At 42.1% G+C, this 70,887-nt stretch overlaps 4 protein-coding genes across 12 annotated transcripts; 2 read left to right on the plus strand and 2 right to left on the minus strand.

The window, feature by feature from the left end:
- Positions 1–2,219: 2,219 nt before the first annotated feature.
- Positions 2,220–20,840, minus strand: ccdc142 (coiled-coil domain containing 142). Of its 7 annotated transcripts, XM_039622230.1 has the most exons (18): positions 20,735–20,840; positions 20,130–20,168; positions 18,967–19,035; positions 16,513–16,559; positions 14,960–15,169; positions 14,491–14,715; positions 12,818–14,127; positions 10,189–10,466; positions 9,102–9,188; positions 8,562–8,750; positions 7,297–7,457; positions 6,793–6,945; positions 6,507–6,621; positions 4,417–4,594; positions 4,144–4,254; positions 3,263–3,363; positions 2,941–3,109; positions 2,220–2,660 (listed from the first exon to the last, which is right to left on the minus strand). In XM_039622230.1, the coding sequence occupies exons 4-18, from the start codon at positions 16,513–16,515 to the stop codon at positions 2,552–2,554; spliced, it is 3,399 nt and encodes a 1,132-aa protein (XP_039478164.1). In that variant the 5' UTR covers positions 16,516–16,559; positions 18,967–19,035; positions 20,130–20,168; positions 20,735–20,840; the 3' UTR covers positions 2,220–2,551. The 7 variants fall into 7 exon arrangements, with proteins under 7 accessions (XP_039478164.1, XP_031592600.2, XP_039478170.1 ...); XM_031736740.2 differs by lacking the exons at positions 20,130–20,168; positions 20,735–20,840 and adding an exon at positions 19,652–20,035 and having other exon boundaries at positions 18,967–19,025; XM_039622236.1 differs by lacking the exons at positions 20,130–20,168; positions 20,735–20,840 and adding an exon at positions 19,652–20,035 and having other exon boundaries at positions 10,375–10,466.
- A 3,435-nt stretch (positions 20,841–24,275) lies between these two features.
- Positions 24,276–29,054, plus strand: LOC116317851 (stem-loop binding protein). Its single transcript, XM_031736737.2, has 8 exons — positions 24,276–24,690; positions 25,635–25,778; positions 26,307–26,420; positions 26,527–26,598; positions 27,341–27,463; positions 27,571–27,726; positions 27,815–27,923; positions 28,393–29,054. Exons 1-8 carry the CDS (start codon positions 24,632–24,634, stop codon positions 28,450–28,452), a joined length of 837 nt encoding a protein of 278 aa, XP_031592597.1. The 5' UTR covers positions 24,276–24,631; the 3' UTR covers positions 28,453–29,054.
- A 300-nt stretch (positions 29,055–29,354) lies between these two features.
- On the plus strand, positions 29,355–43,623 carry immt (inner membrane protein, mitochondrial (mitofilin)). Of its 3 annotated transcripts, none has more exons than XM_031736732.2 (14): positions 29,355–29,529; positions 31,229–31,296; positions 31,663–31,852; positions 32,222–32,348; positions 34,182–34,274; positions 35,726–35,866; positions 37,240–37,373; positions 38,579–38,682; positions 39,012–39,147; positions 39,529–39,658; positions 40,743–40,966; positions 41,059–41,190; positions 42,227–42,356; positions 42,612–43,623. In XM_031736732.2, exons 1-14 carry the CDS (start codon positions 29,488–29,490, stop codon positions 43,217–43,219), a joined length of 2,259 nt encoding a protein of 752 aa, XP_031592592.1. In that variant the 5' UTR covers positions 29,355–29,487; the 3' UTR covers positions 43,220–43,623. The 3 variants fall into 3 exon arrangements, with proteins under 3 accessions (XP_031592592.1, XP_031592593.1, XP_031592594.1); XM_031736733.2 differs by having other exon boundaries at positions 31,666–31,852; XM_031736734.2 differs by lacking the exon at positions 34,182–34,274.
- Positions 43,624–49,106: 5,483 nt separating this feature from the next.
- LOC116317850 (fibroblast growth factor 4-like) lies at positions 49,107–56,474 on the minus strand. Its single transcript, XM_031736735.1, has 3 exons — positions 56,183–56,474; positions 52,882–52,985; positions 49,107–49,283 (listed from the first exon to the last, which is right to left on the minus strand). Exons 1-3 carry the CDS (start codon positions 56,472–56,474, stop codon positions 49,107–49,109), a joined length of 573 nt encoding a protein of 190 aa, XP_031592595.1.
- Positions 56,475–70,887: the final 14,413 nt, after the last annotated feature.

The following is a 70,887-nucleotide window of genomic DNA, read 5'->3' on the forward strand; positions in this document are numbered from 1 at the left end:
CTGGTGCCACTAGGTGGCGCTCTACGTATTCCTGACAATGGGCATATCAATCTGTTCAGGCGGGTCTGACATCATCCCTGTAAAATCTGGTACTGATCACATTGGATTTCATTGAGTTACACTAATTTGTTTCTTCATGGCGAGACCTCAATGTTCGCCATGCTGCTGAAGTCACACCCTTCAGCGAAAACTCACAGTTTTCTCTGTAACCCAAGACCAACTCCTTAAGGCTTTCCTGGAGAAATTTGAGGCTGCAGATGTCACCCATTACAATACTGTACCCCAAAGTGTAAAACATGACATTTCCTGTTCCCACTAGGTGGCGCTGTCCCTGATGTCAAATATGGCAGTTGAAATATGTTCAGGGGTGGAGCCTTATCATATGTGTCCACTTTGGTCAAGGTCGGACAATGTATGACAGAACGAGAGGCAATAAGATTTTCATGGCGAGTCATCGAAACCGCCATGGCGCCACGGACCTCACCGTATCCCGAAAACTCAAAAGCTCCGCAATTTAACATGGCCCAGGTGTGTAGTTGACACTGACCAAATATGAAGCTTGTACGATGAAATTCCAATGAGGAGTTCGAAAAAGTTCGAGGCATGGAAATGGCAAAATTAGAGCCAAAATGTCACCTTCACTTCCAAATGGCGGACTTCCTGTTGGGTTTGCGACAATGGTCCCACTGACTTTTTGTTCGTCTTGGCATGATACACATGTGTGCCAAATTTCATACATGTAGCTCAAACGATGTGTTCGTAGGGCTGCATTTAACAAGGCATAGGTGGCGCTCAGAGCCATTTCCCAGTGCTCATATGTAAAACCATTAAAATACAAAATTTTTCACCAGATCTGGCATGTGTGCAAAATTTCAAGAGTTTTCGAGCATGTTAAAGCCCTCAAAAGGCCCTTGTTTTGCCTGAATAATAATAATAATAATAATAATAATAATAATAAGAAACGGAGCAGATACAATAGGGCCTTCGCACTCTCGGTGCTCGGGCCTAATAATAATAATAATAATAATAATAATAATAATAATAATAATAATAATAATAAGAAACGGAGCAGATACAATAGGGCCTTCGCACTCTCAGTGCTCGGGCCTAATAATAATAATAATAATAATAATAATAATAATAATAATAATAATAATAATAATAAGAAACAGAGCAGATACAATAGGGCCTTCGCACTTTTGTGCTCGGGCCCTAATAAACAGAGCAGATACAATAGGGCGCCAGACCGAGTGCTCGGCCCTAATAATAATAATAAGAAACAGAGCAGATACAATAGGGCCTTCGCACTCTTGTGCTCGGGCCTAATAATAATAATAATAATAATAATAATAATAATAATAAGAAGAAGAAACAGAGCAGATACAATAGGGCCTTCGCACTCTCGGTGCTCGGGCCTAATAATAATAATAATAATAATAATAATAATAAGAAGAAGAGAACAAGCAGATACAATAGGGCCTCGCACTTTTGTGCTCGGGCCCTAATGCTCGGGCCCTACAAAATATGTGCTCGGGCCCCAAATACAGAACTGAGAGAATGTCCATGATGTGTCACATGAGCAATATAAGGCCTGAGGATGTTATTCAAATAAATTATAGATTTTGCTGAAAAACAGTAACGTTCACACAGAAAATCATCAGGAAATGATAAAATGTCCAAACGCGCTCTAATCACTCTCTCCCGGCGGAGAGCTCTGTGGAGAATTTGGGCTTCAACATCTACTGGCTCTTCAAGGAAGGGGCACGCCATGTCTGACACTTCTTACAGTCAGGTTTCCGACAAAGAGGCGGAGAAGGTCAGGGTTAGTTGAAGTAAACCTGCTAGGGGGCAGGTTAGCTTCACGGAGTGTGTCGTCATAGTAACTCACTCAGAATTAATCTAAACTCGCTTTGTGAAACCGAAAACCCAGAGTTTTCGTTAACTCAGGGTATACTTACTCAGAGTTTGCACTAAACCAGCTTTCTGAAACAGGGCCCAGGTCCTTTGTTTGTTTTTCTGTTTCCATTCTGCAGTTCAAACTTTTGGGAGTTTGAACTATTGAAATAAAGTCATAAAGCCCAGAAATGAATTCAACTGAATGAGATAACAAGCATCAAATGGTTTTCATGGTGGATTTCACTTAGTCCAGTTCCAGTCTGATAAACTAACAACAGCAATGAAAAGAAGCAGGAGCAGAAAAACATGCAAACACAAACTGAGAAGGAATACAAACAGATTTATTCAGGTATATAAAAACAGAGGTAAAAGAAATATTTCTGAAAATACGAGCATTTTGTTTTTAAATTAATTATCATTTCATTCACTTGACATATTTCAAACATATGTGAGCCTGAATTAACAAGCAAAGTTCTAACCACTGTTGTGATTCCCATTGTGTCTGACTGGGGTTTGTTATGTTGTACCTACTCCATGGTGCCAACCTCCCTCATGTCTATTTATCAAAAATAAAACAATTATTTTTATGTATTTACATGATATTTCCTTCAAATGTTGCTACTAAATCAAAGTGTGTGTGTGTGCGTGTGTGTGTTCAGTGTTCAGAGTTGGACAGGCAGGGCAGTCCCGGCAGCCTCCAGCGACGGACACTGGTCTGAATCCTCAGGTCCAACCACTCCTGCTGAGCTGCACCCAGCACCAGGCTGTGAGCACAAAGGAAACACGGGACATTTCTTAACTCTGAGAGCGACTTTAAGGGGAGAAGTATGCATCAGGCCCATTAATGTGTGTGAATGGGTGAATGAGGCATGTTGTATAGAGCGCTTTGAGTACTCCGGGAGAGTAGAAAAGCACTATATAAGACTCAGTCCATTTACCATTAATGTGTCTGAGAACGACCATTGGGATGGGGCACACAAATGTCAAGACAAAAAAATGATGAATTTCTGCACTACGTCTGTAGAGAAAATGGTAGAACTGTACCTTGGAGCGAGGTAAGGCTCTGCGGGGGTCGATGGGTCTACTGGAGGGAGGTCGGTAGGCGTATATGAGGAATCAGACTGAGGCAGGTCCTCACCTTCCATGCACCTCAGGTTGGCTATACTACTCCCCACAGCAGCATCAGTGCTGTCCCTGTTTCTGTCAGCCGGACCTGGAGGATTATACAGGGCTCATCACCACTGCCTCTCATTGTATTTGTCATATGAATGGGAACCACACGCCTCTGTAAGGTCTGTGTACTGAAGGAACAATAAACTCTGAGGTGTTGGCACATTTGAACACTGCAGACTGATGTGACACTTACAGCAGCGCGTGAAAGGCTCCCAGGATCGAGACTGCACGTATGGTTTAGCCTGCGGCTGCTGGAGCAGACACACCACTGCTGAGTCCACCTGCTGAAAAACCCTGCAGACAGAGCAAAAGGAGCCAAAGTACTGAGGAACATCATCAGTTATTTATTTAGACTCTCTCACCATAGTAAAATATTAAATACTAACACTTTACTATTTAATAGTTTTTTACTTGAACAGACCCAGTAGATAACCAAAGCAGTTGAAGTCACAATGTTTGAGGTGTACAACAAAGATGTGACTAAATACTGAAAATAGTCGTACAAATGTTACTATCTTCTTGTGCACATCTGGTCCCAGCACCGCAGCTGAGTTTGGAAAACTGTGGGTCCCACTCTGACATCACTACTGTCAGAGTGACCCGACTTTTATATACAATCAGCCTCAGTGGAAGAGAACACATCACGTCTGCAGTGCAAACAGCAGTGTGTTCATTTCTCTGCTGGCACAGAGGTGCAGAGGTCAGCACTGCTGCCAAATAACATAACGAGTCTGAACCTGTCTGGAGTCTTTTGGGTGGAGTTTGGATGCTTCCTCTGTGCCCGTTTCTGCCCACAGCCCCAAAAGTTGCATGTTTACTGACTGCGTGATTAATTAAAATTGGTGATGGAAAAATGTGACGTTCAGTGGTCTAGAAAGATGACAGCGTCCACAGCCTGAAGCTCACAGTGGTCTCAGATATCTGGAGCATCTACAGCTGCTAAGCTTTCATAAACACGTAGGCTGGTTTTGGATATTTGTTACAAAACTCTGGTTTGATTAGTTAATATTCAAGAGAGATTTGACAAGGAGATGAAGATGACAATGAATAAGAGAAAAAGACAGATGGTGATACCGGAGGCTGAGCAGCTGCTGGTGGAGCTCCGCTGACAGACCATACTGGTCAGACTGGATCATTTCTCTAATAGAGTCAAAGTCTTGCTTCAGCTGAAGAGCGCCCTGCACGCTAAAAACACACAGCAAAAGGACATTTGTCAACATCTGAAAATGGTTTGCTTTTATGTGACATGTGTGAGTGAAGAGTCACACGCACACGTACCAAACTGCTCTGTTTTCAATGATATGTCATCAGGTTGTTGGATAACACAGTCTGTGCTCTAAAACACACCTGAACTTGATCTTCTGTCTCAGGATGTGCTCCATCCATGCCTCCATGAACGCTGTCATCGTTATACTCAATGCTTGGACTCGTGCATCGTCAGATAGAGGAGCCACACCCTCTAACACTTGACCAATCACAGTTTGAGCTGCCAGAGATGCATATTCACTGGGACTGTTGGGAAAACCTTTGGAAACACAGCGTAAAATAAAAAAGGCCATTTTAGGAGACACAGAGCAAATGAAGAGTCACGATGCAACTGAAATACAAACTTTTAGCTTCTGTGGAACTGAGAAATATTACAGCACTCCTTACATACAGTCATTTATTTTCAGTGTGGTTGGTATGAATATAAAAGCTTTCATAAGCAATGACACTAACTACACCCTGTGGCTGCTGCTTTACCAGGACAGCAACTCAAAGCACATACATGACAGCTGGTGCTCTGTTCATAATACGTGGATGGAGCAGTCACTGTGGAAGGAACAGACTGTATGACAAGTCCAACCTGCAGCTGTTAGTGACAAAGTTTTGAGTGCAAAACATGACAAAGACTGATCAGGAAGCGTTGGTGCTGGAGCAGTGAAGACAGACAGCAAAGAGCCAGGAGTGAGACTTGAACCTGCTGCACTCCAGCGGTGTGGCACATGGTCACCTGATCACCCACCTGAGTTTGTGGGTTGGTCTCGCACAGAAAAACTACATTTACTGTATTACAGTCACATAGTACTGAGTGTCTGAGTGTTAATCCTAATGAAAACATTAAAACACTTTAACATCCATGAAACTTACTCAGTCATGAGTAATTTCCTTTGTTATTCAAACCAAAGTCTTCTCTGGCTGAGGCTAAATGCACTGAGTAGGGCTGGGTATCGTTTCTATAACTGACTCAGAAATATTATAATGATGATCATGTATCTTGGATATGTACTGTTGAAAGAATTCTCTAAAGCTTGTAAATTAAAAATATTGAATTCCAAATTATTTGACTATTTATCTGCAATTACAAACTCAGTGTAACTATAACAACACTGTGACCTCATCAGAGGTGTGATCATCACAGCAGACGTCTTTGTGTAACTGAAGATAAAAACATGAAGGAGATGCTCCATGAATCAGCATGTGAACATGACCTGATGCTGCTGAGGTGAAGCAGAGCAAAGTCACAGAGGTTTGATTACAGACACAGCTGAGAGTTTGCCATTGGCATCATTTGTAAAAGTTTACATGATGTTTAACAGCAGAAATGAGGCTTTGTTGTTGGAGTGCTGAGTGATGAAAGCTGCAGCGTCAGAACCTGTGAGATGTCGACCTGCAGCCGCGGCGGCGTGTACGTGCTGTCGGGTGAGCGATCCACGCGCTGTGTTTATGTCTTCGTGCGGACTCTGTTACCTGCTCTCATTCACTGTTTTAGCTGTTTGGTGGTTGTTGAAATAGTTTTGTGAGCTTTAACCTGAGATCCTGGCGTTTCTGACAAAAATACATTTAAAAATGGATTCAGGATTTAATGAATCGATATCACTTTATTCAAACTAAAATCGACTTTTAAACCCAAGCCTGATGAGTTTAGCCTAATAAAATAAAACACTAAATAACTTCATTGAACAGCGTGTTTAGGGTTAGGGTAGTTTTTAAGTTCAGAATTCATAAAACCTACAAAACCATTTCACTTTGTAAGAGCCCATCAGACATCACTGGCTTTAAAGGCTGCTGTACTTAAACCATACCTTAAAGATCCACAGCTGATCACCTGATCAATGTGGTCTTTATTCAAATGTGTTTATAACTTCTCTGTCTTTTAGTTTGTGCCTTGTCCTCTCTGTAAGTTTTCCACTCCTCTGAAACTCTTCCTCTACTGGCTGGTATAACATTTATATAGTATATAGTTGTCCTCCACACTACTCTGTCAGCTTTCCTCTCACCCAAACCTTACAGCCACCTTTGAGCACTTAGTGGTGACAGTGTGAATACTAACTCCCTTTCACAGGAAACCATATAACCAGAACCAGAGTCATAAAAGGAGACCGTTTCTCACCTTACAACATAAATCCACATAAAACACTGAGGTAAACTGAATTCATACAGTCAGATACGAGCACCTGTCCTGCGGCTGGGCTTCCAGTGTACAGCAGGAGGCATGGTGTGCTCAAAGATCTCTCCTGACCTCTGCTTGCAGTCACTGGAGAATGTCCTCAGCATCACAGAAGAGAAGGTCTGAGGGACAGTGACGACATCAACATTTCTGGTTAGATGTGGTTAGGAAATCATCTGTGGCTCTGTATAGTCCTGCATATGATCCTCAGCAACACTACACACACTTCACCAGTCTGCACAGTAGCAGTGAAGCTTTCTGACCTGGTTGTCAGAAGAAAGCAGACAGCTCACCTGCAGAGCGGACCGAGCACGGTCGAGAGTTTCCAGCTGCTGCTGCAGGAGGAGCTGGCTGTGGGTATGTAGAGTAGACTGCTGGTCACTGTGTGAATTCATCACTAGTGATTTGGTCTGATGCACCAGCGCCTCTAATGACTCCCTCATCACCTGCAGACACAAAAAACACATTTAAACTGACACTGAGGCTTAAAGATGAACTGTATCCCAATGTTTTGGCACCACTGCTCAAACTAATTTTGTTTGTATTTGAAACATGAAATCCTTAATACATAAATAAAAACCAAAGTAAAATAAATGAAATGAACTTTGGGCCACAAATAAGTACAGAACCAAAGACAGTACATCATGCTTTACACTGTTTATACTCCAATGTTAGTACAAAGTGGTGTGAGTACTGTGCTGCATCATGTTTATGAAACAGCCCTTCCACTGATATCAGTCTCTGATCACCCAGCTCTACAGAACAAGTGTTCTGGTTGTAATATATGAGTAACCTACTGTGAGGTCCCCCTGTGTAATAAGCAGGAACTTATTGAGACTCCAGGAGGAGAGGAACTGGTGTGCCTTGGACATCACCCATACAGCAGACAGCTGCACGGAGGCCAGCACCAAACTAACAGTCTGCCTCTGCAGAGAACAGGGGAAGAGGCTGAAGGGACCTGTGGAGGGGAGACAGACAGAGGGGATCAAGTCAATTCAATTATTATTATTATTATTTTATATAGAAACTGTTTTTAAAAAAGAAAAACAGGTAAAGACTCTGCAATATTAAAGAGAGAGTCCCAACAATCTGATGATTCCCTGCAGACGTTCCTTTTATAATACAAAGAGTCTGTCAGCAGAGGACAGCCACACGCTGACGACACACCGCAGACAGAGAGGTTAACACAGCCTCACAGTTCCTGATGGACCTGTCTGTGTGGAGTCTGCATGTTCTCCCACGTTTCCATGGGCTCTCACTGCGCACCAGCTTCCTGCCAAACATGTGCACTTCGTAGGGTTAGGTGAACTGGCGATTCTAAACTGCCCATGAATGTGTTGGCCGTGTGTAAAGCAACCAATTCAGTGTACCCCGCCTCTCGCCCTATAGTAGCTGGGATAGACTCCACCCACAACCCTGAGTTAGAGAAGGGGAAGAGATGGATGGACTCTCTGGCAAAACACATAATATCACCCATCTTTCTTATGATGAGCAACATTATTTATGAAATTAGGATCCACCTGTGGAATGAGCGGATGAAATCACCTATAAAATACAGTGAAGGTAAAAGCATGCCTGGTTTCTAATCAGCCAAAATCAGCCAAATGACTGGACTGTGCTTCACAATACTGATGGACAATAAGCTAAAGTGTACCGAGAAAGCAAGTCAGGAGATTTTAAGGAAGACCTCCATGATAGGAAAACCTGCTGCAACATTCAACCTTTGAGATAAATGGGACGCAGCGACAGAGCTCACCATGGTGTGGTCTTTACACCAAATCTTTGTTTACTCTGGTCTAAATCTGTTGTTCAGTGTGTAAACTTTGTTTCATCTCACACAGAGTAAAGTCTAAGTCCAAGTGAGCCAAAAATGCATCGCAGCAAACATCAAACTGCACTTATTAGATACGTCTGCCCAAAGATCACATCCAGCTTTTTCAGTCTTGTGCCCTGCACACAGCGATTTCTGCAGATTCTATTTTGACATCTTAGCCTGTGTAAAAGTATGAGTTGATGTCATTTCCACTGGGTTTGGTTAGAGTGCTGCTGGTGGAACGTTTACCTGAGGCTCTGCTGTGTGACTGATGGCAGCGCAGAGACGACAGGAGAGGTGGCAGCAGCAGAAGGAAACGCTCCATTGTTGCTGACGTTGTCACATTTTCATCTTTTTTAGATGATCTCACAACAAACGAGCTTCTCTGATTTACCAAACATTTATCTGTCAGGGTTGAACCTAAAGTTCGGCACAATTCTGAGGAGAGACAACGAAACAGAAAGACAGCATGGGGCAGTGATTCAACTCAAAGTCAGTCTGCAGAAAATTATTATTTTTTATAGACGAGCGATTTCTGGTGTTATTTATTGCTGCTGAGGAATAAAAAAAAACAAAACACCATAAGATACTTTATATTTATCAACTGTTGGAAATTCTGCTGCTGTTAAAAATGAAGTAAAACATCTTAAAGCTCAGGTCAGTCAAATATGAAATCAAAGCTAATGACATCACAACATGTCTAAAACAAAAAAAAGACATATATGTAAAAACAGAATATGTAAGGTCAGAGCAGCAGACCGATGAGTGTGTGAGTCTAAGCGCACTAACCATAGTCCCACTGAGCATGTGCAGTAACCAGTAACACATACAGACTCAGGTCCTCCAGCATGACTTCACTCTCCTTTGGAACTTGACCTAAAAACACACAACATAACCCAGGAGTGTCACACACAACACAACTTCATATGCTCGGTTTTCCAGCCGCCTTCAGCTGCTCGCTGAGTTTTTGCTGACTTCATTTTTCTCTTCGTTAAATGAAAAAAGTGTTAACCTGAGTGCTGAGAAGCTTCCTACCAGCAACCATGTAAAAGTCCCCCCAGCTCCTTCTGACAGCACATGCTGTGATTATTACTGGTGAGAGGCTGTGGGATACAAACACTTCATGCACACTGCATCTCCCATCCATCAGGTCCAAATGTGTGCCAGAAGCAAACACAATGATCAGACACTCACTGAGATTGTGTGGATTAGTATCTGAGAGCCTTTCCCCAGAGTTTCATAAATCTTGTAGCTTTGCAGCAAAGCAAGGAAGATGTATTCACAGCACAGTTCTATCTTTGTGAAAAATTCTATGGATTATTCCGGAGACAGAGCAAGACCAGTCAGGTGACACCTCAGACCGGTGTGCTCTCAAACAGTCGTAGAGCTACAGTGCGCCAAGACAACATTTCACCCCACCAGGGGTTGTACTACAAAGCAAGTTTAACATAACTGATAACTGACAGATCTTCTGTGTACTGACTCTAAGTTTAGGCAAAGCAGCCACACGAAGGTGGTTATCAGCTCAGTCAGCTCAGGGTTTCCCAATCCATCAGTGAAAGGTGCGCCCCCACTTTCATGTGAATGTGCTCATCAATAGATTAATGTGACCAATCACAAACATGGATAAGACTACAGGCAGCAGAAATGTGTCCATTCCAAAGGAAGATAAAATATGAAGAGGTTACACACAACACAGACACAAAACAGCTGCTGCAGACAAAGCAGCAAAGTGAACATAACAAGGAAAGCAGTGTACAACATTGTAGCACTACATGCTCAGCCTGGACTATACTTTACACATCCACATGTCTGCTAGGGTCTGAATGACATCGTCAGACAGTGAGCACGGCGACTGCTGAGGCCATGTTCTTACCAGTGTCTGAAGCCTGACAGAGCCGGTGGATGAACTGGAAACCCCTGTGGTGCTCCTGGAGGTTGATGCTTCCTGCAGTGTGTCCTGCTACAGGGACTTGTAGTTGCAGCCACAGGGCTCTGCTGCAGAAAGCCCTCAGCAGGGTATGATACTGTTCAAGCAGATCAGCAAAAACCAGAGACTCACCCAGGTCTAACCACTGGACTGAGTGAGACCAGCAAACAAGGTCCGGCTCCAGTGTCTTCATCTCTGCTTCAAACATCTCCTCCTTCTCTGATCTGAAAGATACAAATCACCTCTTAATGTTTAACCATCCTCTGATAGAAACACTGTAGTAGCTTATAAACATGCACTCATTTCCATGAATCCTACACCATCTGAAGGTGTTTTTTTCATGCCTGAATGATCATTTTTTCAGAAACAGACCAGGTTTCTTGGCCCAAGTCTGCATTTTTAATGCATCGTTTTCAAGACTGTAGGAATCAGAATGAATGCACTGATATTATCAGATAGACATGCACAAACTAACTGTGTGTGACCGTCCTCCACCTGCAGTTGTCCAGCTTACTATAAATCATTAGTTTGGGAATGCCCCAACAGGGACAACATAAGAACTGGGAAGAACAACAAAACAACTTATGTCATGAGAAAACTGCTTTCAGTCTTTGTTTCATGGTTTACTTTGTCAATCTTAATTCAAAGCAAAAGAATTGCGCAATATTCATGCAAAACAGCACTAACTTCATTATTACTATTACATTATTATTATTACATGAACTTCAAAATATTCCCCGAATGAACCAAGATCGATCAGGATATAACAGCATACAGCACAGTGCACCTTATTTCATTAAGACACATGATCACAGGGGGTCCCAGGTTATTAAATATATCCTAATAACTGCTTGATCTGTTTATTAAAGTGTATTTATATGAATTCCCAGAACATCTGTGACGTAAATCCACGTTTATGTTTTAGGTATTTATGAAAATTTAACTGCCATGATTAAAAAAACTGAACTAATCCATGATGTCAGTTAGTGTCAAATATCTCAGATTTGATGTGATAAGTGTGAATACTGTGGCTCTTATCATCACATCAGTGAAGTCATGAAAAACATTGGCCTATTGGCCAGATGTGTCTGGAGCGTTAACAAGAACAGTAAATACAGGAAGAAGGCGCCGTGTTCTGGACTGTCAGAGAACATGGAGACTTTATGTTCATTTCACCGCTGGCTGCTAGCTCGTACTGACCCTCGCACATCTATAGAGCCTTCCTGCATCTCTGAATACACAGGACACGTGACTACTGGGAGTTTTTTAGCTGAAACGTGCAACGTACCCTTGGTAGCTGGTTTGGATCGAGGTTAAATCATGTTCAAACTAGAAACAAACTGCTCTGGAACCGTACCAAGACCACCTCCTCCAAAAGGCCTTTTTGCAGTTGTGTGATTACTGTGTTCACACCTGTACAAATGAAGCGCACCAAGGAGCAAAAAGAATCCAAGCTTGACTCAAACTGACTGAACACCTTAATAAAGGATACTGAACAGCTAATTAAGAAGCCTTTTCTGCATCAGTGTGTCTTAACGGGCCGCTATCTCTTATATTTTGCGGAACCTTTGGCGTAATGATCTATTTTTCTGAAGACCTATAGATCACAATAAAAAAACAACAACAAAGCTTTCTGCACTGTCTCCAATCAAAAATACAAACAAAAGCGGTCCAAGATCGCAAACCAGCAGTATTTACTTTTAAAGGAATAATATTGTTTTATATAAATAAAATATTTGTTTCAATAAACTTTCAGTGCAGTTAAAAAAAAGCTAGTATGACAGTAACTTTTGGTTACGCAAACACCATCTAGGAACAGATTACTGGTATTGATCTGTAAATAACTGGACAACAATAATTTGAGCTTATGTTTGACTACATTATATTTCTGACTAACGAGGCAGTTCATTCCATTTCTATTAACAACACTTTCTTTAAAATAACACATTCTGGGGTCAACTTGAAAGATGTGGCAGATATTAGACCTGAGTGTAAATGTGACATACTGGAAACTGTACAGTGATATTTAGAATCCCCATAAATCCAGATCATGTTTTCATTGTTGTTAATTTTATGAAAACTTTAAACTAATTAAAGTTGAACCTTATTGACCTTGAAGAAGACGTCAGAGGAACAAAGTAACGTGCTATTTAGAACCTGCCATGTATCATTCCCCATATATCATCAATACAAACAGGCGGTAAGAAACATCATTTTAAATAGTTCTATATAGCATTATTACTACTTTGATCTTTAGATCAATTTATTGACCTTGAAGAAGAGGTCAGAGATCAAATGTGACACATCTTCATACAGCACTTTCTATATGCTGACAATAAACACCACACTTGTACGATTCAAAGTTTTTAAGTTAGTCTGCTTTTAACCAATAAAGTAGGTAGAGGTCTGGCCCAACATGCAAGGCAGATATGAGTGGACTCAACATCCCTACAAAGTTCTGTCAGAATTCCTTCCAAACTTTGAGCCCTTTGTTTACAGACAGGCAGACCGACACGGACGCATGCAGAAACACTACCAACATCATTGGTAAGTGGTAACAATGATTTGACCATACCTGCTGGTGGGATCTGGCACAGTTATTTCCAGTTCAGCCCATTCCTGTTGAATTCTCTCCACATTTTGGTCTTTGTTCAGTTTTGAGCTCTCTCTATTTAATTCCACTGAATCAGGTGTATTTGTGACTCGAGCGCTCAAGATCGTTGAGTCAACCTTCCCATTTAACACGTCTGTTACTGGGGTTTGAAGCGGCTGTTCATTGAGTCTTTCTGGTGTGGGTGTATGTGAAACCAGTGGAGCCAGCAGATCACTGGACGAAACAAACACCTGAAAAAGCAGCTCTGCTGAGGAATGCTGAAGTCGGTAAATCCTCGACGGTGGCATGCCTTGGAGATGTTGGGAGCTCATTAACAAAGGTGAAGCTGTCTGCAGAAGTGCACCGCTTTCTAAACGTGTCTTTCTCTCCAGATCAGGTTGAGCCAAGTCCAAAGCTTCTACACCGGTCTGAGTAAAAGCAGAATGGGACATGCATTTTTGACACTGGTTACTTTGGTCTTTTTTAGAGTTCTCTTCTTTATGTTCTGTAGCTATGGGATTGGCTGAAACAGAGGGACGATTTTCCAAGGCTGGATTGTAAACAGGAGGTGTTGTACTGGTATTTTGGCAAGAGATCTGGGGGGTGGGACGACTTATGGAGAAAAGAGGAGAGGAAATTAGATATGTATAATGTAGCTGCTCCCAGGTCCACTCAGATCTGAATGTGGAAATCCCACAGCTGAGACTTGTGGAGTTATGAGCACACGTGCAAGTCTCATGGTTGCTGTGGATCTGACAGAAGTAACAGGGCGGCTCTGAAGCCCAGTGGTGCAGCTGCTTGGCTGCACTTTCTGCATGATAGCTTGCTAAAATCATCATTAACTCTTTGACTGAGAAAGGGGAAGGGTGATGGCTTTTGATCCTTGGAAGACTGGAATCCAATGTGGAAAAACGTGCCTGCTGTATTACTGCAGTCTTTAGCTTGGAGGCGCTGTGCTGGCCTCTCTGCTCATCAACAACATGGTTATAATGATAAGTTCCTGTTAAAATATCCTCCAAGACTTCTTTTGGTACAGAGTCTAAGTCAGTCTGGAATACAGAAGACAGGATCGCTTGGACATAGTGTTCCATCAAAACCAGAGCCTGCAGACCAAGTAAGTCCAGAGATTCCTTGATTTTTACAAGTAGCCTGGTATGTTGACCAACAGCACGTCTCAAGAAGTCGTCAGACTGGACTTTGGAAAACAGGCAAGACCAGTGAGTGAGATGAACCCTGAGTTCTTGACTCAGTGAACCCAGATTGAGCCTGCATGAAGACCAAGTTGATGGGGTCTGGAAAAGAGAGCAGAATGACTGTGACTGTGTGAACAGACACTGGTGGTGATAAAGAAATCTAAAACTCTGTGTTTATATCAAAGATGTCAAATGTTAGATGTTACAGAAGCATTCCTGCATCCATTTTTAACAATGATCCAACTAAGGGTTGTGGCAGACTGGAGTCTGTGATCTGTTACACAGACGTTTCATTACATCACCCAGTGAAGGTGCATGTGAAAAGCACAACTGGAGAGTTCCCTCTGGTAGCTCTGTGGCACAGTGTGATGTACAGCATGTGACTATATAACACAGTGCTCACTAAGCTTTAGACCACACGGAGTCATTTCAATAATCACAGTGCTGAGAGCTCGGCCTAACCTGCTGAGGTGCGAGGTGTGATTTCTTCAGCTGATGTTCCAACAGTCTGCTCACACTGGATATGTAAACCGCTGCTAGGCGAGCCCTCCTCGTGTACTCGTGTATAAAAATCAGCAGGGATCGCTGCTCCAGGAGTCTCCACTGAGCTCTGTATTTACCCTGCAGGGAGGATGAGGAGGGCAGGAGAAGAACCCCAGCTTCATCTGGCATTCCTTTAAAACAGGCCTGATTGGACGGGGGAGGAGGTGGGAGTGAGGAGAGGAGATTAGGAACTCAGCTATAACAAGGTTGATGTTTGTTCCAGCGGTCAATATTATGACCTCATCCCAAAAACGGCAATTAAAGAGTCAGAATTTTGAGGATATAATCTTTGAAGACATTAAGCTGTACTACAAGAGCTTTCATTCACTCGTGTTCTTCTCCTTTCACCTATCACAATCCAGTGACACTGCAATCTGTAGAAATTCACCTGAGAGGATGCCAGCTGTACACTGTCCACCAGCTGCCACTGAGGCGCCACAGAAAGAAGCGCCTGCTGCAGACGCAGCAGGCGCTCAGAAGAGCGGGACACCAGGTTGTGAGCCACCACAAAGTTCTTCTCTTCCTGATCTTGACTGTGACTCCGGAATAACCACTTCAGACTGGGGTTAAAGCTGCTCCTGATTAACCCCTCAGCTTGCTGCAAGGAACGAGACATAAACATCTGTAACCAGCAACCCAAACAGGTGTAAAATCCAACACTTTCATTTCATATGTTTGTGTATGTGTACACACGGTCAAAGGTTTTAGAACAGCCCAGTTTTTCCAGCTATTTATTGCAGTTCAAGTCCAATGAACAGCTTTAAATGGTACAAAGGTAAGTGTTGAACTACCAGATGTTTAAAACAAAGGTAAGGTTACCAAAACTGAAAAATAATGTACATTTCAGAATTCTACAAAAAGGCCTTTTTCAGGGAACACAACATGGGTTAACAATTTAAAATCTGTTCTGCAGCAACGGAGGCTGATCAAGCCGTGACAGCAGGTGCTGTTACTTCCACATGCACCTAGTTGGTCAGGGGTTCATCCTACAGCAGGATAAGGAGCCCAAACAGTCCAAGCTGTGCCAGAACTACCTCAGGAAAAAAGAACAAGATGGTGAGCTTGAAAACATGGAGTGTCCGGCACAGTCTGCAGACTTAAACCCCATCGAGCTGGTTTGGGATGATCTGGACAGAAGAGTGAAAGCAAAGCAGCCTACAAGGTTCACATTTATGGGAACTTCTGCTACAGATATGGGAGAATATTTGGTTCCTATTGTAGACGGAAAGCCACGGCTGTGTTCAGCTGTTATATCTGCCAAAGGAGGCTACTCAGAAGGTCAGAATATATTTGGTCTATAAACTGATTCAGTGATTTCCTTTTCAACTCCAGTTGTTTATTTGTACTATGCTTTCATTTCACAGCGAAATGAAACATTAAACTGCATAATTTTCAATTAAAACCTGGAAAAATTGGTGTTCTAAAACTTTAGTGTGTTTATTTTACCTACTTTTAAATAAGAATAAAGGTGAATCATCAGAATATTTAAATGGGAAATAGGAACATGTGTCCAAGAAAAAGTTGTTTGTTTGTTATGTGTTATGTTTATTTTGTGAAAGAACACTTGTTCTTTCCTTCAGTTATGTGTGTTTTTTAGTCTGGAGTGATGCAGAGGTCAGTGTAGGGGCTTAGCATAAACAGTCCTCAGTAAAGGGTCAAGTACAGGCTAAAGCAGTCCAAAGAAAACCTTTGAAAAACTACAAGGTCTCACTCCAAACATAAAGAAATCAGGGTTGGCTTAAGGCTTTTTCACAGTGTTGTAATCAAAAGACTGCAATGGGAGGACCTATGTTCACATGGTGGTAAAGCATGGCCTTATGTGGTGGAGGAAACGGTGGTGGAGGATTAATGTTTATTAATCATTCAGCTTAGTAGAAACTGTGCAGTACTATTGGATAGAAAAACAATATGTTGTGCTGCTGTCACATATATAAATCATACCATTTGCACTCAGATGCTCTGTTTAGCATACAGGAAGTGAAACTCCTCTGAAAGACAAACAACAACAATGAATGATCAGTCGTAGCTCATCCTGCTCAGAATCCCTCACATTTCATTGGTTCATGTAATATGTTTAAGGTACAGTAAGTAACTGTTTGAGGTTATTTAATAGTAACTCATAAATATACTTTAGCTAGTGTGTTATCATGTCTTCCAATAAACCGATGCATTATCATGTACTTAGAATTATTCAATTTAAAATACATAGAAGTAGTCACCATTTCTTTGGAAGCTGTAACGTTGCCTTGACACCTTGAATACTGAGGCCGAGGTGTCACTGTTAGGCCTAATCAGGTTTTATGTAGCCACAGACTGGCCATGTAACAATTATAAGTTACTTCACACCCACTGCTGAACTAATAAGTTGGCTCACTTACAAAGAAATAAACAATCTCATTCATTTCATAAACCAACAAAAATGAATAATGTGTTACATAAAAGTGCTAAATAAACTTTTCATGTCATTGAGTGAAATAAGTATTTGATCCCCAAGCGAACGATGACTCAGTATTTGGTGGAGAAACCCTTGTTTGCAAGCACGGCGGTAAGACGTTCCTGGCCTTCTCCTCTTTACAGAAACTCTTTACAGGCTTTAAGTTTCTTGGCAACACAAAGCTTCAGCTTGCTCCACAGATCTTCTATAGGACTGAGGTCTGGAGACTGGCTGGACACCCCACGTCTCCACTAAGACTCCATAGCGTTCAAAATGTTGTAAGCATTCAACGACTGAATATCAGATGTAATCAGATTACAAATCAGTCTACAGCAGGGGTGGGCAATCTCAGTCCACGAGGGCCGGTGTCCCTGCAGGTTTTAGATGTGTCCTCGAACCAACACAGCTGATTTAAATGGCTAAATTAGCTCCTCAACATGTCCTGAAGTTCTCCAGAGGCCTGGTAACGAACTAATCATGTCATTCAGGTGTGTTGACCCAAGGTGAGATCTAAAACCTGCAGGGACACCGGCCCTCGTGGACTGAGATTGCCCACCCCTGACCTACACACTAGATTTAAAATGTTACTTTATAATACATTTACTCTTTCCTGTGTGGCGTTTGCATGTTTTCCCCATGTTCGCGAGGGTTCTCTCCGGGTACTCCAGCTTCCTCCCACAGTCCAAAGACATACAGTTAGTGGGGTTAGGTTAACTGGAAACACTAAATTGCCTATATATGTGGGAGTGAATGGGAGCATGAATGGTTGTCTGTCCCTGTGTGTTGGCCCTGCGACAGACTAGCGACCTGTCCAGCGTGTACCCCGCCTCTCGCCCTATGACAGCTGGGATGGGCTCCAACGCCGCCCGCGACCCTGATAAGTGGACGCAAATGGATGGATGTTTTAAAATCACTTTAGCATCATCTGCACTCAGATGTTTCCAATATGTCCACATCCTCACTGTGACCAATGACAAATGAAAGCTCACTGATTTGTGCAATCTGTGTCTAAAACCCTCTACAGAGAAGTCTGATGTGAACGGTGATTCTGCATTACTGTTCTCAGAATCAGATTTAATCCTGAGCTGATATTAAATGCTAAAGCTGGATGAGTGAATGACTGTAAAAGTGCTCATATTAAGCACACAGAATAGCAAACTAACAACTTACTGGCATTTCAGTGCTTATGAAAATCAAAACTGCATTAAAGTATTGAATAGTTCTGATAAATGCTAACCCGGATGGTGCACACGTTAACATTAGCCATTTAATTATTAGCAGTTATCCAACAGCCACATTAGCCATGTGTCATTAATGTGGCAGCTAATGATGAAATGCTGAGTGGATTACAGACACACAGCTGTGCAGACCAGTGGGGGAAACCACAGCTAAACGGAACAGAGAGGCCACAGTGTGGAGAATTAATCCAAGCAAATAAAAAGTGAACTGTGGAGCAGAGCAACTGAATCAGATGTGCTTCAGGCCCGAGGAGCAGAGCTAAGTCCTCTGCTGCACGCTGGAGGAGAGAGCGGCTGCAGGTAGATGTGCACATGATGAGAAACTTTTACAATAATTTATAAAAACGTGTTTCTTGTTTCGCTCAGCCAGCTGTGAGGTCAGATTTAAAATGCAGACAGTGACCGGTTCAAACTTTCACAGTGAGCCTTCTGTTTTGTTTTGAATGGTCTTTATTTTAGCATAACTAATACCACACAGTACACAAAGTTCATCTGGAACTTTTCCATAATGCTCTTTGTGCTCTCTGTTATTTGTTGTGCCCTTGGTTTCATATTAGGTTCTAAAATATATTTTATCTTCACAATCTGTAATGAGAGTCTATCCATCCATTTTTCCCCACTTATCCTCATCAGGGTTGTGGGCTGGAGCCTATCACAGCACATCTTGGACAGGTCACCAGTCATGTGTGTGTTTGTGTGTGTGTAGGCATGTATGTGTATTACCAATCAGGCCTCGCTCTACATCAGGATCTTTCAGTATCTCTGGGATGTTGTGATCCATACTAGACAAAGCTGTGAAAGGACAAAGCACAAACATGAATTCAAGGCACAAAAAGGTCCCATTTATTTCAGAATTCACTCACCAACATTTCTGTTGTCACAGAATGTCTATATTAGAAATCATTTGTCAGTGATGTGAATATGAACCCACGGTATGAACTCCACAATATTTTTATGAACAGCTGACATCTAAAAATGCTCCCTGCTATACTGTGTCAGCAATGCCAAGTGTGTCTTTGCTTCCTCTGTATCACACCATAGTTCAGCCACAACGCTCTCTTGTCCATTGTGTCTAAATGCCAAACTCTGTGACAGTGCTCACCCATGTTTGCTTCAGTGGGGACAGTCTGTGAACTTTCTGACAGATCGTCATATTTAAAGCCTTCAACAATAATGTAAACACAAACCAACAACAGAAGGTACATATTCCAATTTCATTTGTCTGACGGTGTAAAAGTGTATCCATGCACTGTTTTCTTGAGTCTGTGCTCTTCTTCTAGACATGGAAAACATGCTAACATCTTCCTGTTTCCAACATCGGCAATGATCTAATGGAGTCACCACAGTCAGCTCAACAAAGGCTAGTTAGGGCCAGCAGATGTTTTATTTCCAGCCACTGTACACTTACTCATCAAAACTGTGTCCAGGCGTCCATCTTTGGGGCATCTCGGCTCAACAGAAGAACTTCTCTGGGGAATACCGACTGACTTTTTCCCCGCAGAAGAAGAAACGCTTCATGTTAGCGTTGACACACCGCTGCTATCCGCACTTGACTATGGCTAACGTTTCCCCTCACTGGATGAGCCAGCCAACTATCTTATTATTGACTTACTCCTTTTCTAAAGACGTTCCCGTTAATCCACGAAGGAAGTGTTCAAAATAGCATCTGAATGGCAGAAGCCTGGGAAGACAGGATGTAGCTGCAACCAATCAGGAGAAAGCGTCGCCAGTTGTTATGGTAAACAAGAAGCGGCGAATTGGTGCCTCTTGCGCCTGCGTCACTTTTGCGGATACTTCCGCATTTTACAGACATAATTAAAATAATGGGCTGTTTACACTGTAACTACTGTATAAAAAAACAACGATCACATTAAACAGCATATTACCTCATTTATCCTGAAAACACAATCATGATGTAAACGATCCTTAAAAAAAGGAAAGAAAAAAATCACTGGTAAGTTATGTTCAGCAAAGTTAGTTAATTTACATAATGCATAAGATTAAAATATATAATATTTTAATTTGTATTCAAGATTTTTCCCCGTCATTTTTAATACAGTGGCCAAAATGGACATTGCCGGCCACATCTGCAGTAGGCCTTATAAGTTATTTACAATTTAAACATTAATGCTCATTAATGCTATACGTGACAATTTAACATTTGAAGATTTATAGATTTCATCATCGGTTTCTCATTCTGTTTTTTCCTCCTCCGTCTCTGCCCTCCCACCTCCTTCATTCTTCTTCTTCCTCACCTCAAGCCTCCTCGTTTTAATTGAAGTCAAGGCTCTAACACAGGAAAAACATGCATGAACATGCTTTTTATTCTCTGGACAGCTGACAACGTGACGGCTAAATAACAACAACAGGTAACATTATGTCAGCTAGCTGGCTCCTAAGCGTCACACTTTCCCTTTGATAAACAGTCCTGACTTCATATAAGAGTTTATTGACCGTTGAGGTAAATGGCGGACTGACAGCCTGGACTTACTGCAGATTTGATTGTCCTACAGCAGCCACCGTGCCTATGATTATGCAGTTGAGTCGTGATCGGTAAGAAAACAGGTGACGACAATCTGTGTTGTTCAGTGGTGCATTATGGGTAATCTCAGTCTCTCACTGAACGTGCTCCTGTGATGAGCCAGCACATCATGGAGTGGGTGGGAGGTATTATCCACCTCTCAGACACCACCCTAAGGGAGTCCAGCTCCGTCCCCACAACATTACTGGCCTTGTGGATCAGTTTATTGAGTCTGTTGGCATCTGTGACCCTCCACCTGCTGCCCCAGCATGGCACTGGCCACAACAGACTGGTAAAAAAGTCCTGAAAATTTAATACTCATTCATAGACCTGATGCAGTAGCACCGCTATCATGAAGATGATGGCCTCAGCAGGACACCGCACAATCAACTCCCGCCTCACTACCTCCAAATCAAACAAAAAAAACTTCTGTGGCAAGAAACTTCAGAGAAGTTGTCAGGCCAGTTTTCCCAAGCCTTTCTGCCCAGACAGAGTGTGCAGATGGAATACACTTGTTGATGTCTGCAAAGTTAAGGACAATAGTAAATCAAATGGAAAGGGAACAGTTCTTTTCCAGTTTTTTAGTGAAATGGACAGTCTCCTTGTGGCCAATACAACATTGCATTCCCTTTTATTTGAACCTCAAATGGTGTTGAGGTATGCAAACCAGAGGCTCTGGAACCCAGTATTGGTACAGAGCCCAGCCAGCACCACAAGCACATCCATGTAAACACCAGTACCTCCCAGGAAAAGGGGGGGGAGCTTACAAAAGCAATGTCTCCAGGAGGCTGAGTCAGCAGCGCTATGACAAAACTCTGTGACAAGCTGTGGTCAACAACACTGGGCTCTGTGGTTTTAAATGTTCCAAGCTACCATGGTTTGCAGACATTCACTGTAATGGTTTATAGTAGTGCAGACACCTGTGTGTTTTGGATCTGTCTTTTTTAGATACTATTTACATCAGTATTTCTGTGTGCTTATTTAACAGCTCATGTGCACATAAATAAAAACAATGTTGGGTTAAAAGAGTTTTTATTTCATTTCCAGTCTTACCTCAGAGTTGCTTGGATTTAGGGAAAGATTTATAGACATAATTAAGTTACTTAAAGGGAATGCATCTGAAGACTCCAGTTTGGTGCTGGCCACTTTCCAAAACTGCAGTAAAAGCTATAAACAAGGCTAATTTATATTTAGAAAAATGCACTACATTAGAAAAGCAATAATAAATAAAGAGTATAAATAGAGGAATGAAAGTCATTATTCTCGAGTGCATTAATGTTACCATTCAAATAAAATGGCTAATTTATTTAAAAAAAAACAGATAGCTTTATGTTTAATATCACTAACCGAATATTTAAGAAGCCGTGGGTCACGAGTTTTCTTCTAAGATGTGATTGTGACAGAAAAACACAAAGACTAATTTCATTCATAATTATTATACTGAAATTGTCTACAAGCAACTTCAGCCCTCATAATACACCACTGAGGAACAGTAGATATTAGGTATCTCCAAAAGTTGAATCTGTTCATCTGGACGTAGCGTTTTGTGGGAGAAACGTTTCGTCACTCATCCAAGTGACTTCTTCAGTCTCAGCTGACTGCAGGTTTCCCCAAATCTTATAAACACTACATTTGCATAATGACTGAAACCAGCCCACTGAGGGAACAATGGGCTGTGAGGTCAGTTCCTTAATCATAATTATGCAAATTCCCATGACCACTGATCAACAATCACTGACCAAAACCCACTGATCAAAGAACACTGATCAATGGCCATGAGTCCCATTCACAGAGAGTTGGGGAATGGCTGCAATCACAGCATTGTAAGATGGCGAAAGATGTACCCTTAGGCCCCCTCCTCGATTCAGAGATGGTCTTTCCCTTTTCACGTAGATATTAGGTATTTAGGAATATAGATTTATTGCTAAATAAACTGTCAGGAGAACAGAATATGGTCTACAGTGTTGGGAAGGTTACTTTTAAAATGTATTCCACTACAGAATACTGAATACATGCCCCAAAATGTATTCTGTAACGTATTCCGTTACGTTACTCAATGAGAGTAACGTATTCTGAATACTTTGGAATACTTAATATATTATCATGCTGTTTACAACTACATGAATGTCCTATTGCTGTGATTTATTACTGTTACTGAAGGTCCGCGGCTCAAACGTAGTAAAGGGACCTCTGGCTAATACGTCGGGTTCGTGTCGGGCTGGTAGCGAAAACTAGCTTTACTTTGTTGTCTGGGTCAACTTTGCTTTATGGGAGACAGAGAGAGGCGTTGAAAGGCTTCTCCAACGGAACTTATTTTTTTCCGGAGGAAAACACGAACACAGTGTACAGTTGAGTCTTAATAGCTTACTTACAAATGGGCTCGTCAGGCACTCTTCTTGGCTGCTGTGGTTATTATTATATTTACATGCTTCCAGCTCCCGTTTTTGCTCCGTGACAGCTCGGACTTTTCCTTTCTCTCCCTCCCTCGCTCACAGACACATAACGGGTATGGTAGTCCATTCTCCCTGCAGCACGGACTACACTGCCCATCAGGCTACATGCTTTAGAGCTATGCCTGTAGCATTCTGCCTTTTAGCTTAGCACAACAACAACAACAAAAAAGCGCTCTCTCACCCAGGAAACACGCAGAGAGAGAGCGCGTCACCCTGTAACCATGGCAACCGTAACGCTGCCGCCTGGAACAACAGAACGTAGCTGTCAAACAAACCCAAACAGTCCTGACCCGCGACAATATGAAACAGGGAAGTACCGCCGTGTATTCCATTTATTTCAACAAAGTAACTGTATTCTGAATACCACCTTTTTAAACGGTAACTGTAACGGAATACAGTTACTCATATTTTGTATTCTGAATACGTAACGGCGGTACATGTATTCCGTTACTCCCCAACACTGATGGTCTATAATGTACCTATTAAATGACACTGGTAACATAACACCTTACAGGACCTTCTGCTCCAAATCTGATCATCAGAATCAGGGACTGCAGGACCTTATTGTTCTAAGTCCTTTTCCTTATGGCACAAAATGTAAAGTGACAACTTCCTGAGATTCTGGTGAATGCACATCTAATTGCGGGATTAAATATTTCTAATGTCACAACTGAGAAAGCTTTTACCGGAATGATATCAGCAGAATGGAGTTCCACCGGATCACAGCACTTAAATATAAGACAATGTACTTCGTTTTATGGGCTATGGGGGAAACTATTGTGATGCAGTCTCTCTACAGCATTACGAACTCTTCCACCATATGAACATGATATCTCTGTGGAAGGCTGAGACATGGACTAAACTGTGCTGCCACGTGCTTTTTATAAATGGCACATTCCGACATGAATCTAACTGGGATTCACAAACACGTCACTTTGGTCGTCACAGATTCAGCACAGAGAGAGAACACCTTTGGAGGACTCTGAGCGAACCGCGTCAAAAAGAAAAAAAACGAAGGCGGAGCGCAGCACCTTAGACCCGCCCCTTCTCCGTCCACTGGCCGATCGAGCACATCCGCTCGGTCACAGTTAAACATCCTGGAGGAAGGTCAGAGAAGCTGTGTGTACCAGAGGTCACAAGAAAGCCGCACGACTATTGCCAGAGGGGATACATATGGCGTTATTGGCACAAAAATAACGCCATAGCTAAAGTGTGAGCACGCGCTTTTAGCCCAGCACATATTCGACAGCTGTGGGCTACCTGCGTTCCTACTTCCGGCCACGTGACCGAGTGGATTGTTTGAGGTCGCGCGTCTTTCAGAGTTGGCGCGTATCTTCAGACTGTGAGTGCTGTAAGTTCCCAGCTGAGCACCAAGAAGTCTTCTGCTACGCAGTCTTGTTTTTTAACCGAGAACATGTCTGACTGGACCAAAGAGCGGCGACGTGAGGATCACAGCATCGAGCACGAAAAGAGGTCTGTTTACATTCCCGCCTCAGTGTGTTATTCACAGCTAAACCTTTGTCTGTGCTCGTTAAATGGAAGCCACTGCGCCAGATTAGCTAAACCTTTGTGTGCAAAGATGATGTGGACATTTTGAAAGCTACAAAACATTTACTGTACCTGATGGACCTGCGTGACTCTAGTACACGCAGTGTTCTTGCTAGTATCTATGGTTACTTTCTTTTCTTTGAGCTCGTAGAAGCTAGCAGTCTGTAGCGAGTCTGTCGTGAACAGTGGACCTGACAGTCATGCTAGCTAACAGTGCGGGTAAAAAGGTGACGATAAGGCGTTAAACACAGACAGCTGCTAAAGCTAACGCTTGAATACGTTGTGAACTGAATGCTAAGTGTAACACACAAGTAAGTGGATGAAACGTGAAAGGTGGTTAACAGCTGTAGTTATAACGTGAATTAAAATATCTGATATTAGAATACGCGGTCCTAAGTGCCCTCCTCCAGGAAAAACAAGAGTCACAGATGGATGATGGTCCGAACAATCGGAAGAAGTTGGCGGGAGAAATTGTCTATTAAAGGAAATGTATGGCTCCAGTTTTACCCACTGTACTCAACTAATCATTTATTATTAAATAAAATTCACCTTCTCTAAACTTTAATCTGTCTAAGAAGGTTCAAAAGAAATCCCCGGAGCATTTTGAAGCAGTTAGTGCAGCTTTGCCATTGTGGAATACGGAGACGTGAAACCGTCATGAGTGTTTTCCTGTGTGGGACCGTGCGTCCCACCGTGTGTTTGCAGTCCTTGCACATATTTGCTGGTTTTGCATTTTTAACAGCCATGATTTTTTCCTAATTTGACACAGAAGAGAATGTTTTTGAGAATTGTTTGCAGAAATCTGATATCAAAACAAGAATGAATTGGCATGTTTAAATCTACACGTTTTTTTGTGTCTTCTTGTGTAGCTTTGGCCCATCTCGGTGGTCCCACTGCAGGAAGAGGGGCGTCAATGGGAGCCTGCGGAGCAACAGCGAGGCAGATGATATTGATAAAAGAAGGAACGGACACGCCGACTCCAGCTACAAACACCCTGATCGCAGACATGCTAGGTGAGAGTAAGCTCAGTTAATGTGGAAAGTGATAAATGTATATTAATGCAGGGAACTCATAACTGAAAAGCCATGAGGCGGCTGAAGCTTTGTGGATTTTTGGCATTTGTTGGGGAAATGTTTCAGTTTTAGTGTTTTAGACCCACACAGCTTTAATGGCCCTGTTCAAAGGTGCTTTGTCAAATGTAAACAGCGTGAGAATTTCATTGGTCTGTGTAGTTCACATCCAAACTCCAGTGTAGGCTCGAGAAGAAAAACAAGTTTGTTTGTTTGTTTTAAATTAAAATAAATAACACAGTGGTTGTAAAGTAATATTTGGTAAATTATTAGAATGATTTTAGTTTGAAGGGTAGTGTTTTAAAAAATCAAACTACATTATTACTGAGTGAAGCCAGCCAGTCTCTGCTCATGAACCACTTTAAAAAACAGCTTACTGACTCCATTACCAACATGTGGCCACAACATCTGCAGGAACTGTAGCAGTAACATCCCTGTGTGTGTGTGTAACCTGTGGTATTGTCCTCCTAGCTTTACTACTCCAGAGAGCACAGGTCCAGTGTCCCGCTGTGGTCAACAGGCTGACTGGGGCAGCCAGGTGGAGGACGATGAGATGAGGAGGGATGTGCACAGAGACATGCAGCGGTAATTAAACCGTTTCTACATTATTTCAGTTGTCTTTTTAAGCACCTGAAAGCAGAGACTGGCTTCCTGTTTTGGATTGCAGACTCACTGTTTGCACTGTGTTCAGTTACAGGAGGAGGATACTGGGGGCAGAATTCACCCAGAGGGAGAGAAGGGCCTCGTCTGGCTCTTCTGGAAGGTATCTCATTCTCTCACAGACCTTTCAACTCAGAATATTCATGAACTGATGGAACACTCACTTCTCAAACCATACATCCACCTGCAGCTATACAAGTGTGCAATTATTAACATTAAATAAGACGAGACAAAATGTATTCATCCCCAAAATGATGGAAACATGAAATAAAATCAACGCAGTATCACTGAACAAAGTGGCGAGTAAGGTAAAACTGATTGCACTAATGGAGCTCAGTTATATGGTAACAAAAGTAAAGTGCTCAGCATCAAAATATGATGTGATAAATATCATATCTGCTATGAGACGATGAGGGTTTTCTGTCCTTGTGACAGCGAGGCTGAAACACGACGACGTGTCAAATATGGCTTTAACTGCTGTTTCCCAAAATCCTGAACTGATCCAGTTTTGGTTTGTCAGAACTTTTCTAGTCTTACTGACATCTCAACACACTCCAGACTACTGTTACATAGTTACTGTTACGTAGTTACATTGTATTATATCATGTCATGGGCTTTGAACTCATTACTAATGTAAAAACTCAGAGTTTTGTCCATTAAACAGTAACACAGGTTTGTTTAACATGACAATAACCTTTTAATTTTTCAACAACTTTGTGTTTACAATCATTTTAGAATAAAATCATTATGAAGGAAGTCGGGCTCTTTTCGTGATGAATGTTAGTTGTGCCTCTATTTTTGTATTGTGTGCATGTGAATGTGGACTAAATGTGTCTGTGCTTCAGCTGTGACTCCAGAGAGGGAGATAACATGGAAACCGATGAAGCTGTGTTACTACGACGACAGAAACAGATCAACTATGGCAAGAACACGCTGGCCTACGACCGCTACATCAAAGAAGTTCCTAAGTAGGTCAACAGAAACGCATGCTGTGGAACATCCAGTGTAAAGCCTGCCCACTGCTTGTGTGTGTAATACACTGGTCAACGTTAACCCCCGCGTTTCTTGTTTTCAGACACATGCGTCAGCCAGGCGTTCATCCAAAAACTCCCAATAAGTTCAGGAAGTACAGTCGTCGCTCCTGGGACCAGCAGATCAAACTGTGGAAGGTCAAACTACATGCCTGGGACCCCCCTGCAGAGGAAGGCCAGGACAAGACCCTCGATGTCGTGTAAGACACTCGTACACATTCTGCACGTCGTCAGTCAGCTGAAAGCCGTCCTCATGTATGATGTGTATATTTCTCCTTGTCCCACCAGTGAGGAGCTCAACCTTGATGATGTAATGGACATTGAACTAGATTTCCCAACCATTACTGACTCCCAGAACAGCCAGTCCTCGCTGCCGATACACAGCCTGTCAGTGGAGGTGAGTGGAAGTCATTTAGGTGCTGCTGAAATGTTGAGGCCCACACGTGCTGACGACTGACGGACAAGTAACGATCGTAGAGTTTGTTTAAGAGGTTTTGACTAAATCTTTCTGGAACCTTGGTTTAAATATTTATTTGGTCCATTGTTTAGATGATCCATCAGTTTTTAAGAAAATAAAGATGATGATGATGATGATGCTGATGATGGTGGTGGGATTGCTTATAAACTTGGCACAAAAAGAAAGGAAACATGTGTTTGCTCAGCTTTCTCTTTACTCAACTCTGCTGTTTAACCCACGAATGGATTTTTTCTTTACAAATGTGGCCCATTTAAGGGGAAACAACCAGGCTGTCCAATGGGAAGAAACACAGGTCTCCTTACTTTTTGTGCAAAGTTTAATCAACAGATGAGAAAGCCACCCTTACAAACACTGTATTAAATGATGTTGTTTGTGTTGTGTTGCTCAGGATGAAGACTGCGGTACTCCGGTCAAAGTACAAAGGACAGCAGAGCCTAATATGTCATAGCTTGTTATTGAATGGTTGAGTCTTCCCCCCGACATCGACTTCACACAGTCCACTCAGAAAAACTGCTCCAGCTGTCAGCTAAGAGTCTGTGTGGACACAGCATCACTCTGCTGTGTCTTTGGCTGGTAGTCATTGATTATACTTTAATATTGAGTTTTGTTTTCACCATATGTTTCTCCATCCACAGTTTGGGCCATTTGTTGTAGTTTATCTGTTCAGAGTATTTTATGGCAAGATTTTACATTTTTAATCAAGCATGTTTCAGAATTTGGTATGTAAAAACCCCCACTTGCTGTACCAGTGAGAGGCATGTTGGAGTGTGCATCTAGTTTTGTGCAAATGTGAGCTTACATCTCTCATATTCTACCTGAGAAGATTCCAGATGCATAGAAACTGTCTGAACTCGGAGGGGTCGTCTTAATAGTTTAAAGGACGTGGGAAAATCGGAGACAATGATGAGTTATCCTTGAGAAATATTGGGCTGTGGCTTTTTGTTTTCTGTTCTGTTCTGTTTTGTTTTGTTTTGTTTTAATACAAATGTAATTGTTTCTTACTGCTGTATCTTTAATAGAACTTGAAATAAAAAAAACAAATAAAACAAACAAGAGCATGCCACAGATTTAAACAGTGACTTTGAAACCAGAGTTTCTCTCTGACACACTTCACACAGCTGATGTAGTAATTAATGGAAAATGTGTTGAATACTGTATGAACTCCCACATAAACCAGTGTTGTATGCTTGAGAGTATAGATAACCAGAACTGCTCGTCACTGGTGAGAATCTGTTTAGCTTAGTTTAGGAGAGCTGGGAAGAATAAGGATCATCTGTCTGACTTACGTCAGATGGAAGAATGACGCGAATGTAATTTAGCAACATCATAAGGGGGCGCTGTTGTGCACGCAAACGTTTAATCCACGCAAAGTACTGAGGAGAAGAAGGGTGCGCGAAAAGACGAAGAAGAGCAGCAAAGAAATAATCTGTTTCTGTGCAGGTCGATTTATTTACGAACTCAGAAACCAAAGTAGGAGAAGACCATGCTGAGAGCGTGTCTGAGAGGGGCTAATGCTACCGCCCGGGTAAGCCTTCTGTCTGCTCCCCAGCCGCGGGCTAACGTTAGCGTGTTGTCATTCAGTGACCCAGAGCCTGCCTCAAGGTGCCACAGTCAATTTTGTCGTAGACTAATTCGGGCTGTTAACTCTTCGGTGCTGTCGAGCGCTGTATTTGAAGCAATGCAGTTGGTTGTGGAAGCTGTCAAAGAGATCAGCGCAGCATGCTAATGTTAGCCGGTTTTCTTCCGGTGACAGATGGATAATGGCGTTTTAACCATAACCAAGCTAACGAGTTTGGCTAAGTTTGAGCGGAGAGGTCATCATGGCAAAAGCCAAAACTTGTCTGTTCATTCTGTTTGACCTTTTATCGGCCACAGGTTTGATAACAGCTAACCGGAGCAGTATTTTAAAATGCTACTAGCGGCACTAGCATTTAAAAACGCGTTTTCACGTAGACTTGGTGTTTATAATGAATAAATAAACGCTGCAGGTTGTCTTCGTAAAATCCCCAAATACTAACGCATGATGTGGATTCTCCAAAACTTTATGTTCTATTTCTGGGATTGAATGTGCAGCTAGACTTCTGTACAGTGACAGAAAGGTGGCTGTCACCTGTTAAAGTGGACTGGAATAAGTTTGACATCCCTGGTCTGCAGCGTCACACTGTTGCACAGATGTTTTATTACGAGGGAACCTCGGCTCTTCTTTTCACCTGACTAAACGCACAGTAACATATTCGTTTCTGCCGGACTGACCTTGGATTTGTTTGCCATGCACCTGAATCTGTATTTACAAAATAAGAGTTCAGTTTACTGCTCAGAAATCATGCTTTGTACTTCATTTGCTGATCTGTTTTAAATGGTAAGTCAACAGTTCTGTGCTTATTTTTGTTTTGATTTCATCACGATAATTTATGTATTTTTATGATTTAACAGCAAATGAAAAACCGCGCTGAGCTTATTACTTACTGGATTTTTTTCTTATGCTATAGTTAAATGGGCAAGCTCGTGTGTCACAAGAATATCATGAAATTTAAAACTGAAATCATCAAATGCTGATTACCTGGTTGTCATCGACATGTTGACGACCGACCTGTCAGTATAGTACTGCGCAAAAGTCTCGACACCCCCCCCCTCACCGCAGGCGTCTATCCTTCAAGCTCGGCTCCTCTGCCAGAGGCCTGATAGCTTGATGGTCCTGCGCAGTATCTTAGCTGTTCCTAGGACTGCGCTCTGCGCTGTTTCAGTCCACACCCCTGTCTGTTTCTCCTCCTAATCAGTGGTTTCTTGACTGCCACCTTCCCACTGAAAAATGTAATTGATGAAGCTGTTCTGAAACTAACCCGTGTCCATCCAAGCAGTGTGGCATCGTCTTGACAGAGGATGAAACCTCTGTTTCTGAAGACTATTTAATGTAATTACAAGAAAACATGGCTCAGAGTGTTCAGGCTGTTTTGAAGAGTAAAGGTGTTCAGACAAAGTACTGATTTTCAGGCTTGTTAGAATTGCACAAAGTCTGTTTTTACCTTTTGAACCGCATCTCTGCACCTAATTCCCCAACCCTTTTATCCAAGGATAATAAGGAATGATAAGGAAAACATTGTGTAGTCTGTTGCTTGCACTGGAATTTGTTGCTCTAAGGTGTCCTTGCTATAAATGTGTGTCCGTTCTGGATCTGTCTGACATGGATTTCTTTTCACTGTCACGCTTTCCTCACCACTTTCCAGAAGAACTACAGGAGAATCCCTCTTACCAGTCTGCAGCAGTGTCGGCACTACACAGCAGGAGAGAGCAGGTAACACACCAACACACACAGTACAGTATTCAACTGTCTTCTTAAGGGCCTCTCACATAGATGTGACATGTGCTGTGCTGACCACCAAATCTGTGTCCCGCTGGTCCCTGCGCGCTGGCTCCACGTCATTTCAAAACGTGGATCTCTCATCCTCAAGAGAAGATCTTTAGCGGTATCCGTAGCAGTGTCGGAGTGTGTCATTTCTACAACATTGTTTTCCTCCCGAGGTCACTATTTGGACCTAAAGTTGTGTCATAAAGTCAGCTGAACTAGGATACACACAGAATGCTGCGTCCCGTCTGAAAGGCCGTTAGCGAGACTGTCCTGTGGCATTCATTCATGTCTGCTTGTCCTTTTTCATTCCAGTAGTGCTTCCAAAGTGGTTGTTGCTGGCTTGTTGACAGTAAGTGGTGGCATTGGAGGGACCATACTCTATGCCAAATGGGACCACAAGTTCAGAGCAGCGGTTGAGAAGAACGTCCCGTACTCAGACTGGCTGCTGGGTTTGGCTTTGGGACCCCCTGCCCAAGATCCTGGCCTCCCCATAAAGAAACGGGTACGGTGCTGTCCCCAGCTCATCCTAATTATAGTTACAGGACACAAAGTTTGTTTGTATTTCACCATCAGTTAGTGGAAGAACAATCTAACATTTTTTTCTTTTACCGACTCTCCATTTGTGAGCAACTATCTGTTCTCTGATGGTTTACTGTATGTTAAAATGGCTGATCAGACTGCGTTGAAGCCCCCATACCTCCACCTCCATACCTCCACCTTTCCAGTGTGTGTCTGTTAAAATTTGACTCAGAATTGAAGATATCAGCAAATAAACTTCCATACAATATAAATATTTGTATAGAAAGAGTAAAAATATTTCTACAACCACACTGTAATAATGTATGCTCTGATTTAAATGGTTGCTGTTAAGGTGGAGTTGGCCCAGCCGCCCTCTATGATAGAAAAACAAGTGAAGAAGTCGGCGAAGAAGGAGGGAGCCGAGGGTCCAGTCAAAGACTCCAGCCCCGTCCCCAGTAAGCCTGCACAGAGCATAGAGGGTAAGTGTGGCACCCACTGTCATTATAACTCATGGCTTCATGTTACCATCTGCCTTTTATCGTGTGCTTTTTCAGCTTTATTTCTATTTCTGTTTTGTTAGATTTCTTTCACAGTAGTCGGGTGGAGCACCCACAGTTTCACTGTATCTGTGCAGTGACAGTAAGAGGCTGTTGTATTTGTACACAAACGTTGTGCCTGCGTACACCACCACAGTGGGTTTGAACTCAACCAAGATGAATACAGCACAGCTGCAATTCAAGGATTCTAACACTAGTATTGGATTATTTAGTTATTCATTATAGACACTTGTATATCTACTAAACCACTTTCAGAGACACATTTTGTAACTCCTCCAAATGACTCCATTACAAATTAAACTGATAAACTCCAGTTGGACTTGTATTTGGTTAGTTTTTCTGGAATTTGCAATAAGCGCTCCAAAGTGATGTTGGTACAGTGAGTGAGGCCAGCGTTAAGCTGAAAACCCAACATAGATCTATGAGAGAGCTGGCAACAACCGTAGGAGAGGCCAAGTCGCTAATCTGCTAAATTCTTGAAAAGAAGAAATGCACTTGCGACCTCAGCGACACTGAGAAGCCTGTAGGACAGAGTAAAGTGGGTAATTGCAAAAGTTCTTCCTTGGTTAGGGGACACCCTGTGCAACATTTAGCAAATTCAAGAACACCCTGGAAGAGGCAAACGTACCACTGTCAAAATGTTCAATCCAAAGACTAAGCTTTGTTAGTGGGAGAACATTTTACCCACTTTAACACACTGAAAATGCTGCGTCCACATGAACACAATCACCTTTCTGCCATTTCTTTACCTGGACGATTGAGCGTGCAAGAAAATCTTGAGACGACTCGCAGTGTATGTAAATGAATGTGCTATACGAGGTCACTAGTTTTTCCTGACATTGTAACTGCTGATTGAAGTAGCACCATGAATTCTGTGATATTATAAAGTTAGTCACCTGACTCTTGTAGAGCACACTTTCAGTTGCTGAAGACAAAAGCAAAGGTGGCGTTTTGTGACATCCATGGATTCTACCTTAAAGGCAGTGATGGGCTTGAAAGGATTTTCATCTTTTCTGAAAATGGGGAACTTGGTGTGAAATAGCTGTCAGTCATACAAAGTCGATGTAGGACTTGGATTCAAGCTAAAGTCTGCAGTTCAGTCTCATCTTGACAGTTTGATTTAAAATCCACTGTGATGGTGTTCAAACACACACACATGCAGTTGTTTCATGAAACTGTTCACATGCAGCACCAGAGTTAGCGTGATTATCAGCCATCTCGACTTTACAGTGCCATAACATCATTATTTAGATTATGAAGTTAACTTTATTTTAATTCAAGTCCATTCAAATCAGCCTCACCTGTAAATGTCTCTGGGACGAAACCAAGCCAACATTTAATATCTGCTAATGCAAACTCTCCACTCTGGGGGGGACAGTGTGCTTTGTTAGCTGCTAGCTCCACCCATTCTTCTTTGAGATGTTTGTAAATGTGCGCTCTGTTGTTTAGCCCCAGCAGGAGCCTCTCAGGGTAAGCCGTCTTCTCCTATACTGTCCTGTTGATGCTCTGCTCCTGTGTGTGCAATTACATTTTGGACTGCTGTTAGACTTCCTTAGTTTGTAGCAGCCATTGTATCTTTAATAGCTTTAAAGCCATTATGCTGCCATAAATACTACCTTACTGTAGTTGAGGCTGAAGTGATGATGAAACCAGTAGATGGATGGTCTTTACTATGCATATGAGTGGTTTTGTGCATGGTGACACACATGGAAGCTCGCGAACTGCTTTTGCCTTCTGTATTTGTGTCCCGTTTAGAGGCCTCAGCAGAGGCGACTCATATCATCTCAGCCATCAGTGAGGTCCCATCAGTCCCTGCTCCATGTGACACAGAGGCAGCAGCAGTCAAAGGTATCATCACTGAAAACAGGACCTTGCTGTGAGGCTACAGTGCTAACCACTGCACGTTCTGCTGTCCTTCTTCATTATGCAGTCACAAAGCAAAATTCTGGGTGGCAGCTTAGAAGAGCCAGTATCTAAACCACAGACAAATACACAGTGGGCACATGGCATATACGATAGAGAAACAGTTAAAAGCTCCTCTTCCTTTGGGTGGAGCTCTGACTTGGTGTTGGCGCTCTGTGCGGTAGAGTATCACTTCCTGTTCCTGTTACAAGCACAGCAGTGTTTTAGCTAATTGAATTCAATATTTATATATTATCTTTACATGCTTTATCCAAAGTGTGTAGCCAACTGACCTTTCTCTCCTGCAATTTCCTGCTCAGATGCTTAGTTGCTCCTCGGCTTCCTTTAGTAATAACGACTCTTGTAATACATGTAACCTGTAACTTTATCACAGTAGATGTCTTTCTGAAAGTGCTGTAACTAAGTTTAAGAATATAATCCACCCACTGTTATCATCTTCAATGCCCTGTACCAACATAGAGCAGAGCAGCTATCTGAACACTACTCCAACAGAGGTCGATTATCTTGTTAATAATTTTACCTCCTCACTACGTACGACTCTGGATACTGTAGCTCCTGTGAAAACTAAGGCCTCAAATCCGAAGTACCTGACTCCGTGGTATAATTCTCAAACACATAGCCTAAAGCAGATAACTCGTAAGCTGGAGAGGAAATGGCGTGTCACAAATTTAGAGGATCATCATTTAGCCTGGAGAAATAGTTTGCTGCTTTATAAGAAAGCCCTCCATAAAGCCAGAACATCTTACTATTCGTCACTGATTGAAGAAAATAAGAACAACCCCAGGTTTCTCTTCAGCACTGTAGCCAGGCTGACAAAAAGTCAGAGCTCTACTGAGCCAACCATCCCTTTAACGTTAACCAGTAATGGCCAATCTCCAACCTTCCTTTCATATCAAACATCCTTGAAAGAGTAGTTGTCAAACAGCTAACAGATCATCTGCAGAGGAATGGCTTATTTGAAGAGTTTCAGTCAGGTTTCAGAGCTCATCACAGCACAGTAGAACTTAATGATTAAATTCATAATGTTAAAACAAACAAACTAATAGTCATTGCAAAATGTAGCACATATGATTATTATGTTGGTCAGAATGATGGTAGTGATTACCCTTTTCACCTTACAGCCTCTAAGTAGTTATGGTAGTTTTCATTTGATGCCGGAGACAGAGTATGAAGCATGAAGCAAATCTGCACCAAAGTTGAAATGTTTTTAACGTGCAGCGTCACTGAGGCATCTACATTTGCAAAGATTTTGCAAAAACTTCATTTGTGGTGTGAACATACAATAATAGCACTTCATGTTCTTTCATGGCTGAAAGTCCAGCAGTCTCGAGGATTACTGGGGTTGTTTTAGGTGTGTGTTTGTGTGTTTTCTCTAGAAGAGTGCAAAGAGTGCCATGAACACAAGGAGGCGACAGCGGTCCATCCTGCACCCACAGAACCAATGAAAGAGCGTCCAGTAGAAGAAGTGGCTGCTAGACTTGCTCAACAAGAACAGGAGGAACAGGATATTTCAGCATGTAGGATGACAACAACAGCACACACAAACACACAAAGAGTGAAGTTGGTGCATACTGACCACTTGAATAATGACATAGTGCAGAGGTTCCCAAAGTGTGGGGCCCGCCCCCAGACCCATTGCAGGGGGGGCGCGGTATGAAAAGGAAAAAAAAAAGAAAGCTTGGACACTGCTAGCACAATTGACAGGTTTTTGACGGGGCTCCCACACAAACGCAAAGCAGGAGATGAAGCATCCCCAAATATGTTTCCAAACCAACTTCCTTCCAAGCCAAAGACTAGAAAATATGGTGAAGCATATCTTCCCTTTGGCTTCACCTGCACAAGTGCCAAGGTAGGTCTCCCCTGCAGAATTAGTTTCCCTGCGTCGGGAGCAGCGCTGGGCTCTCCAAATCATGGACAAACAGGATCCCACATTCTTGATTTTTAGTTCACAAACACTTCTTGTAATAACTAACTACTCCTGACATTTTGGACATGTTAGCTCTTTATGCAGTAAAGTTACAGTGGGATACAAATAATATCAGGCTGATCCTGCCGTAATTTGTTCCCCCGGTTCAAATCACGGACAAACAGGATCCCACAGCTGTTTTTGTTTTTGAACCCATTTTGCACAGAAAAGCATTTTTTGAAAAATGTATTGATAGCAATGTTGAAAATTATTACACAGGAAAAAACAACTACAGGTAAAATAATTACACAGTGACGCCTCTGCCTTTCTAAATGGAGGGACAGTAACTGTGTGTGTATATGTCAGCGTGTAAAACCTGCAGATGGTCAGATTAACAGTAACAGTATTTTGTCTCTATCTGCCATTCTGCAATTCATCTCATGTAAACAATAACGTGGCGCACAGCGTGACGTGAAAAGAGGCACATACCTTTGACGTGGCGTGACGAACTCTGTAATCCTCGTCCACACGTAAACGCAAAAAAGGAGTTTTAAATAATCTCAGTTTTCAGTGAATCGCAACGCCGTTTACGTGTTGACGAAAAGCCCAAACGCATAGAAACAGCTGAGTTTTCAAAAATACCCGTGTAGGTGTGGACGTAGCGTAAAAGAGTTAGTAGTTTATTTTATTACTACCTGTAATTTATTGCCGTTTACTTGTATTTGCTTAATTGTTTACTAAATGTTTGAGGTGTGAAATAAACCACAATGGAGCAAAATATGGGTGTGTGTGTTTGGAGGATGTGTTTGTGCGGGGGGGGGGGGTGTTAGGTGTGGGGGGCGCAAACATTTTTCTTGTAAAACAAAGGGGGGCCTGGCAAAAAAAGTTTGGGAACCACTGACATAGTGTAATTTTATACACAGTGAATGTATTGTTCATGTCCAATTATAGAGTCAGATGTCTTCCTGTGTGATTGCTTTACAGCGGTATCAGCCAGTCTTGAAGACTCACTGGCGAGCTCAGCCAAAGCTACTCTGCAGGCCATAGGAGCGCAAGAAGCAGCCCTGCAGGCTATCATACAGCACACAGACAAACTGAAGGAGGCTATGGAAGCAGAGGTAAGAGCAAGCACTTCATAAGGAAGGCATGTGCCAACTTTTATGTTTTAATACCCCCAGCATATGGGGACTGTGCTCAGCTGGTACTCCAAATGTAATATGAAGTACAAATCAGTGATTGTACTTTTGGAAAACCAAAACAGGCCACCATGCCCTTGAGGGCCTTTTTTACCCCTCAGCTCGAAGGCCATGTTGGATGCCGTAGGTCCATCTACTAAAAACCTGGGACAAGTTTGAGTCCTTGACCTTAGTCCAGTGTTCTCTGGTGAATGTGTTAACTCAAGAAGGAAGTCCCCTGGGTTTTCAAATTCATACAGTAGGTCAGTCTGCTGGGAGGCTGAGGGGAAGCATCCAGTTGTGATGGACTGAATCTGAGCCAAAGGCCGCAGGCTGGAGGGAGAGTGACACTGTGTTGGTATGGCTGAAAGAAGCCTGTGATGTTCAGTTCACATTGTTTTCAGTAGAGTACAGTAGAACCTCTGGGCACAGCTCTTTAGTGTTTCACAGCTCTGGTTTAGTTTGGTTTCTGTGTAACTCTTGTCGGGAGATATAACCTCTAACGAGGGACCACTTACACACTTCATGCTTCCTTTTCTGACGCACAGACGCCTGCACTCCTCCTGCCCACTTTAACCTCGGAGTATAAACTCTATAGATGACACCACTGAGCCTAAAGTAATGAATCTGTCTGTAAATTTAAGGAGTATAGAGCACAGATATGGGAAACATTTATAATAACTGCTAAATAGGAATCTCTGATGCTAGTAAAGTGTTGTTCAGTGTTACTACTACAGCTGATGGTGAGGGTGGAGCTAAGTGTCCGCCTGCCTGTGTGCAGGAGCCTGAGATGGATACTGTTGCAAATGAGTATCCTAATTCAATATGAATGTTTCTGTGTATTCATTTGACAACCCCAGCTCACACCTACAGAACGTTCCATCAAGGCTGATAATGAGCCAGGACTCCATCTTTACCTCAGCCCCTCATGTCCTTCAGACCACTGGACTGGGCTCGTCTGCATCCTCTCACAGCAGCGCTGTCACTAAAGACCTGCGTACCCTTGTTTTTAATCAGATTCATTGCTTGCTGTGGCCTGTGTGGTCCACCCACCACAACACTGTATTAGTAATGTTTAAGCCACGGCACGCTGAATGGGAAGCGTCACTGTTTTGCAGTAGAGTTATTGAAGTTCTTCTTAAACTTAGGTTCTACCTGAGGAGAAGTCAAACCAGTGGAAGGACCTCGAAGCTGCTCTTGCTGATAGAACCACGGCTTTGAACGATGCCAGAGCTGCTCTGTCGAAAGCCAAGTAACACAAACACACACACACAAACATACTAATTACAAACTTGAATATGTGTGAAGACGAATTCTCCTTCTTTTCCACTTAGCTTGAAAATCATAAAGGTTCTTTCTTTAAAGTGTGGTTTCTTCTGCTTAGAGCAGAAGTGTTTCTTTAATTCTGATGACAAATGTGGCACAAGGTTAATCTGAAAGATGTAATAATCACTCAGCTTTCAGGGCTGTGATGAGTGCAGTGTGCCGTGCACATCTCAGCCTACTTCAGTTTGGCAGTCTTGCTTATCAGCAAGGAAACGTTATAGATCAGTTACACTTTGCACATCTCTTTCCTTGCAGCGAGTCCTTGGACAGTCTCAGGTCAGCGATTGACAAATCCAAAGGGCTGAAGATATCCTCTGTTCGCCCGCTGGTTTTAGCAGCAGAGGAGAATCTCCATAACATGGTAGTGGACTTGGACAAAATGGTCATGAAGGTAAAGTTTGTTTTTTCTTTTTTGGTGCATTACGTACGACTACAGGAGATTACTCTTATAGTGTCCTGCTTGCTTCCTGTTTGTTGGCTGTTTGCCTCCTTTCTGAGGCTCAAGTTCACATTTGTACCTCTCAACTGTAAACTGTGTGAATGTGACAGCAGCATGTTAGCCTTCATTGGCCAGTACCAAACATAAGAGCTACCTTAACATCAAAGCACAGGACTTTGTAAAATAGGCAAGAAAACATCCTGAGGAGGTGAAACAACCTCGAGTAAACAAGTGACTCATTCAGTGTTATCTTCACCACCGCCATGATTATTAACTTGTCCTTTTCTATTCACACCTCTCTATTCTCCTGGTAATAAATGTTACCAACTAAAGGTTCAGTCTGCAGAGTCAGAGGCTAAGATCGTCTCCCAGTACAGTGAACTGGTTAACGAAGCCAAACGACAGTTTCAGAGGGAAGTCAGCAGTCTTACTCCAGAGATCCAGGCCAACTGGAAAGGGCTCAGTAAGAACATGCATACATACTCAAACACGTGTATTTACACACAGAAAGTTTCATTTGATGATTTGATTTGTTCAGCTAGACATTGTGTTTTCATTGGTCACTAATCGGAGTAACGATGGGCCTGAGGTCAGTTTCATAAGTGTTAATATGGAAACTGTCATGTGTAGTGATGAATGGCCATGAGTACGATTCACAGAGAGTTGGTTGAGTGGCTGCAGCCACTGCATTGTAAGATGGTGACAGATGTACCTTTAAGCACCTGCTCGATTCACAGATGGTTGATGTGCATGTGCAGCCTCAGTCCTCTAACCACAGATGTTACGTCATGAAGGTGTGAGGTGTAGCCTGCTAGCCCGATAGCAGGTGTCTGGGATGGATGACTAAAGCCAGGTCTCTAACATCAGCACAATGCATCTGTTCCTCCCAGTGTTATTAGTCGTGATCTGTAGCCTCAGTTCATCCATGTGATTTGTTAGGGAGCGGTTGTTTGTGTGGCTGAAGCTTTCCTTCATGCCGCCGCCTTCACCTTCTCCCAGCTGGTATGATAATAAACAGAGAGCGAGGCATGTCCTGAAGAACAGAATCGGCTCTCTGGGATTTACTTACACAGATTATTGAGCATGCATTAGGACACTTATTATGTTGCTGACATAGATGACAGTATAGTGAAAGAATGTGACATCTGACAAACGTTTCCACTCTGAGGAGCAAAAGTTGGTATTTAAGTTTCTATACTGATGCTGAGGTTTTAGAGCGATGTTCAGTGTCTGTGGCTACAGTAACATATGATTAGTGTTTCAGTACCAATAACATCAGCGATAACCTGTCTCATTCGTGACAGGCACGTCAAATGGAATCTAATCATAATCTAATATTATGTTTAAGCTCTGCGCGTCTTTTGTTGCTAATGCTTGGTGGCTCTAAATCCACCATCTGAGCATTCACAGGGTTTTTGAAATGTGCATTTAAAGTCAAAACCTCACGTTCTTCCATGTCACTGTAACTCTTAATTACTTTTATACATTCAAAACTATATGCTGATCAAGAAGTACGTTTTCAAGAATAACTTGTTTTTGTGTGTTAGCTGGTAAACTGTCCACAGACGACCTCAACGCCCTGATCGCCCACGCACATCGTCGCATTGACCAGTTGAACCGAGAGCTGGCTGAGCAAAAGGTCAGAGAGAAGATCCACATTGATGCAGCGTTGGAACAACAGAAACTTGAGGACCAGAAAGCTCTGGACAACGCTGTCAACACTGTCCTGCAGCACGTCAAAGAAGAGGCCCGACTGGAGCAGGAGAGGAAGGTACAGGAAACAAATATCTTTAGATTGTTCAGATTTTTCAGTTAATGTGAGCGTATCTAAAATGTGTTATGATTTCCTCTGTGTGTATGCAGCTGGCTGAGTTGAGAGAAGTGATGGAGGCAGAGATGAGGACTCAGCTTCGGCGGCAGGCAGCAGCTCACACAGACCACGTCCAAGATGTGCTGAAAGTCCAGGAGCACGAGCTGAAAGCTGAGGCTGAGCAGGTGATCTCTCTACCCCAGAGACTGCTTACACATCCAAAATAAATACTTACAGGACATTAATGGCTTTGGGTTTTGAGCACTGAGTGCCAGATTTGGCACAAAACACAAAATATATACTGAATAAAACATGGCCTGTTTGGTTTTGGTCTAGTTACTTAATCTATAAAACCAGATTGCACTGGTAACAGCTGTCTGAAAAACATCCTACAAAAGAGTAAAGTTTGGTGAAAGATGTTAACAGTGACACAAAATGCTAAAAGTAAAAACAGTCAAGATGATGTTTGAACTGTGCCTCAAAAACAGACTCAAAGTCTAAAAGTAAACCGGAGCTCTTTATGTCATTATTGCCATAAAATATTATCAATACAAAGAATCCAAACTGTTTCACCTTACATTTGAGTTGTAATGAATGTGTTTTGCTTGAACAGCCGCTCGCCCTCTTTCTTTCTCCTCACGTCCTCTCTTTCTCGCATCGTTCTTCATTTCTGAGTAAACTGATCTTTTCTCTTGTACCTTGAGCTCAGCTGGTTCTTTGTGTGACAAACTGCTGATAGTTGTTGAGCTGTTAGAAACATTGTAATGACATTTGAAAGGACTTGCCAGTTAAAAAAAGAGTTACTCCCTTCATGCTGCAACGCTACTATGACCACAGCTTACTGACATCTGGACCAGAGATGCTGTTCTGGATCATTTAGCTGATCACTTCTTTATTTTCAAACCTTTTGTCTTCAGTAAACGTGTTAAACTGTTTTGTGTTTACTCTGATGGCCTTTGCTTTGTTGGAGGTCTGTGATATAACGAAGTATAAAAGAAACACTAGAATGGAAAACTGTCTGATGCTGTATACTGGAAGCTGACAGCTTATGTTTTGTCATATCTTAAGCTTTTTTTTCCCACTAATATCCTGTAAGAAGAGGCGTGGCCAAGACGCCTGAGACGAGTCAGTCAGGGTGCTGCTGTAGCATACTCTGTTCCTGCGAGTTGCACGCTGTGTGCATCCTTCAGTCCTTCAGAGCTATGCTTTGGTTGTGTTCAGGTACTGAGCAGTAAGATGCTGGAACAGGAGACTCGCTACCGTCAGCTGACCCAGGAACAGCTCGACAACTTCACTTTGGACATGAACACAGCCTACGCAAGACTGAAGGGGGTGGAAGAAGCTATAGACAGTAAGAGATACACACATGTACCAAAAAAGCAAAGAAATAGCACTGAGTGATTAGTCGGGTAGGTACAGATGTAGGAATGATGATGTGTACTGTGTAGATGAATGTTGGTCATGTGACGTGTTGGGATAATTTTTTTCCTATAATATTAAAGTCAGGTTCTGGTGTGCAAAGGGAGTGGATGTTCCACGTGTATTCTACACAGACATGTTCCTTTCCACTCGGTCATGTAAATCACTTTCTGTCTTTTGAACACAGGCCACGTGGTAGCAGAGGAGGAGGCTCGTAAGGCCCACCAGCTGTGGCTCTCTGTGGAGGCTCTCAGTTACTCTCTAAAGACTGCTGAAGCTGACGTGCCCACTGTGCCTCTGGAGAATGCCGCTCAGGCCGTTCGCGACAGCTGCCGAGACAACGACTTTGCCTTGGCGCTGGCGTCGGCTCTTCCAGAGAAATCCCTGCAGCGAGGCGTGTACAGCGAGGCCTCTCTCCGTGCCCGTTTCAACTCCTTGCGATCGCTGGCCCGCCGTGTTGCTCTCATCGATGAATCTCGTAACTCCTTGTATCAGTATTTCTTGTCCTACCTTCAAGCTGCACTGCTGTTTGAGAAGAGTCAGGAAGCTCCACCTAGCCAGCTGAGCTCTGAGGATTTAGATCCATTCAAGCTTCTGTCATATGCTAGCTACTGCTTAGAGCACGGGGACCTGGAGTTAGCAGCTAAACTGGTGAACCAGCTGAGAGGAGAGGCCAGGAGAGTGGTGCAGGACTGGCTCATTGAAGCCAGACTCACACTGGAAACTAGGCAGGTAGTGAGTTTGCTGTCTGCTTACGCCAATGCTGTGGGTTTGGGTACCACACAGGCACCGTAGGTTGCCACAGTAACCCTCAACCGTTAAGGGAAAAAGGAAAAAAATCTGCTAAAAGTCTTTTTTTCCAAGAAGTATCAAAGTTTCCGAGTGTAGCTGGAGAAGTGGCTCAGGAGAAGCTTTGTGCTGGGAAGCATCAGCAGTCTGCAGCACAGAGAGATGGTTTCTTCCTTTTAAGTTTCCTGAACCACATAAATGTATTTCTCTGAAAGCACTAATTCACTATGGCCAATTATTTATAAGATACATTCAATGCACTTCTTAGCTTAGTCTTGTCAATTCAGACTGCAGGTTTGGCCCAGCTATTTATCTCCAGCCCATGTGTTATGGAACCGTGACCCTAGGAACTACAGTTGGATATTTGTGAATACTGCACATGTTAAATAAATCATGAAAAAGAAAAAAAACGCTGTATTTGTTTTTCTTCGTTGTTTTTCTTCTCTCTTCCATTACACTTATTTTCCTCCTCTTCTAAATTTCTGTGGAAGAGAGCCAGAGATTAAGATTAATGATTCAGCAGACAGATCTATAGTGAGTGAAGAAGAAGCACTCAGTGCATCATGGGAATCCCCCAGCAGCCTACACCTAGGGACTACGTTTAAAATGGGAGCTCTTATGAACACATTTGCATCACTGTAAGTGCAGGCCCCACACATGGACCCAGTTTACCTCTGTGCACCACCACAGTTTACATCTAATAATGAAGTCAAGACTTTGGTGGTGCATTTTCTACCTGAGCACTCGAAACACCTTTTTCCATGATTTTTCTACATAGGTGCTTTCTCTCTCCACACACAGTGTTCAGTGTTTTGCTCAAGGGTATTTGTCATGTAGATGGGAGCAGGGATCGAACCACCAACCTTCTGATTAGTAGAAGGCCGGCACTACCTGGGCTGTAATACTGTGCAATGAACATTCATTCTTTAATTTATTATTCATACTCTTTTTGCACTTTTTATCCACTTTAAAGTTTACTGTGTTGTGTTTTGTGATTAGTGCTGACGTGGGACAGTTTTCCAATTTTCTTGTACGAGGTATGAAGAGTTAACTTATCACAAAGGATTTCAGGTGTATCTACCAGGAGGATAAAGGGTACCATTGGGCGCCGCCTGTATTTTTCAGTATGACAAACATACTGCCAATGCCTACACAGAAAAAACACAGTCAAAACACTGTCGGCCTGGACAACATTATAGAAGCAGTTTGGGATCATTTTGACCAGATTGAAAAGCCAACATCCAAAGAGCAGCTTTCAAGCAAACTATTCCTGAAGATGACTTGGAGAAGCTACAAGAAAGCTTGACTAAAAGAGTTACTGAGTTGCTGAAGAAAGATGGTCATACCGTATAAAGAAGTCAAGGTGGTTCAAAACATTTACACAGTGTTCAAAAAGTACTGTTACAAAGTAACAGTTGTTTTGTGTGTGTCTATAACACAACCAGAGGTGTAGTGCTAGCAGAATGCTGCACCGTTCTGGGTTTTTTCTTGCTGTTTTTCTCCAAGACAGGATGTAAAATATTCACTTAGTGTGGGCTATTTTGTGCAAGAAGACAAAATGAATGCTCAGAGCGATCATCATGATATCTAGGGCCAGATTTAATAACAGTCTGCACCAAGACAAAACCCTCCTATGGCCTCAAAACGATACTAGCAGGTTATAGAAAAAGGCACAGACTCTGTTTCACTGCAGTCAAGACAGCCTCACTTATTGTGTTATGTGTGTATATGAAGTATTACATAAAGTGACAACTTCAAGCAAATGTTGTTCCAGTATTAAAACACACATTTAGTCCATCACTAATGATATGACTAACAAACTAGTTCATGCATTTCTTACTTCCAGGCTGGACTACTGTAATTCATTATTATCAGGATGTCCTAAAAACTCCCTGAAAAGCCTTCAGTTAATCCAAAATGCTGCAGCAAGAGTCCTGACAGGGACTAGAAAGAGAGAGCAGATTTCTCCTGTTTTGGCTTCCCTTCATTGGCTTCCTGTTAAATCCAGAATTCAAAATCCTGCTCCTCACATACAAGGTCTTAAATAATCAGGCCCCATCTTATCTTAATGACCTTGTAGTACCATATCACCCTATTAGAGCACTTCGCTCTCACACTGCAGGCCTACTTGTTGTTCCTAGAGTATTTAAAAGTAGAATGGGAGGCAGAGCCTTCAGTTTTCAGGCCCCTCTTCTGTGGAACCAGCTTCCAGTTTGGATTCAGGAGACAGACACTATCTCTACTTTCAAGATTAGGCTTCAAACTTTCCTTTTTGCTAAAGCATATAGTTAGGGCTGGGCCAGGTGACCCTGAATCCTCCCTTAGTTATGCTGCAATAGACGTAGGCTGCTGGGGATTCCCATGATGCATTGAGTTTTTCCCTTCCAGTCACCTTTCTCACTCACTATGTGCTAATAGACCTCTCTGCATCGAATCATATCTGTTATTAATCTCTGTCTCTCTTCCACAGAAATTTAAAAGAGAAGGAAAATAAGTGTAATGGATTTATTAAGAGGAAAAATCAGAGAGCAGTGATGCAGTTTCTTCTACAACGTGTGAGTTGGAGCGCAAGGTTGTCAAACATCAAGTCTAAAAATGGCAGCAAAGATTCAAACACAGCACTTCTATATCCTGGTAGCCACATTTTGCACTGAGCCACTCATGAGCTGAAGGTAAAAGGAAGATATTCCAAAATCCTGACAAAAACAATGAACCAAGAAAAGTTTCTTCATCATTTATAGATGGGAAGTAGCTAAACTTCACAGCAACACTCATTTTGAACCACCCAAAGATTACACACAGTGCAGGAGGCCAGTGTTTCATGAGAACATCCCATACCAGGGAGTGCCGAGTGTTTGGCCACACTTGGGGGTGGCTGTAGTTCAGGAGAGTTGGAGTTTGGTCCCTGTTGCTCCGGTCTACAGTTTGCAGATAAGCTGCTCTCTGATGAATGAGTGTGAATGTTAGATTACAGTTCTGTGTAGAAAAAAGTGTTTGTATGAGTGGGTGAATGTGGGATGTTGTGTGGAGAGCTTTGAGTGTAGAAAACTGCTGTGTAGGAATCAGTTCGTTTATTTAAGCTCTGTGGAAATTCCTATCATTGAAGATATTCGAATGTTTGAGAGGATAATGTCACCATGCTGAACTGTCAACCAACAATTGAAGAAAAATAAAAAATTAAAGAACTTTTAAAAAGTATTAAAAATACATGACTTCATTTTGGACTAAAATCGAGTTTTAATGAATCCGGGAGGATTCAGGAGGCCACAGTTTAACACGTGCAGTTGTTGGTTCTCATGTTTTTATCTTTTTGAGTTTTTAAAGGTGGATTTAGGATTTAAATGATAAATAAAGTCTGGCCAGCGAGTTGGAAATAACACAAAATTCCCTTAAGTGGCCTTTTGTTCGTTGCTCTCCACCACAGAAACTTTGGTGCTGCAAGAAAGAAATGTTACAAAAAACTGTTCAACCTGTGAATTAATGAGTTTCCTTTGGCAGTAATACAGTTAGTTTGTAATGTGACTGCTGCATATCAGAGCTTTGTTCTGTATGTTTGTTCCAGATCACTCAGTGCATTTAGCTCTGACACTGTCCATCAGTCTGAAGATTGAATCAAATCAGTTTGACTGTGTGATAAATCAATCAGCGGCTTTCCATCAGGATACCAAAGTAAACACTCTGTCCTTTACACTGCTGCCACCTAGTGGGTCCAAGCTCCTACTCCATTCATTTAAAGTATTGAAATGTTTTGGATCTTTTTATTTAATAGAAACAAGCTCCTAAAAATAATCTTTGATTATTGCAGGCCTCTTTGGACTCTTATTAGTGTTATTCATGTGCATTGTGTCTCTAAGCTCAGGAGCCCACAGTTTGAACAGACACCAAACATTTAAATGGTTTAGAAAAGGACCCTGATGCAGTATTATAGTATATTAACCGATTAACCTTGTGCTGTGGATGGATGATCACGGACGTGCTCTTGAGTGAAGTTTGGCCCATTGTCTCTGCCTATTTGTGACCCTCACAGTTTTATTAAGAGATGAAAATGTTAATGCTCGTCCTCCACCTTTGCTCTGCTAATGTGCTCATAGTATTATAACCATAACTCTGTAGCTAGTCACCAGTTTGCACTATTATATGCTCTCTGCTCTTTATCATCACCCACAACTAGTTGTGAAAGATGGACACTGCTCCCTGAGCTTGATTCGGTTGAAGGTTTCTTCCTGTTAAAGGGGAGCTTTACCCATCCCAGGGTCACCAGGTGCTTGTTCACTGCAGGTTGTGTGATTGTTTTGGTTTCTTTTACATATTGTAGGGTCTTGGGGCTTGTGCAGTCATGTCAAAGAGAGAAGAAACTCCAGTGCTGTGCATGAACAGGGATGGGTTACTGTTCTCAGCTTCTGTCAGCTGCACTAACCTCCAGTTTTTGTCCCACCCATGATTTGGAGCAGCTCACCATAACATAGCAGGTTGGCCCCAAACTCTGCCTGCAAGAGTCCTTTTTAAAAACCTGTGTGGGTGTAAAAAGAGAGAGGAGCTGAGGACTTAAATGTAGTTCGAGCAAAGGTCAACGAGGGAATGTGGAGAGAAAGGCATTCATGCTCAGGCCTAATATGTCCCAAATCCTACTTAGGTGTTTATCAGCCATTATTCCTGGTAAGTCAAACACACTGTTCCAGTTGTTCCACTAATCCTTGTTACTGGTTCCTGCTTTGGTGCATGCCTACCAATCTGTCAAACCAGCCTGTCAACCGTACATGAACCAGCTGCATGTCTCCTTCTCACATTCATCGTCACTCTTGCAGCAGGTAAACATCGTCAGCATGTTGCTGCTGCTGCCACCAGTGTGCTTTCCCACTCATGTACTATTGACGTGTTGGAATCCTGAGCTGAAGCCTTCACTTTCGACACAATCAAACACACAATCCTCTCGTGCTCTTCGTGCTTTGGTTTTCAAATTCGAACCAGCTCGGCATGTTTTTTATTCAAGTGGTTTCAATCGAGCTACTCTACTACAGATGATAGATTAGGTTTGACTAATTAAATATTTATAATGAGACCATAGACATATTTAAAAATGAGATGCGCATTTATTCACACAAAGCTTAACTCTATGAATAATAAGATAAACAATGTGTGATAAATCTAACACTTTAGAATATATAGAATAAATACATTTCAAGGGGAATGCGCCAGTTTAACCAAATTGCAGTTTACATTACAATCAATATACAGCCAATATTTACCAGTAGCGTGTTATAATATTTAAAAAAAAAAAAACAACCCTAAAACAAATACTAGTTAAGTGCAAAGATCAGACGTGCTAACCAGCAATCAGCAACGTTTGCCGTGGTTCACGTCTCTTCCACACACATCCAGACTGGGAGGAACCACTGGTGTAGTATGCATGCAGTATGTTGTGTGGTGTAGTATGGTGGAGTTTCCAAAGGAGAAGAGCCCAGTTTTGGTTTCATGTTTTATGAGCACAAACTGGGGAATTTTCAGTTGCACCAAACTTTAAATGTTCAAACTTTTAATGTCAGTGATGCTTTACACAGAGTGATTCATGACCAACTGTCATAACTTAGTCATCCTCCTCAATAACTCTAATTGTCATTCATTTATACATGAACATATCAAAAAAAGGAGTTAAAACAATTTAATTTATTCATTAGGATGAACTTCATGACTTGTCACTATATCTGGTAGTTTCAAGGTCAATTCAGGTGATCAGTGTATTTGAGACTGAGTTCACAGTTAATCTCACAGCGTTTGCTCTGGTCTTTAAACTGCGTCTCAGTTTGCAGCATCAGTCACTGTAGTATGGATAACACAAAATGAAGTATGAGCCCTTCACTTCAGTCTACACTGTTGAGCATTTTCACATCGTAATTCATATTCTGGGGAGGAAGTGTGTCATGGTCATTTTGGGTGTTACCCGGTTGCCTCTTTTGCTTTTGCCCATTTTACTGAGGCCAATGTACATGCCAGGGTACGCAGCTGACTCATAGGCGTTGTAGTTGTTGGCCAGGATATTCTCCTTGAACTTGCATTCATCGTTGTAGTGTCCCTGAGAGGAAGAGGAAGGTGAAACGTTAGAAACATGAAAGATTTTACATGTCAGCATTTAGTCTGTGTGCTTCTGTTTCTGTGCATTCATACTGATGTAGCAGCTCCCACAGGACCACCAGGCTGGATGTAAGAATTCCTCAGTGTCCGTGTACAGCTGAGGTTTCATTAAGGGCATCAATATCAGAGTGAGAGTAAATTATTCTTTTACAGGGAGGAACGACTGTACAGCATTCTATTTTGATGATTTTAAAAGACAAGAACAAGTTTGAACTGATTTTGGATTTTCACTACTTCACACGGGTCAAAATACTGACTCAACTGTATATATACATTCACTTAACTCTTTTAATAGGTTTCTACAGTGTCTTTTAATTTGACAACGCCAAAGCCTATTTACATCTCGTTAGTCATCACAACTGAGTAGAACTGGTAGTTTCTCAGTGGATTGGTCCCAAGGAACTCTGTGACGATCTAAGAACAGAATAATCCTTTAATTGTCCCACAAGGGGAAATTTGGGTGTAACAGCAGCAAGAAAGACACATATACAAACAAACAGTACACAAGACACAGAACAGGACACATACACAATTTTTACATATTTACATCAAGGACAATGGTTACCAAAAACAGAGTACTGTACCGTTATTACATTAAATAAAATTAAATACAGATAAGAGGCAAACCCTGGTTATAGTGTGAATCGGTAAGACATAGATTTGAAGATTTACACGAGTTGGGAAGAGCTTTTGGAGCCATTTCTAAACAGCTGTAGATTCCAAGATCATCAGCTCAAACAACTGTACATAATACAAGTTTGGATTTGCCAAGGAAGAAGACCCAAAGTCAGAATCAGAATCACTCCATAGTGTATCAAGGAGTCATTGATGATGTCACAAAAGTACTTAGAACAAGCTTGGGAGTTATTATGGCACAAACGCTTATTAGATTTGGAGGACAGTTTGTTTTTCACACATGACATCATTTTCCTTTAAGAAATGAAATAAAAAAATGTAAAAAGTATGAAATCAGGAGAGAGGCAAATGCTTTCCCACAGCTAGTTTGTAGTCAAGCAGTCTCACCATATCTTCTAACTATGGCCACACTATGGTGACAAATGTCTAAAACTGACCCTTCTACGTTGGATTTCAAAAATCAATCTGATGTGATAATGTCTACATGCACGCCTTCAGCATCGAACAAAAACAGTAAAGAATAGAAACATCCGTAAGACAAGTAAATAAAATATATTTGTGCATGTCCACCACAAACCCTGCAGAAACATGTCCCTGTGAACTGCTGTGTGTGTTTCCAGATCAGCTGCACCCCACGGTGTCCTGTTTCTGTCCTCTGGCATGTGTCAGGTTTCTGCTTCTGCACAGTGTGTGAGCACTGCAGTTTATTTCTTTATTTCTGATAGCAGCCTCACAGCTTATTTATTGACTGAAGCAGCTTTTTGGAGTATTATTTTCCTGTGTTTGGTTTGTTTTGAAAGTTCAGTCATATGCACATTGGGACATGACTGTTTAAAGCAATCTTTAGTTGTGCATGCAAGTCTGTATCTGTATAAATGTGTACATACAGGACAGCAGCTGATGATTAGGTGTGTTACTAACTAACTTTAATTTTAAGATTTTAGATTTAACTGAATTTGGTATTCCAGATAAATTATTAACCCTAAGAGCGACTATCACAACCACAGACCAACTTCAGCACAATTTAACACAAACTGCATTCTACAAACTTCAGTAAATCACAGTTTGCATCATTTGTTTGAATTTGTTTTTACTTTCCCCCAAAACTTTTTTGAAACTGCAACAAATACAAATGCAGATGTGTGTGTGTGTCTGTGTGTGTGTGTGTGTGTGTGTGTGTGTGTGTGTGTGTGTGTGTGTGTGTGTGTGTGTGTGTGTGTGTGTGTGTGTGTGTGTGTGTGTGTGTGTGTGTGTGTGTGTGTGTGTGTGTGTGTGTGTGTGTGTGTGTGTGTGTGTGTGTGTGTGTGTGTGTGTGTGTGTGTGTGTGTGTGTGTGTGTGTGTGTGTGTGTGTGTGTGTGTGTGTGTGTGTGTGTGTGTGTGTGTGTGTGTGTGTGTGTGTGTGTGTGTGTGTGTGTGTGTGTGTGTGTGTGTGTGTGTGTGTGTGTGTGTGTGTGTGTGTGTGTGTGTGTGTGTGTGTGTGTGTGTGTGTGTGTGTGTGTGTGTGTGTGTGTGTGTGTGTGTGTGTGTGTGTGTGTGTGTATGTCTGTGTGTGTGTGTGTGTGTGTGTGTGTGTGTGTGTGTGTGTGTGTGTGTGTGTGTGTGTGTGTGTGTGTGTGTGTGTGTGTGTGTGTGTGTGTGTGTGTGTGTCTGTGTGTGTGTGTGTGTGTGTGTGTGTGTGTGTGTGTATGTGTGTGTGTGTGTGTGTGTGTGTGTGTGTATGTGTGTGTGTGTGTGTGTGTGTGTGTGTGTGTGTGTGTGTGTATGTCTGTCTGTGTGTGTGTATGTCTGTGAGTGTGTGTGTCTGTGTGTGTGTGTGTGTGTGTGTGTATGTATGTGTGTGTGTGTATATGTCTGTGAGTGTGTGTGTGTGTGTGTGTCTGTGTGTGTGTGTGTGTATGTCTGTGAGTGTGTGTGTGTGTGTGTGTGTGTGTGTGTGTGTGTGTGTGTGTGTGTGTGTGTGTGTGTGTGTGTGTGTGTGTGTCTGTGTGTGTGTGTGTGTGTGTGTGTGTGTGTGTGTGTGTCTGTCTGTGTGTGTGTGTGTGTGTGTGTGTGTGTGTGTGTGTGTGTGTGTGTGTGTGTGTGTGTGTGTGTATGTCTGTGAGTGTGTGTGTGTGTGTGTGTGTGTGTGTGTGTGTCTGTCTGTGTGTGTGTGTCTGTGTGTGTGTGTGTGTGTGTGTGTGTGTGTGTGTGTGTGTGTGTGTCTGTGTGTGTGTGTGTGTGTATGTGTGTGTGTGTGTGTGTGTGTGTGTGTGTGTGTGTGTGAGTGTATGTCTGTGAGTGTGTGTGTGTGTGTGTGAGTGTATGTCTGTGAGTGTGTGTGTGTGTGTGTGTGTGTGTGTGTGGACGTATACCTCATTAGAAGTTGCTCATTTCAAGCTTCATATTTGTAGTGCTCTCACTGAGTGACACTGCTGACCACCATCACCATCCAGCAGTCATTTCGTTCTGCCACTTAAACCATAACTTAAGACTGAGAAAGTAAACTATTTATGCCCGTTTAAAGCTTAAAAGATAACATGAAGACTGTAGCATTTAGCATGATGCCACTCGTTTCAAAAATATTTCCCCTTATTAAATTTATTACAAATGTGAGTGAACAGTGGCTGGTGGAGGGTTACAGCATGAACATACGGGTGTAATAATAATAATGGATTGGATTTATATAGCGCTTTTCAAGGCACCCAAAGCGCTTTACAATGCCACTATTCATTCACGCTCACATTCATACACTGGTGGAGGCAAGCTGGGGCAGACTGACAGAGGCGAGGCTGCCATATCGCACCATCGGCCCCTCTGGCCAACACCAGTAGGCAGTAGGGTAAAGTAATGCTCTGGACCAGCTCACGGCATGCATCACAAGCCCCCGTGTGCAACAGCAATGACAGTAGTTAAAGGTTCTTACCGAGCCATAGAGCTTCCCTTTGTCATTCATAGCAACAAAGAGTCCGCTTCTCACCCCATAGAGAGTCACCACTCCTCTCTCCACTGGAGAAATTTCTAGCAGGGCTGGAGTGAAACATGAAAAAGACAAATTACTAATGCTTAGTAAAGTCATCAGGTGCTGCATATCTCCAGAAGTTTAGGACAGCTCCTGTATGTTTATGTTTATGTTTCTTAGTGAAATGGTTCATGTCATATAATGAAACTTGAAAAACCCATAGAACAACATAGAAAACAACTACCATACTTTAATACAATCTTTCTGTTTTCGGGTTGGAGCCTGGCACGTTGCCTGCCTTCTTTTGAAAGTTTGTGTTTGTGACAAATAGGCAGATTGACTAATGGAGTTAAACCAGACACACGTACACTAAAGGCCCATTCTTATTAAAATATTTCTCCATTTCCACGACACAAAAACAGATATGCACTTTATTATTTTGATTTGAATCTTGATGATCTGATTTCAGTTTGTTCACATAAACAGCATCAGCGCTGAAGGCCTGTGTTAGCTAAGTGTGGAGTACTCTATCACCTCTGCAGCGTCAGCCTCCATAGCAGCTCCAGAGACTCCCAGTGCTATGGAAAATGATGTGGCTGGTCCCAGTGCCTAAGAAGAACCATCCAGGGGCACTAAATGACTGCAGGCCTGTAGCACTGGCCTCTCGCATCATGAAGGCTAAGGAGACACTTCTCCATAAACTCCATCTCGTGCATGTGTTTGTATACAGGGAGTGCAGAATTATTAGGCAAATGAGTATTTTGTCCACATCATCCTCTTCATGCATGTTGTCTTACTCCAAGCTGTATAGGCTCGAAAGCCTACTACCAATTAAGCATATTAGGTGATGTGCATCTCTGTAATGAGAAGGGGTGTGGTCTAATGACATCAACACCCTATATCAGGTGTGCATAATTATTAGGCAACTTCCTTTCCTTTGGCAAAATGGGTCAAAAGAAGGACTTGACAGGCTCAGAAAAGTCAAAAATAGTGAGATATCTTGCAGAGGGATGCAGCAGTCTTAAAATTGCAAAGCTTCTGAAGCGTGATCATCGAACAATCAAGCGTTTCATTCAAAATAGTCAACAGAGTCGCAAGAAGCGTGTGGAAAAACCAAGGCGCAAAATAACTGTCCATGAACTGAGAAAAGTCAAGCGTGCAGCTGCCAAGATGCCACTTGCCACCAGTTTGGCCATATTTCAGAGCTGCAACATCACTGAGTGCCCAAAAGCACAAGGTGTGCAATACTCAGAGACATGGCCAAGGTAAGAAAAGGCTGAAAGACGACCACCACTGAACAAGACACACAAGCTGAAACGTGAAGACTGGGCCAAGAAATATCTCAAGACTGATTTTTCTAAGGTTTTATGGACTGATGAAATGAGAGTGAGTCTTGATGGGCCAGATGGATGGGCCCGTGGCTGGATTGGTAAAGGGCAGAGAGCTCCAGTCCCACTCAGACGCCAGCAAGGTGGAGGTGGAGTACTGGTTTGGGCTGGTATCATCAAAGATGAGCTTGTGGGGCCTTTTCGGGTTGAGGATGGAGTCAAGCTCAACTCCCAGTCCTACTGCCAGTTTCTGGAAGACACCTTCTTCAAGCAGTGGTACAGGAAGAAGTCTGCATCCTTCAAGAAAAACATGATTTTCATGCAGGACAATGCTCCATCACACGCCGTCCAAGTACTCCACAGCGTGGCTGGCAAGAAAGGGTATAAAAGAAGAAAAACTAATGACATGGCCTCCTTGTTCACCTGATCTGAACCCCATTGAGAACCTGTGGTCCATCATCAAATGTGAGATTTACAAGGAGGGAAAACAGTACACCTCTCTGAACAGTGTCTGGGAGGCTGTGGTTGCTGCTGCACGCAATGTTGATGGTGAACAGATCAAAACACTGACAGAATCCATGGATGGCAGGCTTTTGAGTGTCCTTGCAAAGAAAGGTGGCTATATTGGTCGCTGATTTGTTTTGTTTTGTTTTGAATGTCAGAAATGTATATTTGTGAATGTGGAGATGTTATATTGGTTTCACTGGTAAGAATAAATAATTGAAATGGGTATATATTTGTTTTTGTTGTTGCCTAATAATTATGCACAGTAATAGTCACCTGCACACACAGATATCCCCTAAAATAGCTAAAACTAAACACAAACTAAAAACTACTTCCAAAAACATTCAGCTTTGATATTAATGAGTTTTTTGGGTTCATTGAGAACATGGTTGTTGTTCAATAATAAAATTATTCCTCAAAAATACAACTTGCCTAATAATTCTGCACTCCCTGTATGTGTCAACCTGTAACTGTGTTCCAAACAGCAGCGCCAACCTAGCAGGAAAATCACTTTGCATTTGAGATAAGATCAAGTTTTATAAACATCTATTTACACACAGTTTACTGCAAAGATATCTGAATTCAAAACTAATTATAAGCCTGGTTTATAAATGGGGCTCCGGGATGATATAAGTGGAGACTGGGCTAAAGGTTCTGCTCTGTTCTGTAGAACAGGACCAGATATTAGTCCAAACAACCCGTGAGACAACATCTGGAGGCGAGTGCACAAACTGCTTATAAAGAACTTTTCTACTTTAACTGAGAACTCAGAGTGCTTTTCAGTGCAAGCTACACTCGCCCAATAACACAGGCATTAATGTACACACACAGATTCATTTTAGGGTTCAGTATTTTGTTAACAGTAAGTGTGACAGTAACTCAGTCACACTAAAGTGTTCTGGGACCATTTGTACATGAAATCACATCGACTTCTGGGTTCGTTTCATATTCCTTTAGCCGATGTGCTGATCTGACTGACAGACTGAGAAACAATTTCCTTCTTATTGGAGAATAATTTACAAACATTTATTAAATAACACGTGTCAGTGATTCCGATGATATTTATAGACAACATAATTAGACTTCTTGCAGAAAAGTCGCCCCCTGCTGGCCATTAAAATTGTTTTCGAGTTTACGGCAAACCTGACTTTTCTGAGTCTCAGCAGGAATTCTTTTTAGCTATTTATTAACATCATGCAACTGCATGATTTCTTATCTTTTGATGTAGATACACAAAACAGAAGAATATTGCAGAAAGAAAAATCAAACAGGATGTATATTTGCATGCAACATGCGACATGCAGTCTCCTCATTCCACAAAGAAATCACTCGACCAAGCTTTGACTTTTGAGATAGTTGGGTCTTTATGGTTGTTCTTTTCTTAGCAAAAAAATGATAAAGTTGATGAATCAGGGAAAGGAAAAATTACTTACTGTATCTGTTTTCATTGTGCACGCCTGTGATCTTCCCATTGGGTAAGACCTGAATGTGGAAACCAATGCCCACGTTACAGTAAAGCCTTCTCAGTCTCTTTATGCCCAGCAGGTATTCTCCGTCTTTCGCTGTCACTTCCCTCTTGTCCCAGACGTTGCTGCTGGGTGAAACCAGTGATCCAGCACTTCGTACCGTTTGTCTCGTCCGGCTGATAACTGGAAGCGGAGCGGAGGAGCTGCACAGGAGGATCCCATACAGAAGAAGCGGGAGCTTGGACCTTGGTGATGACATACTCTATCTACCAGTCATAGAAGTACACAACTATTGTGTTGTGCTTATCCAACTGAATGTTTAGTTACTATGAATAAAAACTGGTTATAAAATCTTCAGTAATCACAGATTTGTCATAAAGACAATACCTGAGTTGCTGCACTCTCTAAAGCTGGGTAAACATTTTCAGTATGCATATTTAGACATCTTGAAACACCTCAAAACCCAGCGGGGGTCCAGTTTGCAAGTTACGTGTTTCCTTATTTTGCTTTGTCCTCAGGTAGAGTCAGCAGACAGAGAACACACTTATATGTGCCCCATATTACATCACGCACCACCTGCTGTCATATTTGCCTGTGAGTCATAGATGCCGTAGAAGAACACAAACTGGGATATCAATAAAATACATTGTGACAGAAAACAAAGAGGAACACGCAAGCACACAGAAACACAGTAAATAATAAACAAAGACATCTGATAGACACATTCAGACTTCTGAGCCACACTGGGCACTGATGTTCCTGTATACTACGGCTCTAACCGCCTTAAAAATATTCAGCAGCAGCTCAAAAACTGAAGAAAACCATGAATCATCATCTGAACATGACCTGATGCTGCTGAAGTGAAGCAGAGCAAAGTCACAGAGGTTTGATTACAGACACAGCTGAGAGTTTGTCATTTGGCATCATTTTAAAAAGTTAAGATTTTAATTTCTTTGGTATTGAACAGCAGAAATGAGGCTTTCTTGTCAGAGGCCATTTTTGAAAAAACCAAAAAACCAAAACAGAGGCTGACAGTGCTGAGACAGCAGTAGACTGGTGCGTAATGAGCAAGATAATAATGCAGGAAACAGAGATTTGAGATGAGAAACTGTTCTTAAAGCACACACAGAGACAGAGAGCTGTGCAGGAAGTGTGATTTTATTGTGGTTGAAGCAAAACTACCAAAGTCGGAGGGATTTCATCACGATGTTTATAAAACTTTGCCTTCTTTTGCTGCTGGTTCAGTCAATTTTGGTCAGAGAGTGATGAAACCTGCAGCTTCAGAATCTGTGAGATGTCGGCTTTCGGTCCCAACAACGTGTCCGTGTACGTGCTGTGGGGTGAACGATCCACGCTTTATGTTTACATCATTGTGTGGAATCCGTTTACCTGCTCTCATTTGCTGTTTTAGTTGTTTGTCGGTTGTTGAAACAGTTTTTTGAGCTTTAACCTGAGTTTCTGGCGTTTCTGGCAAAATACATTTATATTTAAAAATTGATTCAGGATTTAATAAATCGCTTTATTCAAGTTAAAATCGATTTTAATCGGAAAATCGATTTTTTAGACCCACCCCTGCTGTATACTATGCCAAGGACTTTGGCTCAGCGTTCCATGTATGCCCTGCCTGCTAGCATCTTACACCCTGCTGTTATGTGCTGGATTGTCTCAGGGGCATCTTTGCACAGCATGCACCTGGGGTCTTTCCTGGTAGCCTCTATCAGTTAGCTTGTCCGTGTGCTGCCATGATTAATGCCTGTGCTGTCTTTCAGTGCAGCTTTGTGTAGCCATTGGTGCAACTTTTAAAAATAAGCCACTTCTTTTATCTGCCAGTGGTGCATGCTGTGTGGGGCCTGTCCTTTCATGATGGCTCCTTTTCTTGCTCTTCTTCTTCTGTCTCAGATTTCCAACCCATCATGGCAGATGGCCCCGCCCCTCCCTGAGCCTGGTTCTTCTAGAGGCTTGTTCCTATTAAAAGGGAGTTTTTGCTTCCCATTGTAGATAGGGGATCATGACTGTTTTCTCTGTATTATTGTAGAGGTCTTTATCTTACCATATAAAGTACCTTGAAGCAAATGCTTTTGTGATGTTATGCTATATAAATCAAACTGAATTGAACTAAACTGAATATGTAACTAATAGTTGTTATGGTATATGTAAATGTTTAGATATTATACTATATTATACTCGATACCGTTGACCATAATATCCTATTAGAGCGATTAGAACATGCTGTAGGTATTACAGGTACTGCACTGCAGTGGTTTGTATCATATCTATCTAATAGACTCCAATTTGTACATGTAAATGGAGAGTCCTCTTCACACACTAAGGTCAATTATGGTGTTCCACAGGGTTCAGCTAGGACCAATTCTGTTTACATTATACATGCTTCCTTAGGCAGCATCATTAGAAGACATAGCATAAATTTTCACTGCTATGCAGATGACACGCAGCTCTATCTATCCATGAAGCCAGGTAACACACACCAATTAGTTAAACTGCAGGAATGTCTTAAAGACATAAAGACCTGGATGGCCGCTAACTTTCTGCTTCTTAATTCAGATCAAACTGAGGTTATTGTACTCGGCCCTGAAAATCTTAGAAATATGGTATCTAAGCAGATTCTTACTGTGGATGGCATTACCTTGGCCTCCAGTAACACTGTGAGAAACCTTGGAGTCATTTTTGACCAGGACATGTCCTTCAACGCACATATTAAACAAATATGTAAGACTGCTTTCTTCCATTTGTGCAACATCTCTAAAGTTAGAAATATTTAAATATTTAAATACATTGTTCTGGAGTTTTTGGTTATTGTCCTATCTGTCACTGTCGAAACAAACCTACCACTGAAATTATAGACGGATCATTTCTTTGTTAGTGGGCAAACGCACGACATCAGCTGGGGTTCAGATCATTGTTTGTCCCCTGACTGTAACTCCAGCTTTGTTTCTTTTTGACTTATCCAGTTAGCATGGTCACGCAGAAGCACTGCTCCTGAATGAAGCAGTAATGTTTTGAAACTTTGCAGATACATAGAAATATGATGTGTATAAATAAAACTGAATAAAACTGAATTGACTTTTTAACCTTATTTTGGGGGAATGGTGCCTAACCTTTGAAGCAGTTTTTATCAGATTGGACTGATTATTATGTACTTGCAGTATTTTGTCTTTGTGACCTCTGACATAAATGCTGACACTCTCTTGCACATCCTTTTAGCCCCCAATAACAAAACACATGCACACAAACGTGTCTGTGTGCATGGATAATATGAAACTTTCTTCAGTCTATGCTTGTGCTGGTAACATTGTCACTGTTAGTGAACAATACATCAGTGGAGGCTTGATATCATGCGACATGTGGTGCGTCAGAACACTGCTCATGTAGGGCTTATTGCAGGGCTCGGAAAGATAAAGCAGACAGAGCCAGTGATAGATCGTCTGTGTACCCATGCAAAGGAATAGTCAGCCCACTGGGAGAAAACCCATAGTAGTTGTGACGTAGGTAACTATTCATCAACATTTGCTCTGACATCTAACGTCATCAAAAGAGTTCCCCCAAGCCATGAGAGAGAAACTGTGATACTGACAGGCTCGGAAAATCCTAATAATCCAATTCTTTTTCCGCTTCCATGGGTGTAAGTCTAATCCCATTTGGCATCTGGGCCCCTAACCCTCACTACTGGTTAAGCAAGGTTGGCCAAACAATTATTTATTATATGTACATTTTGCTTCATAAATGTTTAGTTAACAAGTATTTGAGATTTGGAAAAAATTATACTTGACAAATACCGACCTACACAAAACCGAAGCAGCTGATCTTCCAATAATGGACAAATCTAAAGTATTAACATCAGAACACATCATTACCAGGCTCAGATTTAAAGAAGCTGACAAGCTGTTGTTGCCATTGCACTATGTAATTATAACATTTGCTTTACTAATGTTTACCTAGATGATTAATGTTAGTTGGGTAATAGGAGAAGAAGGGTCACAAATCCACATACATTGACAAAGCAGAACTCCATCTTTGACAATGTTACATTTCTATATTTTGACAAAAGTAACATGATTGTAGTAAAAGTATGTAACCAGAAAGATGACAAAGGACAAAAGCAGCAGGAAGTGTTTACGACACCACACATTGGGAATGAAAGGCTGTTATATTTCTCTTCTTTCTCAAACACTGACTGATTTCCACTGAGAAATATGGTGTAAGCTGTGTTGTGGATCATCACAGTATTGTGAGATCTCAAGCGCACTGTCCACGGGAACAGTCTCAACCTCTTTCCCACTAATACCTGCTTGACTCGACTCTACTTGGTTTTGGTTGTTTTTGATTTCACTAGCTGGGCCCACGTCCTCATTTTAGGTTTGACAGCGTTTTAGTAGGTAAAGGTGAATGCTTGGACATGAACTGAGCTGCGGTTTGGGGAAGGCCTCGAAGGGGACTGACGACGGCTCCCGGGCCTGGCAGATCCCCACGTACTAAATAGGAGTGAAGAAGTTAAAGAATGGAGAACAAGGAGGGAGGGTGGGGCATGTAAACGAGAATGACCAGCTTGCAGAACTGGGGGGACCTATATAGATGACAGCCGGAGGGAGCGTGTTTGGAGGTGTGGTCCCGCTCCTGAAATTCTGATACATAATCTCCAATACAATTGAGTACCACCTCAATGTGCATGGGGTCGCTATGGTAATAAGTCCGAAAGTCTGTGACATCATTTGTATGACGCACAAAGAAAATACAACAATGGTCTGCTGCTTTGTCTACGGCTTTCTTTCAGACTCGGGGACCATAGTGTTTGTGTTTGTGTTTGTGTGCAGCACTTGCTTTCGAGCTTCAAAAATGACGGTTTTGATTTTTGTGAGGGAGTTGCTTTTATGACTAATTAAGTGACGCCAACAACTGGTCAATCCTAAAAATTAAGTTGAGTCAAGCTGAGTTGAGGAGATAGTAGCGAAAAAGAGATAAGAGAGGTCAGAAACAGGAGGGGTGCCACCTGTACCAGGAAAAGACCCGTTTGTACCTGATTCACTAACAGAGAAGGCTTTGAGTACAGGAGAGGCGTTCATCAACCCATGGACATGGAGCTGGACGAGCCTTCAAAAATGTTCTTAACCATGTTTTTTAACCAGGGTACTATGGCTACTATTATTCTAGCCCCAGGCAATGTGGACTTCTAGTTCCCCTTTTCAATTCCATATCAATGCAGAAAAGTTACAAAGTTTTTCCTAAAAACCCCCAAACATGCCTGTTTGGATCTGTAACTGGTCGGTCCATGTCTGTGGGGTGTTCATTATGTGCTTTCAGTACCATTAGATGGCTCCCTTCTGACCACTGCACATGTCCAGTGCAATTGCAGAGGACTGTATTGATGACAAGAATTAGCCTGTATAAACCAGGGTCGTAGACTTCATCTATCCAAAAGACAAAAGTTACTGGAAGATTACTTAATAGGAGTACACTATATTGCCAAAAGTATTGGTTTTGGTCCTCCGCCTCTCTACCACCTGGAGCCTCTGATGTCAGCGACTTGCACCCAGCCTGCCTGCCCCCTCTCCACCTGCTTTCTGTTGACATCCACCTGCTGGCCCAGTACCCAGTACAGTGCAGTATAGTGCAGAGAGAAAAAAAGCTGCTGCTGAGGTTGTGTGTGTGTGTGTGTGTGTGTGTGTGTGTGTGTGTGTGTGTGTGTGTGTGTGTGTGTGTGTGTGTGTGTGTGTGTGTGTGTGTGTGTGTGTGTGTGTGCATCACCTTGGTCACGTTTGTGTTGTAGATATTAACATTGATTTCAGAGACACTTTAGTGACCGTCAGTGTGTACAACCAATACGAACAAAAATAGTTTTACTTAGGAATGAGTTTTAAATCTTTTCCTTCCTAAATGGAGTCACACTGCTACATCAAAGCACTCAATGTAACACGTTAAAGACTTTAAGAATGGCTGAACTCATCATCCTGTCTCTGAATGAAAGCCCAGGCACTCTGTAGAGGAAGCCCATTTGCTGCTTATATCTGCAATCTCAGTCTTTTGCTTACTAGATGTCAACAGGTGAGGGTGTGAATGTGGATGAAGACGTGATCACAAAGCTACCACAGTTGAAACCTTCTGCTGCTTGGCTACACTTTGAAACACACTCTGCACAAGTTATGAACAGAATTGGTGACAAGCCCAAGCAGGATCAAGCTCCGTATCAGTGCTAGAAATGTATACAGACAAAAAGTCAAAGGGATGGAACATCATTATAGAGATCCTTATCCTCGTCCACTTCCAGAGCATGAACAGTAACTCAGTTTGGTGTTTAAGAATCTGCAGTATCTGTTTAAACACTGAATGTCGTCAGCTGCATGAAGAGGAAATGATATTTTCTCTGACAGCATTAAATAATGGTAAATGGCCTGTATTTGTATAGCGCTTTACACTACATTCAGTCATCCACACATTGGTGATGGCAAGCTACGTTGTAGCCACAGCCACCCTGGTGCGCACTGACAGAGACGAGGCTGCCGGACACTGGCGCCACCGGGTCCTCTGACCACCACCAGTAGGCAACTGGTGAAGTGCCTTGCCCAAGGACAAAACGACTGTCGGAGCCGGGGCTCGAACCGGCAACCTTCCGATTACAAGACAAACTGCCAACTCTTGAGCCACGATCACCCCGTAAATAACGATCAAAAGTCTTCACTTGTATGTTGAACTAAAAAATTTATCTTGAATTCTTTCACACTGATTTTTGCTAACAGCGCAGATTATTTTCCATAAAGTAATTCAGAGTCATTCATACCAGAGAAACCAGAGAAAGTAATTTATATTTTCATGATATAACCTTCTGTAGGAGTGAATATACCATCATTATGTAAAAGTTCAGAGGATGATACTTCTAACATTACAGAAAACAAAGGTTGCTATCACACTGAAGTACTGGGTTTTCCATCGTCTGGGGCGGCCTACAGAGGAGGTCTGAAGATTTCCCTCTGAGAGGCTGCTGGGGAAGACTGAGTCCTGCGTGATCCCAGGAATGAGCTTCATTCCTTCTGACGTTTCTGTCATGATGTTAGCCTCTGTGGGTCAACAGAACATCTGCCAGAGGACAGCTGTGATAAACGCAGGAAATCAACGCGTTGATCCAGGAATCCAGACCCAGCCTCAACCTTATGGTCTGCCTCACCTGTTTCCCCAGGGTGAGTGTAGCTGTTAAAAATAATGTGGACTCTGAGTCCTGTTGTTAAGTGAAAAGAACAAATTACATTCTAGTGCACTATAAAAAATCTTTGTCAAATTAACAGTAAAATTGTGTAAACTCTTGACGGCAAAAAAAGCGTAAAAAGAAAACTATAAAGCAATGTCCCTTGTCTTAATATGTGGAGAGAATGACCTTAAAGAATTTGGAGGTGCAAGGTTTTTATCAAAAATGTAAGAAGATTTAAAAGATTTGGAGGAAAATGGTGATGAATCAGTCAAAGCAACTTTGTGTTGTATTGCTCGATTATCTTGTTAATAATTTTACCTCCTCACTACGTACGACTCTGGATACTGTAGCTCCTGTGAAAACTAAGGCCTCAAATCCGAAGTACCTGACTCCGTGGTATAATTCTCAAACACGTAGCCTAAAGCAGATAACTCGTAAGCTGGAGAGGAAATGGCGTGTCACAAATTTAGAGGATCATCATTTAGCCTGGAGAAATAGTTTGCTGCTTTATAAGAAAGCCCCTCCAAAAAGCCAGAACATCTTACTATTCGTCACTGATTGAAGAAAATAAGAACAACCCCAGGTTTCTCTTCAGCACTGTAGCCAGGCTGACAAACAGTCAGAGCTCTACTGAGCCAACCATCCCTTTAACGTTAACTAGTAATGACTTCATGAACTTCTTCACAAATAAAATTTTTATCATTAGAAAAAAATTACCAATAATCATCCCACAGATGTAATATTATCTACAGCTACTTTTAGTACCATTGATGTTAAGTTAAACTCTTTTTCTCCAATTGATCTTTCTGAGTTAACTTCAATAATTAATTCCTCCAAACCATCAATGTGTCTTTTAGACCCCATTCCTACAAAACTGCTCAAAGAAGTCCTGCCATTAATTAATGCTTCACTCTTAAATATGATCAACCTATCTCTAATAATCGGCTATGTACCACAGGCCTTCAAGGTGGCTGTAGTTAAACCTTTACTTAAAAAGCATCTCTAGACCCAGCTGTCTTAGCTAATTATAGGCCAATCTCCAACCTTCCTTTCATATCAAAACATCCTTGAAAGAGTAGTTGTCAAACAGCTAACAGATCATCTGCAGAGGAATGGCTTATTTGAAGAGTTTCAGTCAGGTTTCAGAGCTCATCACAGCACAGAAACAGCTTTAGTGAAGGTTACAAATGATCTTCTTATGGCCTCTGACAGTGGACTCATCTCTGTGCTTGTCCTGCTAGACCTCAGTGCTGCATTCGATACTGTTGACCATAATATCCTATTAGAGCGATTAGAACATGCTGTAGGTATTACAGGTACTGCACTGCAGTGGTTTGTATCATATCTATCTAATAGACTCCAATTTGTACATGTAAATGGAGAGTCCTCTTCAGACACTAAGGTCAATTATGGTGTTCCACAGGGTTCAGTGCTAGGACCAATTCTGTTTACATTATACATGCTTCCTTAGGCAGCATCATTATAAGACATAGCATAAATTTTCACTGCTATGCAGATGACACGCAGCTCTATCTATCCATGAAGCCAGGTAACACACACCAATTAGTTAAATTGCAGGAATGTCTTAAAGACATAAAGACCTGGATGGCCGCTAACTTTCTGCTTCTTAATTCAGATCAAACTGAGGTTATTGTACTCGGCCCTGAAAATCTTAGAAATATGGTATCTAACCAGATTCTTACTCTGGATGGCATTACCTTGGCCTCCAGTAACACTGTGAGGAACCTTGAGTCATTTTTGACCAGGACATGTCCTTCAATGCACATATTAAACAAATATGTAAGACTGCTTTCTTCCATTTGTGCAACATCTCTAAAATTAGAAATATCCTGTCTCAGAGTGACGCTGAAAAACTAGTTCATGCATTTATTACTTCCAGGCTGGACTACTGTAATTCACTATTATCAGGATGTCCTAAAACTCACTGAAAAGCCTTCAGCTAATCCAAAATGCTGCAGCAAGAGTCCTGACAGGGACTAGAAAGAGAGAGCAGATTTCTCCTGTTTTGGCTTCCTTCATTGGCTTCCTGTTAAATCCAGAATTCAAAATCCTGCTCCTCACATACAAGGTCTTAAATAATCAGGCCCCATCTTATCTTAATGACCTTGTAGTACCATATCACCCTATTAGAGCACTTCGCCTCACACTGCAGGCCTACTTGTTGTTCCTAGAGTATTTAAAAGTAGAATGGGAGGCAGAGCCTTCAGTTTTCAGGCCCCTCTTCTGTGGAACCAGCTTCCAGTTTGGATTCAGGAGACAGACACTATCTCTACTTTCAAGATTAGGCTTCAAACTTTCCTTTTGCTAAAGCATATAGTTAGGGCTGGACCAGGTGACGCTGAATCCTCCCTTAGTTATGCTGCAATAGATGTAGGCTGCCGGGGATTCCCATGATGCATTGAGTTTTTCCCTTCCAGTCACCTTTCTCACTCACTATGTGTTAATAGACCTCTCTGCATCGAATCATATCTGTTATTAATCTCTGTCTCTCTTCCACAGCATGTCTTTATCCTGTCTTCCTTCTCTCACCCCAACCGGTCGCAGCAGATGGCCCCGCCCCTCCCTGAGCCTGGTTCTGCCGGAAGTTTCTTCCTGTTAAAAGGGAGTTTTTCCTTCCCACTGTCGCCAAACTGCTTGCTCATAGAGCTTCGGTCACTCTGAACCCTTCTGCAGATACTGTGGAATCACATGAAGTCAGTTTCAGAGTAATGATTCAAATGGATGCGGTCCACAGGTAAAAGCAATAATTCTGTCGTGGGCTCTACAAGCTGAAGAAATCAAAGGGATAAACTCTGTCTTTAAAACGTTTCATGTTTGCCAGCCTTGTTTTGCACCTTGTGTAGGCCACGACATATCTGAAGGTGTCTTAGTCTATGATAGTGCCCTGTACTTGAAGTGTTTCATTAAGAAATGGCTTACATGTGCACTTTTGAACCGACACATTAAACAGTTCAAGTACAAAGGAGCTGATGTGCTAACAAAGCCGTGTGCTGTCAACCCAGATTTAACCGAGCCTTCAGCCATTCAGCAACTTAAGGTTGCTGCCTGTTATAGTTGGTGATGAAGTCCAAAATCCAAAGGATGATGTGTGGCAGTTAATGCTCCAGCTCAAAGACATTGTTGAAGTGATTTGTGCACAAAAGGAAGAGTTTATTTCCTGAGAATCTACTAAAAACCAAACACCATTTCTTTACGGCACTATCGAGCACTTATTTTGAAAAGCTTTAATAACATCTGCCAAACATTATCCGAAAGACATCAGATGTTTCAGGCGTATCTCTCACAGGGACAGGATGCAGTTAGTTTCCAGACGTGAAAGGTTGAACTTTTTACCTGTGCAGTGAGAGTTTAGCTTTACAGAAACATCATACTAGTGTTTGCACACACACACAGTATAAAAAGGGGAATTTCCTTGTGTCACAAAATGAGGAGTTGACTGAGTTTGGAGAGGTCATTTTAATAAAAAAATGATGCAGCTGTGTATCTTGTGTATCTTTCTGAATACAAGTGTACTCAGTGACAAAAGACAGTACAAGGTTAAAATGTCTCAACGTGACTGACTTGGTAGATTTTGTCATTGCTGTTATACTTTGTCACAGTAAGTATAACCAAGCCATCAGGTCACTCCTCTTAAACACAGTGTGTTGTTAGAATAAGCATTTTGGTGTAGCCACCGTGGAGGGGAAACCATTTTAATGCAAGTGTGTGTCTGTGTGTGCGCGCGCGTGTGCAAGCACTAGTATGGGGTGGCTGTGGCTCAGGTGGTAGAGCAGATCAGCTACTGATTGGAAGGTTGTTGGTTGTTGTGGAAGTTTTCCACTTAAATAAAGCCTGCAGATGAGTGGTGAGCGGTAGCCAACATTCTTTAATCAAAACACACAGAACAGAAAACCAAGCTTGGTGGAGAGCCTGCATGACCACGGGGCAGGGTCAGCAGAGTCTCACTGAGAGTAGTGTGGCTCTCAGTTAAATACTTTCTCCATGAACAAAAGGCAGTACACAGATGTTTCACACCTTAAGATTCACCACTCCCTGGAAGAGACAAAAGACTCTTCCTGTGGAGTTGTCTGCTTCCCCCAACTTCCTAACTAGACCCCCACCATTTGTCTTACAGTATGGGTGTCAGACATGTTAAAATCCAGTGGCACCAAGGCATTACAATAAAATAATGTGATTAATACATAAGTGAAAGAAATTCCTTTACAATCCCACTCTTTGATTCTCAAATCAAGAATCACATTAAAACCAGAATTTCTTTCCCAACATTCTGTATATTACATCAACATTATTTTACACTTAAAGGAGTTTCACACTGTGTATCCTCACTGCACTGTTCTCCCACCACCCTTTGTTCATCTTTAATCTTCCCCCCAATCTAAGCTCTCACATGCAAATGGCAACAACAATGATACAGAGGAAAGGTCTTCTCCAGAGTGTCAAAGTACTTTGCATGGCAAAGTGAAAAAGCATTAGATGGTCATTCCCAGTCCCATTTACATTTACAGAGTCATAATTCCAACGCTGATCTCCCTCTGTGCTGTCACTTTTGGAGCTTGGCATGCTCTCTCCATCCCTCGATTTCCGTTCCAATGTGGCTGTAGATTTAAGGCAGAGCACGTCGTACACCTTAGTTGTCTTCCTCAACGTCAACGGCGAAACTCTTTCATTTTATTTTAAGATTTTGCTGTTCAAAATCTCCTCGTGACAATCCTTTGGAAGCCCAGTGGTGCAGCCCACTGTTGTTTGTCTGCTGTCCTGCAGATGGTCCTTGCTTCTCGCTGGTCCTGTTGAAGCGTTCTCTCCCGGTCGTGGTCTGTATCTGCGTCAATCCTTCCATATCCCTCATGTCACGGTCTCTGCAATTTAAAAATGAAAGCTTCCACGGAAAACCCTCTTTTGCCCTATGTCAGCTTATCACAATTAGACATGCACAATGAAGTTGTGCATTGTCTCTGAAAAAATTCAGGATTCTCCCTGGAGTAGCTTCACTCCAGGCCCTGTCTTAAGAAAAGGTAAAACATTAGCCAGCGGTGTGTCCTGCTGTAAATCATGTGATTAGATCATATGATTAACCCTCTGCTGTGGAAAAATAGATGTTAGCGCAGCGCATCTGTATGCACACTTTCTCACAGTGACCTCTGCACTGTAAACAATACAAGGCCATGAATAACACCGCTGGTAAATTCAAAGACACAGAAAGTGACAATTAAAAAGGTTAAAGTCAGCACAGCCCAAAGGTCATTCAACCTGTTGCTGTCACCTTTCTGCTCCTGTAAAAGAAACATACATACATACATCCACCCTTTTGTCACTGTCTGGGTGGAGGTGCAATCTTGCATACTGGTGTCAAGTCAGTAAAAGCTTTTGTCAGTCCAGTCAGTCCCCATTTTTATTTGCTGACAGTAGAACCTCTCGTGACGCAATAAGTTTCTACTGCCAGCAACGACGTCATTTCAAAAAAAGAAAAAAGAATTTAGACTGGATTACCTCGCTGAATCCTTTTTGACAGGGACTTGTTTTCTGATTGTCCCAAATAAGTGGCTTTCTCCCGAGCCCATTCTAATTTTTGGAGAAACTCACTTGCGATTGTTCAACATGTTGTGTAGCGCTTTCGATCCCGATATTGCAGGCCTGCTTCAAAAGAGAAAATTGCCAAACAAAAAAATATCTCAGTGCACTGTTAAAAATCAAAACAATATGAAGGCCTCTTTTTAGAAGTTGTCTAAGCATATTCTTAGAATGATAGATCAAAACAAAACTAATTGGCAGTTTCAAAGTGGTACCAAAGGAAAATGCAAAATCCCCAAAACTTTCATCCACCAGTCACACAACAATATTCTATTAGATAACGAGTTTTTGTTTTCCCCCATGTAACCAGATGTGTGTCATGATAAGACCTCCCCCACACATCAGAAACAAGAAACTCAATAATCTATTAGTCTCCACTCATCTGACCCCCCTGCAGCATTCTGTTCACCCCTGCAATGATTCAATCATCTTTCTCCAAAAATAATACTAGTTCACTAGTCTATGTATCACTTCTTAACCCACTAAGTGAACCAGACAAGATGATGGTAACAGAAATGCATGCTTAAAATGCTATTTGGTCTTCATGAGCTTCATTGTGTGTGTTTGTGTTAGTAGGATTAATGCATTTTTCTGTTTGTGTAATTTTTGTGTACCTCTCCTCTTTGCGGTGCTCCAGACACTTTTCAATTCTCCACACAAGGCAGTCGTTTTTCTTCCCAGTTTCCTAAACCCAAATTTCATTTCCCACACTAAAACAGCCATGTTCTCCATGTCCTCCCCTGCTCCTTCCACTGTGGTCTCATCTCTTCTCTCCCCCCTTGCAGCAGTCCAGTGAGTCAGTTGTCTTTCAGCTTCGTCCTGTGTTTTCCACTGTCTCATTTTGCCATTTTCCTCCAAAAGTGGCAGATGTTCAGCTCAGGCAGTCTTTTCAAAGGTCCATTCGCACACAGTGAAGTTGCAGCTCGTTGGAAATGCACATCCATCCATCCAGTCATGATGATGCCATTTTTCTCCTTGCTGTCGCTGTCTTGCACAGCTGCTGCTGCAACTTTTCTTCACTGCTCAGGACCCTGCTGTGAGCTCTTGATATCCATCTCGTTGTTCTGGAACTGCATTTCTTGTCTTCAGGGAGAGATTCTTGGAGCTTGTTTTCTCAGGGTGACAAACACATGGAAGTTAAGCTGTAAAACAATTCAGCCAAAACTTGGCTTGAGTGTTTCTAATGATGTTAACCTATAATTTCTTGCGACTGCTGCACGTGAAAAATTGATCAGGGTCTGCTCTTCACCTGCAAGTGACACACTGAGACATTTTGATCATTCTTATCACTGCTTAAAACAACACATCTCCCCTCTCTGGTTCTGAAGTCCCCTTTCTTAAAAACCCAGAGAGATTGTAGTTGTTCTACATTGAAAAATCACAAACCCTCTTCCTATTTTTACTTATTTTCATCAACAATTCTGCTAAAAGAAATTTTTGTGTGTCCACACTAGGGGAGCTGGTGGCCTGCAGTACCACCGTCTCGCGCTAGTTGGAAACAACTTTTACGCACATTTCTACACTCCTCTCTCTTTTTTTTTTTCTTTTTTTCTTGTTTTTGTTCCCTATTTTCAACATTTTGAACCCCATTTTTCACTGGGTTTTTTTTACACACACATCAACTTTTCCCACACAACCATTCTCTGCAATCTTACACACCACACATTTACTCAGTTCTTACCATACAGTCAAACATTGAGTTTTGTCTCTGGCCGCCTGGTGGAAGGCCTGCCGCTCTACTGGATCTAGATCCCATTTTACTACACGAGGCGTCCCCCGTGAGGCCCTTGCCTTCTACGGACCAAGGAACGAACACCGCCACTCCGTGCACTATAGTATGCAGAAATGGACTCCGACAGTGTACCCGAACCGCTGTTCCTGTGACGTA

This window comes from Oreochromis aureus, linkage group 2 (assembly GCF_013358895.1).
Source record: "Oreochromis aureus strain Israel breed Guangdong linkage group 2, ZZ_aureus, whole genome shotgun sequence".
Lineage (NCBI taxonomy): Eukaryota > Metazoa > Chordata > Actinopteri > Cichliformes > Cichlidae > Oreochromis > Oreochromis aureus.

Bases quoted from the DNA above. Each gene is read 5' to 3' on its own strand.
- ccdc142 (XM_039622230.1), bottom strand. The intron at 8,751-9,101 runs GTTAGTGCGCTT...GTCTCTCCTCAG, and splicing joins ACATGCTCAGTGGGACTATG to AATTGTGCCGAACTTTAGGT. The intron at 3,110-3,262 runs GTAAGTGTCACA...ATAATCCTCCAG, and splicing joins GGAGCCTTTCACGCGCTGCT to GTCCGGCTGACAGAAACAGG.
- LOC116317850 (XM_031736735.1), bottom strand. From the start codon at position 56,474: ATGTCATCACCAAGGTCCAAGCTCCCGCTTCTTCTGTATGGGATCCTC. The intron at 52,986-56,182 runs GTAAGTAATTTT...GTTTCACTCCAG, and splicing joins GCACAATGAAAACAGATACA to CCCTGCTAGAAATTTCTCCA. The intron at 49,284-52,881 runs GTAAGAACCTTT...TCTTCCTCTCAG, and splicing joins AAGGGAAGCTCTATGGCTCG to GGACACTACAACGATGAATG.
- LOC116317851 (XM_031736737.2), top strand. From the start codon at position 24,632: ATGTCTGACTGGACCAAAGAGCGGCGACGTGAGGATCACAGCATCGAG. The intron at 27,727-27,814 runs GTAAGACACTCG...TTGTCCCACCAG, and splicing joins GACAAGACCCTCGATGTCGT to TGAGGAGCTCAACCTTGATG. The intron at 27,924-28,392 runs GTGAGTGGAAGT...TGTGTTGCTCAG, and splicing joins TACACAGCCTGTCAGTGGAG to GATGAAGACTGCGGTACTCC.
- immt (XM_031736732.2), top strand. From the start codon at position 29,488: ATGCTGAGAGCGTGTCTGAGAGGGGCTAATGCTACCGCCCGG. The intron at 31,297-31,662 runs GTAACACACCAA...TTTTCATTCCAG, and splicing joins TACACAGCAGGAGAGAGCAG to TAGTGCTTCCAAAGTGGTTG. The intron at 32,349-34,181 runs GTAAGTGTGGCA...TGTCCCGTTTAG, and splicing joins GCCTGCACAGAGCATAGAGG to AGGCCTCAGCAGAGGCGACT.